This window comes from Nicotiana tomentosiformis, chromosome 11 (assembly GCF_000390325.3).
Source record: "Nicotiana tomentosiformis chromosome 11, ASM39032v3, whole genome shotgun sequence".
Lineage (NCBI taxonomy): Eukaryota > Viridiplantae > Streptophyta > Magnoliopsida > Solanales > Solanaceae > Nicotiana > Nicotiana tomentosiformis.
This window is the reverse complement of record NC_090822.1, coordinates 25,391,904-25,452,851: the sequence shown is the minus strand read 5'-3', so window position 1 is coordinate 25,452,851 and position 60,948 is coordinate 25,391,904. Positions and strand designations below refer to the sequence as shown.

At 35.9% G+C, this 60,948-nt stretch overlaps 3 protein-coding genes and 1 pseudogene across 3 annotated transcripts; 1 reads left to right on the top strand and 3 right to left on the bottom strand.

Annotated features, from left to right (window-relative positions):
- The first annotated feature begins 9,507 nt into the window (after positions 1-9,507).
- LOC104098890 (receptor-like protein EIX1) lies at positions 9,508-12,786 on the top strand. The gene has a single exon (XM_009605734.4). It carries the CDS (start codon positions 9,552-9,554, stop codon positions 12,624-12,626), a length of 3,075 nt encoding a protein of 1,024 aa, XP_009604029.1. The 5' UTR covers positions 9,508-9,551; the 3' UTR covers positions 12,627-12,786.
- A 1,890-nt stretch (positions 12,787-14,676) lies between these two features.
- LOC104098889 (ABC transporter F family member 4-like) lies at positions 14,677-18,732 on the bottom strand. Its single transcript, XM_009605733.4, has 2 exons — positions 18,595-18,732; positions 14,677-17,110 (listed from the first exon to the last, which is right to left on the bottom strand). Exon 2 carries the CDS (start codon positions 17,096-17,098, stop codon positions 14,921-14,923), a length of 2,178 nt encoding a protein of 725 aa, XP_009604028.2. The 5' UTR covers positions 17,099-17,110; positions 18,595-18,732; the 3' UTR covers positions 14,677-14,920.
- Positions 18,733-25,382: 6,650 nt separating this feature from the next.
- On the bottom strand, positions 25,383-27,860 carry LOC138901160 (uncharacterized). The gene is made up of 4 exons (XM_070188903.1): positions 27,726-27,860; positions 27,140-27,608; positions 26,664-26,803; positions 25,383-25,685 (listed from the first exon to the last, which is right to left on the bottom strand). The coding sequence occupies exons 1-4, from the start codon at positions 27,858-27,860 to the stop codon at positions 25,383-25,385; spliced, it is 1,047 nt and encodes a 348-aa protein (XP_070045004.1).
- A 26,776-nt stretch (positions 27,861-54,636) lies between these two features.
- Positions 54,637-55,215, bottom strand: LOC138901159 (receptor-like protein EIX2; annotated as a pseudogene).
- Between the last annotated feature and the right edge of the window lie 5,733 nt (positions 55,216-60,948).

The window sequence follows — 60,948 nt, the reverse complement described above, 5'->3', positions numbered from 1 at the left end:
TGTAAATTGTTGTGTTGTGTGAGTTGTTATTTTGGGGAGATAAGGGTGGCATTTCACCGTTGATATTATGTGGTTATAAGGGTAGCATTTCACTGTTGTTGTATTTTGTTGGAATATTATCTGGGCGGAGCGATAAGGGTGGCTATTGATATTGTCTGGGCGGAGCGATAAGGGTGGCTATAGGAGTGATAAGGGTGGCAATAGCAGCGATAAGGGTGGCTATTGTCAGGGACGATATGTGATGATGTGGGGTTGTGGTGTTGATAATTTTTATGTAATGTTGTGATTTTTCTTGTGTTTATTTTTATGCCTTGTGCAATTGGTCTTGTTGATAGTAAATTGATAACAATCTGTGTTATGTTGAAATTGAGAACCTATTGCTATTGCCAGGCGGATTAGAAAGTAAAATGTGAGTACGAGTTGCCATGAGTAAATAATGATGATATTTGGCACGTGAATTGTCCGTGCAGTTGTGATATAAAATGTGGGCACGAGGTGCTGTGATGAAGTGATAATGATATTTGGCACGTGAATTGTCCGTGCAGTTGTGATATAAAATGTGGGCACGAGGTGCTGTGATGAAGTGGTAATGATATTTGGCACGCGAATTGTCCGTGCAGTTGTAAGATGAAATGAGGGCACGAGGTGCTGGGGAAATATTATGATTTAATTATGGGCACGAGGTGTCGTGGAAATATGAAAATGGGCTGAGACCTGTATTTACGAAAAATATGAAAATGGGCTGAGACCCGTATTTTTATGATTATGGTGACTTTTTAATTGAAAAAATTATATTCAAAATATTTATTTGGAAGGATTTTTACTTAGAAAGCATTATATGAAAGAATTGTATTTGAAGGATATTTATTCGAGAAAATTATATTTGAAAAGATTTATTGAAAGAATTATATTTGAAAAATAATTATTTCAGAAAATTATATTTAAAAGAGAGTTATCTAGAAGAATTATATGTGAAAGACATTTATTTGAAAGACTTTCTTTAATTGGGTGTAATTGTGTTTATTAATTGTTGAGTGATATTAATTGTATTCTTATTGTCTGTTGTGTAAATAACTGGTTGCTTTATCTTGCCCTTATTATTATTTGCTTCCTATTATTTTGTATATTATATTGCACAGATTATTAGGCTAGTGAGTGTCTTGACTGTACCTCGTCTCTACTCCATTGATGTTAGTCTTGATACTTACTGGGTACAGACCGTGGCGTACTCATACTACACTTCTGCACATTTTCTGCAGAGTCAGGTATTGAAGATAACGGACTTGAGCGGAGTTAAAGCGGGATCGTAAGGATTCAAGGTAGAGCTGCTAGGTCGTCTCAGTCCCTTGGAGTCTTTTCATTTCATTGTACTGTTAACTTAATCAAACAGTATTGTATATTCGGTCCTCGTGATCATTCCATGTATTCAGTTAGAGTTTGTGACTCAGTACTACCAGTCTTGGGAGGTTGTATATTCATATTTTTTTCGCTGTCAGTTTTGATTATTTATTAAAAAAAATAAAAAAAATTTGGCTTTAAAAGGTAATTGAAATCGGCTTACCTAGTCTTAGAGACTAGGTGCCATCACGATGCCTGTGGTGAGACTTTGGGTCGTGACAAGTTGGTATTAGAGCTCTAGGTTCATAGGTTCTACGAGTCACTAACGAGTCTAGTAGAGTCTTGCGGATTGGTACGGAGACGTCTGTACTTATCTTCGAGAGGGTACAGAACTGTTAGAAAATTTCCATTTCTTTCATTCCTGTCGTGCGGAATTTGTTGAATTTGGAATTTGAACCTTTGTATCTCCATTCTCTCACAGATGATGAGGTCACGTACTGATGGGTTAGCTGAGCAGGCATCCACATATACTGCTAGGGCTGTAAGAGGTTGGAGCCGAGGTAGAGGCCGAGGTAGAGGCCGAGGAAGGGCACGTGCTACGACTAGAGCACCTATCAAAACAACAGTTGGGGAGCCACCAGTAGCTCCGGTTGGGGGGAAGGTACCAGAAACACCTGTTGTTACCCCCGGACTTCAGGGGACTTTGGCACAGTTCCTGAGTATGTTTGGTACATTAACTCAGGCAGAATTTACCTCTGCTACACCAAACATTCCGCGGATTGGGGGAGTAGCTCAGACTCCTATCATAACTCCAGAGCAGCAGGTTCACGTTGGTCAGGTTCCGGGTGTAGTGCCGGTACAACCTGTTATTTCGATTCGGCATGAGGTCATGCCCGAGGCATCAGAAGAAGAACAAAGGAGACTCGAAAGGTTTAAGAAATACGATCCACCAACTTTCAGTGGCACAACTACAGAGGATGCCCAAGAATTTCTAGAAAATTGTCACCGTATTCTCCATACCATGGGTATTGTGGAGGTGAGCGAAGTTGCCTTTACTACATTTCAACTGTCAGGCGTAGCGTATCGGTGGTGGCAAATCTATGAAGAAGGTAGACCAGCCGATGCCACACCACCAACTTGGGCTCAATTTTTGGAAATGTTCTTGAAAGAGTTTGCTCCCCAGACTCTCAGAGATGCGTGGCGCGCAGAGTTTGAACGGTTGCATCAGGGCACTATAGCAGTGTCAGAATATGCTATCAGGTTCAGTGAGTTAGCCCGTCATGCACCTATCTTGGTTCCTACAATCAGAGAGCGGGCTCGTAGATTCATTGATGGGCTCGAATATGATATTAAAATATGTATGGCTTGAGAGTTGCAAACTGATCCTCCATTTCAACAAGTAGTGGAGATTGCAAGGAAGATTGAGGGTGTTTTAGGCGAGGAAAAGGAGTCTAAGGAGGCCAAAAGGTCTCGAAGATCTGGAGGGTTCAGTGGATTTTACTCTTCAGCTAGAACCCATTATAGCGGAGGCTCGAGCAGCCGGTCAGCTCAGTCTGCACATCAGATTACTCGGGGTGCTCCAGTTTATAGTGCACCACCGACACGAGATTCTTACAGTGGTTATTCCATTTATCCGGCACAGATTCAGTACGAGCAGCCGCGACCTCAGAGGGGTTGTTATGAGTGTGGTGATACTAGGCACATTATGAGAGATTGTCCCAGACTTGGGAGGGGTGGATTTCATCAGAACACTCAGGTTATGGCCCCCAATGCAGTTACTACCCCACGTACACAGCCATTTAGAGGTGGAGGACAGGCGGGTAGAGGGCGCCTAAGAGGTGGAGGCCCGACCTGTTGTTATAATTGCAATAATTTGGCTGAGGTCGATACACTAGATGGTATTGTTACAGGTACGATCCCTATTTGTCATAAAAGGATAATTCTCCTTAATTCGATTCGGTTCTAAATATCGAGACGAGTCCTCCTAGTATGCTCCACTTATGGGCGACCATCGTAATTTTGTGAACCACTTATGTGTTTATCCTTGTTGGGAGATTTTATGGTGTTAGCCTGCGTGTATCAATTTTGTTTTGCACATTATTGTGGGATATGAGTCCAAACGTGACTTTTTATTACTCACCACAGTGGGTTTTGATGTGATTTCGGAATAATTGATTTCAATTTTATGAATTTTATGCCTTATTGGAATGAGGGGTTCATTATGTGTTGTGAAAACTATTTACAAAATATATTGAAAAGAAGAAAGAAAGGAAATTGAAAAATTCAGTTGGCACAATGTGCAAAGTACTTGTGATTCAGAGTAGAGGACGAGATCCTCGCATTTTTTTTATGATGTAAAATATTTAAACTGGGCTACGAGTCATGATGGAAGTTGTATAAGGACGAGGTCCTTGTGGTGAAATTTTATGAGTTTAAATTCTCCCTTTGTGAAGTTAAATTTGTACTATGGTACTAATATGGAGTTATGCCTGATAGGCTTATGTGATAATTCTTTTATGTGTTTCTGTGCCATAATTATGCTGTAATAATTGAGCTTTAGCCTACGAGGTGAGTGCCCAAGTGGCGTTAAATGTGACTCGTTAAGTCGGGTAAATAGTTATGAGGTCTTCATGCCTCACATTCTGTTGTCAGTATTGTAAAAATTCGAAACGAGGTGTTGGTTAATATGAGATTAATTGATGATGCTGGAATTAATTATGAACAACTTTTAAGACCAGAGATGTGGTAAGGAGCATACATATGATGTGCTTCATGTCCTGATATCATTATGTTAATGCAATGCTTGTAATGCTGAGATTAGTGTTATGGATATATACCTTGTGTTGTTTTGTTAGGTTGTGGAGGTGCTGTTAGGAGTTGTTTTGGTATTACTCTGGCAGGTGGATAGGCCCAATTACAGGGGAGACTCTGCCGAAATTTCTGAAAAATTTGGGAGATAGTAAAATTTGGGGGATTGAGACGTGCGAAAGAAGAGATAAGTTATGTTTTATGTTTGAGGGCGGACTCTACTTCTCATTCAAGGGTGAAGAATCTTAAGTGGGAGAGAATGTAACACCTCAGAAAATTTCGAAGCACTTAAGCACTCTTAAGAAAGTTGATGTGTGAATAGGCAAGAGTTGTTATATCCAGTTGAGACTAATACCGTGCGTTGATGTGAAAATCAGACTTTAGAAAATGTTTGGAGTGTAAGAAATTTGGTCTTAAAGTTTACAAATATGGGTAAAAGGAATAATCTCAATTGAGATGGTGTTATCGGGCTTATGTTGAATAGGGTGACGTGGGATCACCCCGGGTATGTGCGTGGTAAGATGTAATAGTGAATTCATGGCTTGGAAAACAACTCTTGGTACGTTCGAGGACGAACGTATGTTTAAGTGGGGGAGAATGTAATGATCCGTCTTGTCGTTTTGAGTAATTACTCTCCTCTCTACTATTTGAAGTATCGAATAGCTTCATATGATGTATTATGACTTGTATGCGAAATTTGAGGTCAATCGGACTGGATTTGTTATATTTCGACATCGATTATTCAAGAATACGTGGTATCCCATTATGAAAATGAGTTTCAAATTCAGTTTTTATTGAATCATTAGATCCGTATTGAAATTTTGGAGCCATAGCAAAAAGAATCGTAGAATTCGGACATCGTATGAGAGAGTTATGCCCATTTCTGTATCGGAAGAGATTTTCCGTCGCCGCGAGCACCCAGGGTAGCGTGGGGCGCTAGCCCTGGCACTGGGATATTTAAGGGTACTGGAAATAGCGCCACAGGTAGCGCTCCACGCTACCTGTGACGCTCGAAAATACCAGAGGCTCTATAAACGGGTTTTTTGGCCATTTTTGACATAAAAATAGTTGGGGAGCTCGGTTTGGGCGATTTTTACGGGTAAACATTGGGGTAAGTATTCCTTATCCTATATTGAATATATTTCATGATTCCATACTCATTTACATCATGAATCCGTGAATTTATGGAAGCAAAATCAGATTTTTGTAAAATCTTCCAAAAATATAAAATGAAGATTTGAAGGTCAATCCGATATCGGAATTTGATAAAATTGGTATGGGTGAACTTGTAATTGAATGGGTTATCGAAATTTGTGAGTTTCGTCGGATTCCGAGACATGGGTCTCACGGGCGATTTTTGAGTTAAATTTCGGATTTTGTTGGAAAATTTGTATTCTCATACAGAATTAATTCCTACGATTCGTGTTGAGTATATTGAATTGTTTGTGACTAGATTTGGAGCTTTCGGATACGAATTCACGAGGAAAAGGTTTATTGGAATCTTGAAATTGGTTGCAAAACGAGGTAAGTGTCTTGCTTAACCTCGAGTGGGGGAATTACCCCTTAGGCATCGAGTCTTATGTGCCATTTGTAAAATGTGAAAAAGCCATATATGCGAGGTGACGAGTATATACTCGGCTTATATGTGTAAATTTTATTGAGTTAAAGTTTAGAGCATATTGTGTGGTAAATTGGGTAATTATTGGTATATATTTAATCATCTATTTTTCGTGTCTAAATCCTTGTTGTTGTTGAATTTGTTGTTATATGACAATTTGATGTGATTGTTACTTGATTATTTATGTAATTCCTGAATTTGTTGGTTTGATAATTATTGGAATTTAATTTTATTATTGATTTTTCCTCTGCAAATAATTAATTAAATGAGCTTAAGAAGATGTGTTTATATAATTATTGAAAATTTGAATTTAATGAAGACTTCGCTTTATGTTGAGTACTTTCTATCTCTATTGATTATTTTTGGGTGTTGTACACATTGTGTGGAGCTTTTGGCTATTTGTTGTGAAATTAATTGACTTGGTTGTAGCTTTGGAATTTAGTTGTGGCCATTGGACAAATTGTAATATGAACTGATTTTGTTATGTTGTTGTAATAATTTCCCGTGTAAATTGTTGTGTTGTGTGAGTTGTTATTTTGAGGAGATAAGGGTGGCATTTCACCGTTGATATTATGTGGTTATAAGTGTGGCATTTCACTGTTGTTGTATTTTGTTGGAATATTGTCTGGGCGGAGCGATAAGGGTGGCTATAGGAGCGATAAGGGTGGCTATTGATATTGTCTGGGTGGAGCGATAAGGGTGGCTATAGGAGTGATAAGGGTGGCAATAGGAACGATAAGGGTGGCTATTGTCAGGGACGATATGTGATGATGTGGGGTTGTGGTGTTGATGTTTTTTATGTAATGTTGTGATTTTTCTTGTGTTTATTTTTATGCCTTGTGCAATTGATCTTGTTGATAGTAAATTGATAACAATCTGTGTTATGTTGAAATTGAGAACCTATTGCTATTGCCAGGCGGATTAGAAAGTAAAATGTGAGCACGAGTTGCCATGAGTAAATAATGATGATATTTGGCACGTGAATTGTCCGTGCAGTTGTGATATGAAATGTGGGCACGAGGTGCTGTGATGAAGTGGTAATGATATTTGGCACGCGAATTGTCCGTGCAGTTGTGAGATGAAATGTGGGCACGAGGTGCTGTGATGAAGTGGTAATGATATTTGGCACGCGAATTGTCCGTGCAGTTGTGAGATGAAATGAGGGCACGAGGTGCCGGGGAAATATTATGATTTAATTATGGGCACGAGGTGCCGTGGAAATATGAAATTGGACTGAGATCCGTGTTTACGAAAAATATGAAAATGGGCCGGGACCCGTATTTTTATGATTATGGTGACTTTTTAATTGAAAGAATTATATTCAAAATATTTATTTGGAAGGATTTTTACTTAGAAAGTATTATATGAAAGAATTGTATTTGAAGGATATTTATTCGAGGAAATTATATTTGAAAAGATTTATTGAAAGAATTATATTTGAAAAATAATTATTTCAGAAAATTATATTTAAAAGAGAGTTATCTAGAAGAATTATATGTGAAAGACATTTATTTGAAAGACTTCCTTTAATTGGGTGTAATTGTGTTTATTAATTGTTGAGTGATATTAATTGTATTCTTGTTGTCTGTTGTGCAAATAACTGGTTGCTTTATCCTGCCCTTATTATTATTTATTTTCTATTATTTTGTATATTATATTGCACATATTATTAGGCCAGTGAGTATCTTGACTGTACCTCGTCTCTACTCCATTGAAGTTAGTCTTGATACTTACTGGGTACCGACCATGGCGTACTCATACTACACTTCTGCACATTTTGTGCAGAGCAAGGTATTGAAGATAACGGACTTGAGCGGAGTTAAAGCGGGATCGTAAGGATTCAAGGTAGAGCTGCTGGGTCGTCGCAGTCCCTTGGAGTCTTTTCATTTCATTGTACTGTTAACTTGTAATCAAAGAGTATTGTATATTCGGTCCTCGTGATCATTTCATGTATTCAGTTAGAGTTTGTGACTCAGTACTACCAGTCTTGGGAGGTTGTATATTCATATTTTTTCCGCTGTCAGTTTTGATTATTTATTAAAAAAAAAAAAAATTGGCTTCAAAAGGTAATTGAAATCGGCTTACCTAGTCTTAGAGACTAAGTGCCATCACGATGCCTGTGGTGAGATTTTGGGTCGTGACAATTTATGTGTTAAAACTGATAATAATCAGTTAAAGTATTTGGTAAATAAGTGCTTATAAGTATTTTCTTGTGATGTAATGACTTAAATGCCCCTTAAACTGTTTACACTTATAAATATATACTTATACAAGATTTAAAATTCTAAAGTGATTGAAGTAAATTAACTTATGGATTTACTTTAATTCAAAATTGATTAGATTAAATTAATATTTTGTAAGTAAATATTATTTTAGCAATAATGAGCTAAAGTACAATAAGAAGATCATTATTACATCGTCATTTTTCATTACCAACACAATGCAATTAAAAATAGATAATTTAGTTCATATTTCACAATAGAATTTTGAATGATGCAAAACAGCTACATTTTCAAAGAGATGAAGAAAGTCGATTTACAGAAAATAGAATTTTTCTAACTCAAATTAATTTGATTGATTTAGTTCACGGTAAAGAGCTTTTTGTTGTTCATGATGGTGAACAATATTTATGGGAAATAAGCCCGGGAAAGGATGACAGAGTGAAAGTGAAGAATAGAGTTCAAGTTTTATCAAGATAAATGAATTTCAGAATTATATAATAATAATATGGATAAAATAGTAAAAAATTTGGTCAAACTAAAAATGCTTATACAGTCAGACATCTCTATAACAACATACCTATATAACAACACTTCACTATAAAAATCAAACTTTTCCGGAACCAACTTTCATATTATGTTATAATATATGTTTTATATAACAACACTTCGATATAACATCCAAATATATTCGGAACAAACGAGGCTGTTATAGAGATGTTTGACTGTATATTGAAAAGTCAGGATGATCAACTTATAACTTATGACTTATTTTAGCTTATAAACACTTGAGTTATAAGCATTTTTGATATTTACCAAACGCGTAATAAGTCAGAAAAATGCTTCTACGTTGCCTGTGCCCCTTTTGTTGTTGCTGATTTTAGTGTTGTTTATTGGCTGATGCTCTAAGTCACCTTGTAAACCAATCCTCCAAATCAGTGTGCTTATTTTGAGTTGATTAGCAAATGGTTTTTCCAACTTTTGTTTTTTCTTTTGGCCGTGTTAGGGATTGGTTGGAAGAAGTGAACTGTTATTATGTTCTTGGTCCAATTAATGGAATGATGTTCATTATTTGTTTTAATTCTTTTGTCTTTTATCGTTGATTCATTTAGTATCTTCCAAATGGTTCCAATTCCACTGCCTCTCTCATTTTCCTTTTCTTATTATAGTATATTTTGGTACAAAACTCAACTAGCCCGTCTTCTTTGACTCAATCTCCAGTACTCCTACTTGCTTATGCTTACTAGTCAAAGTGGGAGAAAATAAGATGTAATCAATCATTTCTCAAGGTGGGGCCACTTGTTTCTTATGTGAAATATTTAATAAAATCTGAAGTATAATTTATTCCTCACGAGTCCTTTTCTAATCTTCAAATTGGGTTTGAAGACAACTTACTACTTGGATAGTCGAGCATTAAATTTCCTACTAAGACATATCCATACATTTCCTAGCACATTCTTGAAACTTGTCTAGGAAATATATATATATATATATATATATATATATATATATATATAAGCTAAAGATTTAAAAAAAACACATACTAACATTTAGTTGCTTCTTGAACAATGGGCAAAAGGGAATATCCAAGTTCAGCTCATTTCCTTGTTACTTTGTCTTTACTGCTCCTACAAGCAGCTTTTGGATTGACTCTGTGTATAGAAAAGGAGAGAGATGCTCTTCTTGAGTTCAAAAGAGGCCTTAATGATTATTTTGGTCAATTATCAACATGGGGTGATGAAGAAGATAAAAAAGAATGCTGCAAATGGAAAGGTATTGAATGTGACAAAAGAACTGGTCATGTAATTGTTCTTGATCTTCACAATGCCTTTTCTTGTTCTGCTAGTGCTTGTTTTGCTCCAAGATTGACAGGTAAACTTAGTCCCTCTCTACTTGAGTTGGAGTATTTGAATTTCTTGGACCTTAGCGTGAATGAATTTGAAAGAAGTGAAATACCAAGATTCATATGCTCCTTTAAGAGACTAGAGTATTTGAACCTCTCATCTTCCTTTTTTTCTGGTTTAATTCCTACACAGTTCAAGAATCTAACTTCATTGAGGATTCTTGATCTTGGATATAATAATCTTATAGTAAAGGACCTTAGATGGCTTTCTCATCTCTCTTCTCTAGAGTTATTGAGTCTAGGTGGTAGTGACTTCCAAGTAAAGAATTGGTTTCAAGAGATAACTAAGCTCCCTTTATTGAAAGAACTTGACTTGAGTCTTTGTGGACTCTCTAAATTAGTTCCATCTCCAGCTGAAATAGCCAATTCTTCTTTGATCTCTCTTTCTGTTCTTCATTTATGTTGTAATGAGTTTTCTTCTTCAGCTAAATATAGCTGGTTATTCAATTTTAGCACAAGCTTAACTAGCATAGACCTCTCCAATAATCAGCTCGACGGTCAAATTGATGATCGATTTGGGAACTTGATGTATCTTGAACATCTTAATCTTGCAAATGAGCTTAATCTTAAAGGTGGGATTCCAAGTTCTTTTGGCAATTTGACACGTTTACGTTATCTGGACATGTCTAACACTCGAACATACCAATGGCTTCCTGAGTTGTTTCTCAGGTTATCAGGCAGTAGGAAAACACTTGAGGTTTTGGGGTTGAACGACAACTCAATGTTTGGTTCATTGGTTAATGTCACAAGATTTTCAGCCTTAAAGAGATTATACCTGCAGAAAAATGTGCTGAATGGTTTTTTCATGGAAAGATTTGGACAAGTTTCGAGCCTTGAGTATCTAGACTTGTCTGATAACCAAATGAGAGGGCCATTACCAGATTTAGCATTGTTTCCATCATTGAGAGAGTTGCATCTTGGATCTAATCAATTTCAAGGGAGGATACCACAAGGTATTGGAAAACTATCACAGCTTAGAATTTTGGACGTCTCGTCCAATAGACTGGAAGGATTACCAGAAAGTATGGGACAACTATCAAACTTGGAAAGTTTTGATGCCTCTTACAATGTCCTGAAGGGTACAATCACTGAGTCCCACCTTTCAAACCTCTCCAGTTTAGTGGATTTGGACTTATCGTTCAATTCGTTGGCTTTGAAGACGAGCTTCGATTGGCTTCCTCCTTTTCAGCTTCAAGTTATAAACCTTCCATCTTGCAATTTGGGACCTTCTTTCCCCAAGTGGCTTCAAAGTCAAAACAACTATACTGTTCTTGATATCTCTCTTGCAAATATTTCAGACACGCTTCCAAGTTGGTTTTCAGGTTTACCTCCCGATCTAAAGATTTTGAATCTCTCCAACAACCAAATCAGTGGAAGAGTGTCTGACTTAATAGAGAATACATATGATTACATGGTTATAGATTTAAGCTCTAACAACTTTTCAGGACCTTTGCCATTAGTTCCTACCAATGTGCAAATATTTTACCTGCACAAAAATCAGTTTTTCGGATCCATCTCTTCCATTTGTAAAAGTAAAACAGCAGCCACTTCCCTTGACCTATCACACAATCAATTCTCAGGAGAGCTTCCTGATTGTTGGATGAATGTGACTAATCTAGCTGTTCTTAATCTAGCCTATAACAATTTCTCTGGAAAACTTCCACAGTCATTAGGCTCCTTGACAAATTTAAAGGCAATATACATGCGCCAGAACAGTTTTAATGGAATGTTGCCTTCTTTTTCACAATGTCAGTTGTTGCAAATCTTGGATCTTGGAGGGAATAAGCTGACAGGAAGAATCCCAGCATGGATAGGGACTGACCTACTCAACTTGCGCATTCTAAGCCTGCGGTTCAACAAATTCTATCGTAGCATTCCATCGATCATTTGTCAGCTTCAGTTTCTTCAGATACTGGACCTTTCAACAAATGGATTATCTGGGAAAATTCCACAATGCTTCAATAATTTTACCTTACTGCATCAAGAAAATGGTTTGGGTGAGCCAATGGAATTTGAAGTTCGAGGTTTCTATGGCAAATATCCTCGACATTACTCGTACCTAAGCAATTTATTGGTTCAATGGAAAAACCAGGAGGCTGAGTACAAGAATCCTTTAATATATCTGAAGACTATTGATCTTTCAAGTAACAAATTGGTTGGAGGTATCCCTAAAGAAATAGCTGAAATGAGAGGATTGAAATCTTTGAACCTTTCAAGAAATGATCTGAATGGAAGTATCATTGAAGGAATAGGTCAAATGAAGATGTTGGAGTCACTTGACATGTCAAGAAACCAGCTTTCTGGAATGATACCTAAGGGCCTTGCTAACTTGACTTTTATTGGTGTGTTGGACTTGTCAAACAATCACTTATCAGGGAGAATTCCATCAAGCACTCAACTCCAAACTTTTGAGACATCATCCTACAGTGGTAACGCTCAACTCTGCGGTCCTCCTCTTCAAGAATGTCCCGGATATGCTCCTCCTAGTCCCCATATTGATCATAGCAGCAACATGAATCCTCAAGAACATGGTGAGGATGCGGAGTTTCCATCTCGGGAGTTTTATATATCAATGGTGTTTGGTTTCTTTCTTGCATTTTGGGGAATCTTGGGCTGTTTAATTGTCAACCCTTCTTGGAGGAATGCCTATTTCACATTCTTAGTGGACATGATGAGTTGGCTCGATATGATATCAAGAGTCTGTTGTTCAAGACTGAAGGGAAAGCTAAGGGCCTCATAACTGTAAAGTTTCTATGTACTTGTTTACTTTCAAGACGTAACTTGTTTTCTGTATTTTTTTCCTCCATTTCCTACTCTTGTTGTGGTTTTGAAGCTACCCAAATCTTGAAATTTGTGAATGTTGATTAGAATAATGTTAATGATAGAATTTTACAAGACAATTTTGGGTGTTTTTGAACGGAAACAGAAGTGATCCTTGATACAGACGACAAAGTCATAACGTCCCAAAGGAATCAAAATGTACCAAAGTTTTGCCAGTGAAAAATGTTCCCTTTGATAGTTGTTATTTGGCACTGTCAGACGAACAACAAGAAAATTCTATCAGTTTTTACAAAATTTGTTGAATTAGTTCTTCATATAATACCTAAATTCTCAAAAGTCAGCTTGTAATTACTCAAAAGTTTAGAAAGGAACTGAAATGTATTAAACTTAAAAGTCAAGACCTTTTTTATTGATTGAAGCCCTAATTTATGGCATTTCCCAATTCTTTATCTTGTCCGCTAGTCTGCTAATATCTCCCAAAAGCAACAAATATTCAATTTTTTTTTACAAATACAAAGAGAACTCAATTCTCTTTCATAGCAGCACGTTCAAAGTTCAAATTGCAGGTTAATCATCCTTGTAGTTCCTTCATGTAGAAAACTTTATTCTTTTCGACTCAAGATACTTGTGCTTGTAAGTAGTGTATAATAGATTGTTTTGACTAGTTTTTTGTGGGATGGAGCACACATATATATATATATATATATATATGATTTCACATAATTATAGTTTTCTTCAATTCTTATACAATTTTACATGTTTATAAATATTTACTCTAATTATATTATTTTATAAAATATTAAAAATTAAATACTCATGGGTCTTACGCCCCGTGCCTCGGGGCTTACGCCTCGCTGAGGCATATGTAAAATGCCTCGCCTTACGCCCACGCCTTTTAAAACACTGGATGATACTTTACTTTTGTGTGAAGCTGAAAATGAACAGTTTCTATATCGCAGAGGGGTATTGTTGAGTTTTGAAGTTGTGACTGGCTTGAAAGTTAATTTAGGAAAAAGTAGTATATTCGACATAAATGCAGAGCAAAGTGTTGAAGAAATTGCAGATATAATGGGATGTAAAGTGGAGAATCTCCCACTGTATATTTAGGCCGCCATTTACAATAACAATAACAAACCCAACATAATCTCACAAGATGGGGTCTGGGGAGAATAGAGTATACGCAGACCTTACTCCTACCTTGCAGAAGGTAGATAGACTGTTTTCGATAGATAACAAGTAGTAACAAAGAATGACTAGAGGATCTGGCAAGGAGTTCTCAATAAATGTGCAGAAAAGCTGGTTTCACGGGAGAAACAGTATCTGTCATTTGGGGGCAGACTCACTCTTATTAATAGTGTAATAGATGGAGTTCCAACTTACTTGATGTCTTTATTTCTGATTGTGAGATCTCAAGGCAGTGTTGGGATCTAATCGTGAATATTTGTCGAGTGTCCTGGGTAAATGCCTCACAGTATTAGGAGTTTGTTTGAGAGCTGGCAGAGCCAAAGAATAGCTAAAGGACAGCAGCAATTTTGGAGAACTATTCCGTTATGCATCTTTTGGACTGGAAAGAAATAAGAGATGCTTTGAAGGACAAAGAAGACATATCTCTAGGATTAAGAACAAATATCTACATAATTTGTATTTCTGGTGTAAGAGTACTATTTTGGAGAATGTAGATCAATATTTGGACTTTATTGAGATGCTTGGAAAGTTATTGTAACTGACTATTCCAGCCTTCTTTCATGAACTTTTGTGTACCATCTTGGTACTTTATCTAATGAAACCTTTACCTTATAAAAAAAAATGGAGTACGGAAATCTTAAATTGCAGATTTTAGGAAAACAGTAGGCACAAACAAACATCATATGTTCATATTCCAGTAATCCAGTATCATATCATTCATGTTACAAAACTAGAAAGTGAGATTATAAAACCTGTCCTCGGATCCATAGAAACAAAACAGCATACGTGTTGATGCAAGTTGAAGATGCAAATTGAGGCAAATCTGACAGACGAAAGGAAAAACAGATTGAATAAGAAGCAAAAATCAATGTTCCTGACATTATTGCCTGTGAGGCAAGCCATAACAAGAAATAGATAGAATATGACAGTACATATAACTTAGCCACTACGTTCTTCTATATCCGCAACAGAAGATTACACTCCCTCAATATGAAGTCGAAAAGAAAAGGTTCCAAAAAAATGAACCAAGAACTCAAGATATAACAACAGAATAAACGGGTTGCAACATCAATCATCAACCTCTTCCCTGATTTCCCTTACAAGTTCTTCCTTGTACTCATCAAATGTACCAGGGAACTTTTCAACAGTTCCATTCTCAACTACCCAAATTTCACTTCTTTCTTCATCGTCACAAACCCTCGATATGAGCCTAGAGTCGTGACTGACTAACACAACTCCACCTGTGAATTCATCAAGTGCATCTGCCAAAGCATCAATACTCTGCATATCCAAATGGTTTGTTGGCTCATCTAATAGCAAGATGTGAGGCTTCGACATGGAAATAGAGGTGAACACAACTCTAGCTTTTTGTCCTCCAGACAGCTTTAAAATGGGGGTTAGATGGTTATGACTGGGAAGTCCAAATTTTCCCAGCTTTGCACGAACAGCTTCTTGCTTACTAGGTCCCTCCTGCTCTGGGTGAAGACGAAGAAGGTACTGTACTGGTGTTTCATCCATTGTGAGAAGATCAACAAAATGCTGTGAGTACCGTCCGATCCTCAACTTTTGACTCCTGCGGACTTCACCCTCTGAAGGAACTAAATCACCTGCAAGGAGGTTGAGCAAGGTCGATTTCCCTGCTCCATTGGGCCCAACTATAGCGACTCGGGTCCCCATATCAATTCCAACGTCAACATCAGAGAGCCTAAAGTCTGGTCGATTTGGGTAACTGAAGCTGACCTCAATTAGCTGAAGAAGTGGAGGCGTCAGTTCAGTAGGCTCGGGGAAGTGGAACTCAACGGTGTAGTCCCTCCACTTCTGAGGGGCTTCAGGTGGAGTTTCATCTTCATCAACCCTATCCTTGCCCTTTTTCTTTGATTCTTTGGCAGCTACAAATTTGGCTCGGTCTTTTACCTTCTCCTGTTGTGCTCGATTTCCAGATCTCTTGGCAGCTTTTAACTGCTTATCATAAATCTCAAACTTCTTGTTCATCTCTTTGCGACGTTGTTCATATCCACTTTCAAAACCATCAAAGTTACCCCGATAGAAGTGCAGTTTCATGTCATGGAGATGAATAATCTCATTGCAAACAGTGTTCAAAAAGTCTCGATCATGTGAAACAACAACCAGAGTTTTCTTCCATCTGCACAGGTACTCCTCTAACCATAGTACAGCCCGAAGGTCAAGATGATTAGTGGGTTCATCCAACAGCAATAGAGTAGGCTGAACAAAAAGAGCCCGTGCTAGAGAAATTCTCATCCTCCAACCACCACTAAAAGACCGGGTAGCACGACCCTGCATTTCCTTAGTGAAACCCAGTCCAGCAAGAATTTTCGATGCTTGGGCCTCAGCAGCATCTGATCCCATCAGCTGCAACCTTTCGTACAGTTCAGATAGTTTTTCTCCAACATCATCATCCCCATCAGCATCATCTTCATTCTCACCAACAGATGCAGCAGCATTCTGTAAAGATTCAGCCTCTTCTCGGAGCTTGATGAGTTCCTCGTTAGCTGAAACAACAGCTTCAAGGGCTGTCCTATCATCACCAACTATCTCTTGTTCAACCAAGAGTACATCAATGTTTTTTGGTACTGGAATCTTCCTCCAAGCAAGGAGCTTTAGTAGGGTGGACTTTCCCTTTCCATTGGGACCAACTAAACCATATCTCTTCCCATGAGATATCTTAACTGATGTGTTCTTTAAAAGTTCTTTTCCACGAGCTGCTACAGAGAAATTCTCTATAGTTATATCCTTGACATTTGCTTCAGCGTCATCCTCACCTTCAAGAACAGACGCCCTGCTACCGATAACAACAGTAAAAGCATCATGATCATCTCTAAGTGCCTCCTTTTTGGCCACCTCAGCTGCCTGAAAAGCAAGCACGTCCTTCTTTTCGCGTTTCTTCAGCTCTTTATGACTTATGGAGGTATCAAGTGGACCTGTTTCATTCCTTCTATGCCTTCTAAGTTCTTCCTCTTCTTCAGGGAGATGCTCATCCTCCTCGTCATCAGAGGGAGGAAGGTCGATACCATCAGTGTAAGCTGACGCTTTTGGAGCTGCTTTAGGCTTGGGCTTACTAGCACCAGTGCCTGAAGATCCTTTGTTGGGCTTCTCAGGCTTCTGGTCCATGCTGGCAAGCATGGCAGAGACAGAAAGCTTCTCCTTTTTCCCTTCCTTGGAGCCATCTTTGCTGCTTCCCTTAGCCTTCCCGCTAAAACCAGCCTCATCTGTTTTTTTCTTCCCCATTGTATTTACAATCTGTTGTAACCAAAGAGAGTGATTAGAAAATGTGAATAAATAGATCGCCCATACACCAGTCAGCTCAGCCAACTGACTAAGAAACAAACACATCCAGAATAGTAATGAAGAAGCTTTGCACAAAAGACTAAGCACATTATTACAGAAATTAGCAAGAAATTGGAACAGTAGCATAAATAGAAAAGAAAGAAGCATAAAATCACATTGAAAGAAGAAAAAGACAGAATAGCAATAAGAAAATTTATCACTGGGTCGTATTTTAGTGAACCAGAAAAACAAAAAGCTTAAGGTTATCACAGACTCAAACACCGGAACATATGTTATAGGAAAAGAGAGAGCAACACAATGACATATCTAATCATTCCAAAAGCCAAAGGATTGTTTGGACACCATAGTAGCAAAACCAATTAATTAAATACTTTAGGATACATTTGTTTCCCACAGATTTGCACATTACGTTAACCAACAAAGAAGACCAGAAGGTTCTGGTATAATATTTCAATTATAGCCCTACCACATTCTCCTTAGTACATAAATAAAACAAATGTTGAGACCATTACAAATATTACTTTTGTTTACTCCGAGTTGAATCTCAGCTATATTAAGTCCAAAGGAATCTCAAAGATAATGTACGCTTTTTATCCTGAGAAGAAGAACCAAGGCTTCTTCTAGCTTCATCCAAGATTGATTCAACCAATCCACTATGCCCACAATCCCAAACTAGATGGGATAGGCTATATAAATCTTCTTTATCCATTCCACTTCAATATATCCATCATACATTCATAGTAAACTACTTTTATATAGTTGTGTACTTTGTATCGATCAATTTGAAATTCCTGAAAGCATTTTCATCCCAATTGGAATCAATAAATATGCGCGCGCACACACACACACAAAAGGGGGGGGGGGGGGGCAGACAAATTTTAAGAAATAATCAAAAAAGAAAAAAAGCCTATCTATACTCATAAGGTAGAGGTAAATTCTGCGTACACACTATCCTCTTAGGCCCCACAGTGTGTAATATTAATGGGTATGTTGTTGTTGTTGTAATCAAAAAGTAAAAACAAACAAATAAAGCAAACCAAAACATCCCAAAAGGCGAAAAAAGCTAAAAATACCAATATTAAAATAAAATCTCATCTTTTATAACGCTACAAGAAAAACACCAAAAAAAAAAAAAAAACCTAGCAGAAAGTTATTTAAAAATGAAAACTCATCTTAGTAGCGTTATTCATAATTCTTTTTACTTATTTTGATAGAATCCGATAGTTCGACAAAATTAATTAGAACAATCAAAACACAGATTAAAACAGATGTTTTTCTTCATACAGTGGGAGCAGCCACAGTGAATTAAAACCCAATTCATAATTCATAATCAATATCAGTAAAACCTAATTCACAAAGAGGAATTAAGAAGATTAGATTTTTACAAATTTAAAAACGAAAAATCAGGATGTATATATAACAGAGAAGAAGCTTACGTTTTTTTAATTCGCCGGAAAAGAGAGATCGCCGCCGACGAGGTCGCGGAGATATGAGCAAAGGTCGTAGACGATAGAGTGGGAGTTTAATGAATTCTGTATTACTTTTTTTCTTTTTTTTTTAGTCTGTAACTCTGTATAAGCGAATCAGATTCTTATAAGGGTTTTGAGATTAAAATTAGGCTAAATTTTTTGTATATATTTTGATGAGAAAATCATAACAAACATTATTTTTCTTTAATTTAATTTAATTTCTTAATCTTTTGTAATTTGGCACGTATTGTATTTTGATTTTTGACTAAAGCTGGCAATTTTAGGCCCAATTGGCTCAATCCGCCCAGCCCGGCCAAATTTTCATAGAAATGACACAGATAGCCACTTTACAGGGCTTTATTTGCGTTCTTTTTTTTTTTTTTTTTCGGTTCAAATTTCCTGGATAAAAATATTCTGAATTATCCTGAATTTAAAGTTTAAAATTTCAGGACAAAATAAATATTGACTAATATCTAAATAACATACCTGAGAATGGCTATATGTGCACTTTCCCCCAAATTTTCATAGATTAGGTTAATATCTAAAGGAAAAATCCGTACGTAAAAAAAATTGTCTATAAGAATCAAAGGGTAAAAACTTAACTAACAAACAAATAACGCTTGTCACTTTATTTAACTACAATTATTAATACTTAACTATAGTTAACCACTTATGTGTTTTGCACATAATCTTAATCAATAATATAATAATTACTTATTATCTTGCTATAATATATATTATCCATTGTGTTCTAAAACGCAGTAAATTGATTTTATTTTATATTATTGTACTTTCTTTTTTTACTTTTTATAAAGAAAAAATCGTGAATTAAATAAATAAAGTATCCTAAAAATAAATTTCAAAAGTTGCCAAACTCATACAAATAAACATCACAGAATTGCACTTGATTTCATACTTACACTGTTGTTAGTCATGAAAATTAAGAACATATATTAAAAAAAAAAAATCTAGAGAAGAAAATTAAACTTATGTGTTAACAGTTTTTTCTTAAAAAGCATAGCTCTTTCAACAAGCAAATATACTTGTAGAAGTATAAAATTAACCAACATGATATTCCAATTTCTTAACTCCCAATTAATCGTAGTTTAAGAGAATAACGCAAAACTTCGATTTGAGCCAGAACCTAGAAGAAGAATGGAATGAAATAATATAAAAAAAAGACGGTGACTTTAACGCTAAACTTTCTAACGTTAAGTTATTATGACTTTGTTTTCCTTTTTTATTTATTAAAAGTAGGACTTCTAATAGCCTTAGTTTGTCTTCTATGATTAACTTAACTAAATTGGAGGTAAACACCCGATGTGAGTAAGTTTTTACCGAATCAAAGTGCTATGATAATGGTACCTTTCGTAAAGAGTATGTCAAATTACACTTTGAACTAATAAATATGGTATAAATTAACAGTATATTGTTGAGTCAACTACTAAGTAGTTTTATAGCTAAAACTACTAAGTCCTATAAAAATACTAAGGGATCGTTTGGTATAATGGATAAGCAAAAATAAACTTAGGATAAAAATTTAGTATCTCTTTATCTCTTGTTTGGTTACTAATCGTGGGATAAATTATTCCAACTGGATTAAAAATAGTACCAGGATAACTTATACCTGCCAGATGATGGAATAGTAATCCCATAATAAGTTATCCCAGGATAAAACAATAAAATTGACAATCTAAGATTAATACAATATACCAAACAGTCAATGAGAAATAATATCAGAACAACTAATCACAACATAACTAATCCTAATATCATTAATTCATCATACTTGTCTTCAAACCAAACGACCCCTAAGCACTTTTATAGTTAAAAAGCTGTTAAATTCCATTTATCGCTATCACTTCCTCCCTCACTTCACATAATCTCACCCCCAATTCATCTCAAGTTCTTTCTTCTCTCCACTTCATCCTCTTATGCTTTCATCTTAATATTTAAAGAAAATTAATTAAGTAAAATTAATTGTATCTAACATAATTTACATTATACAAAAATAAAGTTGGTTTCTCGAAGTAACTTTGTATTTCATTTCAATTTTCTCTATGTTTTAGAAAGTTGATATTATCATCTTTCATAATGAAGTAAAAACTATTTAAAAAGAGAAGAATGAGATAATTTCAATGACCAATCAATTAATAAAAATAGACAACCAAAAAGTGAAGAGAATTTATATTAAGATAAACAAAAGTAAATCTGTATACGGTCGAAATCAGGCATGTCCGATTTTATAGACACGAGAAGCTGCCTCGAGAGTAAGCTCGTAATAGACCAGGCTCGAGCTCAATGACAGAGTATGGAGCATGAAGATCGAAGTGCTCGCTGAAGATCAAGACCGAGCATGACCGACTTCGAGTAAAGCATAATAACGGAATGATGAGATATTAGCAATCGATCGAAGATCTCGGTGAAAATCCCGGAACAGATCGAATCAAGCGATTATTGATGCCAATCATGGGATTTGTTTTCGTTATTAGAATTGTACCTTTTTTAGGATCTCTCTACTATATAAAGAGGGACCCCATTCATTTGTAAGGCGGATAGATTCACTGAAAAACATATACACATACACTACTTTCTCTATTTCGCTTACTATCTATTACTGCTCATCACTGTTTATTTTCTGTTCTTTATTGTTCTTGTTACCCAAACTCGAGACCATCTCGAATCGAAGTCGAAAGCACTGCCAGAACACTGGTTTGATTTATTTTACTATTCAAATTATCTATTTAATTCCTTGTTTATCAATTAGTATTGGATTAAATTACGTATCCTTAAAACCGCTAAATAAGTTTAATTGTTACTCGCAATTTTAGGGTAAACAAAATCTAATCTGTGCCGCTTCATAACCCGTTTGGTTCATCTAGTTGGTAATTCGCTCGAAAATAACATACTTAAATTGATGTCCGTCCGAAATAATTGCCGACAAATATATAATATATTTTTTTTTCTAAATTATGCTAAAAAAGAAAGACATGATTCTTCTGCCTTGTTTACATAATTTATTTGTTCAACAGTAATTTATGGTACCTGATAGTGATTCTTCTGCCTTAGCGAGAGAAGTATTTTTGAGATTGTGGTTATCTCCGGATGCGGCAACAGTGACACCTAACAAGAAATTGGAGCCAATAGTTTCCTGGAACATCTTGAACATCAGCTTCTTTATTTGTTTAGCATTGAAATATCACGACCCAAAATCTCAATCAAGGGGTTGTGATGACGTCTAATGTCACTTACTAGACAAGCCAACACTTAACGGTAATAAGAGATACAAAACAAATATTAAACAATACTATAATATCATAAATAAGGCAAAACTCAGAAATTACATAGCAAGTCTAAAGTAATACAACCGTCTAATAACCTCCCAAGATTTGTACAGGGGCGGAGCTAGTCCATCGAGTACGGGTTCGCTCGAACCCAATCGCTTTGGTCCAATACATGTATTTGTCTTAAAAGACCATTGAATATGTACAAATTATTAATTTAGAATCCAGTAACTTAAAAATACTAAAACCCCGAACCCATAAATTTCAAATCCTGGCTCCGCCTTTGACTAAGTACATGAGCTACTAAGAGTGCTAAATATTAAGTCTGAAATAAAATGCAATACTGTCCGATACAAGAAACAATAATAAAGAGAGTGAAAGTAACTTCGAAGTTTGCGAATGGGAATGCACCACTACCTCAAGTCTTCTTGAAATCCAAGCTATGCTCCCCTCTGAACATTGTTAGGCCCCGCACTAGAATCTGCACAATAAGTGCAGTAGTGTCGTATGAGTACAACCGACCACATGTACTCAGTAAGTATTGAGGCTAACCTCGACGAGATAGTGACGAGGCTACGACAAGATACTTACCATGTAAACATGTACACTTAATAAGCAAAAGAAATTGTTAGTCAATATGTATTACTGTAAACAATGAAACAGTAAACTTTCTGAAACAAGAAAAATAAAAACAGAAAGTTAGCAAGAACAGAATGTCGAAATAATTTTTGAAAAAATAATTTCGGAATAAAATCGAGCTCACTGAATGCACAGTGTGTCCTTAAGGAAATTATTCCCCTCAAGTACCCGAGGTGCTGGAATATTATCCTTCTAGGATAGAATGATTTAACTCACCGGAGTATTGGTACCAAAAATGCCGATGTAACAGCGAACCACTCGAAAGTTGTAAAACACACTAAAGATTTTGTGCAAAAGAAGAAGAAGAGGAGCAAAAAATTTTGCAAGGAAAGATTCTGGGATTCAAAATATATTTATAGACTTTCTGGTACTGTTTCTGAAAAGGTTTGCAACCTTTCAGAAACAGCCATAGTTGTTGGAACAGGCTGTTTGAAATATTGCGGGAACCGGATTTAAAATAATCCAGGAAAGAAAACGAACCGGACCGGGTCGCGTCGCGGGTCCTAGGTTATTTCGGGTTGAATTTTCGTTAATTAATTAATTAATTAAATAATTGAAAGAAATTTTGTCCAAAAATATTAATCAATCAAGCTTTGACCAAATCCGAAGCCGAGCGAGCGACGACGATGACGGCGCGAGGCTTACTTTCTTTCCAACCCATTTAATACCAAGAGAAGTAATTTCTCAATATAAGCACATTCACTTTTCCTTCCACCACCAATGAGGGACACTTTGCTCATTCCAAAGCAAAATGGAGCTCACTTTCCCTCCACTTTCTTCCCTCCATTTCTCATTCACCAATCTTTAATCCCAACAATCCTCCACATGAATGGGGAATGGCTATAAGGCAAAGGAATGCACGGACGAATGTGTGTTTTACATGCAAGGATTAATTGCATCTGGATAAGTAGGTTTCCCTTTGAACTTTTCGTAGTGAACTTATATCGGATATACTCGGTCAATCGGTAGATTTGATATCTTTGAGCCGTCGAGATTTGTTATATACCTAGACAACATAAGTCACACAATTAACCCTTAACCATCTATGGTTCTCACGGTTGTGTTCGTTTCAGCCATGAACACCGCTTGGTTTCATGAGTGCTTAGAGAATGGGCCTTTACTTTCATTCCCCTTGAAGCGGCTTACACTTCACACTCACATAGGTGATTTCTAAACGTGTAATCCTATACACACACCATCTGGTCATATCCTGCCAGACTTAGCAAATCATTAAAAAGCTCTAAGCTTTATTGACTCATCAAAAAGCCTTAATGTTTTACCTCGATTTCTGAACATTGTCTTCATCACGAGAATGGGTTGAGTTATTTGACAATGTTGAACCGTCATTCATAACTTTATTTGATCTCTTTGAACCTAGCTCTTGGGATCTCCAATCTGCTAAGTAGAGTTACCGCCATGATAACTTGTCCTAGGACTTAACCCTATTCCATTTGATGATCTTTCAACTGCCTCTCTAGATAGGCCTTTTGTAAGTGGATCCAACACGTTATCTCTTGACTTTACGTAGTCAATCATGATAACACCACTAGAGAGTAGTTGTCTAACGGTATTGTGTCTCCATCGTATATGACGAGATTTTTCGTTATACATAACGCTCCCTGCCCTACCTATTGCCGCTTGACTATCACAATATATACATATTGGTTCCAAAGGTTTGGGCCAAAATAGAATATCTTCCAAGAAATTTCGGAGCCATTCTGCTTCTTCACCGGCCTTATCTAAAGCTATGAATTCAGATTCCATTGTAGAACGGGCGATGCACGTTTGTTTGGATGATTTCTATGACACTGCTCCACCCCCAATTGCAAAAATATATCCACTCGTAGATTTAACTTCAGATGATCCAGTGATCCAATTTGCATCACTATATCCCTCGATCACGGAGGGATATTTGTTATAATACAAAGTAACTCGTTTCATTACCATCCAATGTATTTAATTAAGATTACTTGTAAACCGACTCAGTTTACTAATAGCACATGCTATATCTGGTCACGTACAATTCATGATATATATCAAACTTCCCAATACTCTTGCATAGTCCAGTTGTGAGTCACTTTCACCTTCATTTTTTTTGAAGTGCATAACTCGCGTCAATTGGAGTCTTGGCAATTTTGAAATCCAAATACTTGAACTTGTCAAGTACCTTTTCAATGTAGTGAGACTGTGATAATGCTAGACCTTGTGGAGTCTTGTGAATTCTGATTCATAAGATCACATCAGCAACTCTTAAGTCTTTCATGTCGAATTTGCTAGCCAACATACGTTTAGTAGCATTTATATCTACCATATTTTTGTTCATTATCAACATATCATCAACATATAAAAAAATAATGACTTCATGTCCTGGAGTGTTTTTAATGTAAACACATTTGTCACACTCTTTGATTTTAAACCCACTTGCCAATATTGTTTGGTCAAATTTGGCATGCCATTGTTTGGGTGCTTGTTTAAGTCCATAAAATGACTCAACAACTTTGCACACTTTTTTTCTTTACCCGGAACCACAAAACCCTCAGGTTGTTCCATGTAAATCTCTTCCTCTAATTCTCCATTTAAGAAAGCTGTTTTAACATCCATTTGATAGATTTCAAGACCATACACGGCCGCCAGTGCCACTAACACCCTAATAGATGTTATCCTCGTTACTGGCGAGTAAGTGTCAAAGTAATCAAGGCCTTCTTTTTGTCTATAACCTTTGACAACAAGTCTTGCCTTATATTTGTCAATAGTGTCATCAACTTTCATTTTTCGTTTAAAGATCTATTTCGAACCTAAAGGCTTATTTCCTAAAGGAAGGTCAACAAATTCCTATGTATGGTTATCTAAAATTGATTGAATCTCACTATTGACTGCTTCTTTCCAAAATGCTGAATCAGAAGATGATATAGCTGTTTTAAAAGTTTGAGGCTCATTTTCAAGCAAGAATGTCACAAAATCTGGTCCAAAGGAAGTAGATGTTCTTTGACGTTTGCTACGCCTTGGATCTTCTTCACTTGGAATATTTTCCTTTGGTTCTTCTCGTGGTCGTTTATGTCTTTCACTTAACGACTCGCATTCAGTTTTATACGGATAGATGCTTTCAAAAAATTCAGCATTATCCGATTCAATTACCTTATTAACATGAATTTTAGGATTATCAGATTTATGAACCAAAAACCAACATGCTTTACTGTTTGTAGCATTTCCAATGAAAACGCAATCCACGATTTTTGGTCTAATTTTTACCCTTTTGGGTAAAGGTACTTGTACTTTTGCTAAACACCCCCACACTTTGAAATATTATAAGTTGGGTTTTCTTCCTTTCCATTTTTCATATGGAATTGATTGTGTTTTGCTATGGGGTACTCTGTTGAGTATTCAGTTAGCTGTAAGGATAGCTTCCCCCCCTCCCCCACCATAACCTCTGCGGTAATTCCGAACTTATTAATAAAGAATTCATCATTTCCTTCAATGTCTGGTTTTTCCTTTCTGCAATTTCATTGGATTGAGGTGTGTAGGGGGCAGTAGTTTGATGGATAATTCCATATTTCGAACATATTTCTGCAAACGGAGATTCATATTCTCCACCCCTATCACTTCTAATCATTTTGATCTTTTTATTCAATTGATTCTCCACTTCATTCTTGTATTGCTTAAATGCTTTAATTGCTTCATCCTTAAGCAAATAAACATAAGAATATCGAGTGCAATCATCAATAAAAGTAATAAAATACTTTTTCCCACCTCGAGATGTGTCGACTTCATATCACAAATGTCAGTATTAATTAAGTCTAAATGATTTGAATTCCTTTCAACAGACTTATAAGGATGTTTTACAAACTTAGATTCAACACATATTTGACATTTTAATTTATTACACTCGAATTTAGGCAATACTTCTAAATTAATTAACTTCTGCAAGGTTTTATAATTGACATGTCCTAATCGAATATGCCATAAATCATTTGACTCCAATAAATAAGAAGAAGCTGAAATTTTATTCATATTGTCAACAAGCATTACATTGAGTTTGAAAATGTCCTCTGTGAGGTAGCCCTTTCCAACATACATTTCATTCTTGCTTACAACAACTTTATCAGAAACAAATACACATTTGAATCCATTCTTAACAAGTAAAGAAGTAGAAACTAAATTCTTCCTAATAGTAGGAACATGAAGAACATTATTGAGCGTTAATACCTTGCCGGAAGTCATCTTCAGGAATATCTTCCCATAACCTTCAATCTTGGCTGTTGCAGTATTTTTCATGGAAAGCTCTTCTTCGGGACCAACAGTAGAGTAAGTCGCAAATGCTTCTTTCACGGCACAAACATGTCGAGTGGCTCCAGAGTCAATCCACCACTCCTTCAGATTTCTAACTAGGTTGTATTCCGTAAGCATTGCACACAGATCATCAATGCCATCATTCTTCTCCACTATGTTGGCCTGTCCCTTCTTCTTATCCTTTTTCGGGAGACAACAATCAGGGGCTTTGTGACCAGCTTTTCCACAATTGTACCAGTTGCCCTTGAATTTCTTTTTGTTCTGCTCCTTAGTCTGTCCAGAAGACCTCTTTCTCTTTTTACTTTTTGGAGCAGTCTTCTCAATGATATTAGCTCCCATGATCGTTGAATTTCCACGAGACTTCTTCTCAGCTGTTTGTTTGTCTTCCTCAATCTTGAGACGAATCATAAGATCTTCCAAATTCATTTCTTTGCGCTTATGCTTAAGATAGTTTTTGAAATCTCTCCACAAAGGAGGCAATTTTTCAAACATTGCAGCCACTTGAAATGCTTCATTCACGACCATACCTTCAACCATAAGGTCGTGAAAAATAAGTTGAATTTCTTGAACTTGGGTTCGAACGATTTTGCTATCTATTATTTTATAGTCTAGAAACTTAGCAAACACGAACTTCTTCAAGCATGCATCTTCAGTCTTGTACTTCTTCTCAAGTGCGTCCCATAATTCTTTCGAAATTTTCATAGCACTGTAGACATTGTACAAGTTATCCTCCAAAGCACTTAGGATGTAGCCTTTGCAAAGAAAGTCTGCCTGTTTCCACACCTCAACAGTCATAAACTTCTCATTGTCTGGTATGTCGGTGGCAGGCACTGGAGGGTCTTCACTGGTGAACGTCTAAATACAAAGTGTGGTAAGCCAGAAAAATACCCTTTGCTGCCATCCTTTGAAGCTGGCTCCAGAAAGTTTCCCCTGTTTCTCGGCCGGTGAAATAATAGTTCGGCTTGACGAAGCTATCGTCGTTGCCGCAACAGTCGCAGAAGAATTTCCATTATCAATTGCCATTTCTCACTGTCAACAACAAAAGAGTTCAATTACAGGCAAAAAATAGAATAATAATGTAATGACCGATAAACAGTACGTTTAGTAAATAAAAGCCGAAGTTTTTATATATTGTTTCACAGTAAACGATGAAGTTTTTATGTTCTTCAAATCGTTTCTGAATTTTAATACTCCAATGAAGTTTTTATATCTTCAAACCAGAATAGAAAAATTCAGAAGGAGTAGAAAATCACACAGGTTTTAATCTCCAAAAAACAGAATACAGGATACAATAAAATAATTTCCTTAAGATTGTTAGTCAATATGTATTACTGTAAATAATGAAACAATAAACTTTCTGAAACAAGAAAAACAGAAACATAAAGTTAGCAAGAACAGAATGTCGAAATAATTTTTGAAAAAATAATTTCGGAATAAATCGAGCTCAATGAATGCACAGTGTGTCCTTAGAAAATTATTCCCCTCAAGTACCCGAGGCGTTGGAATATTATCCTCCTAGGATAGAATGATTTAACTCACCGGAGTGTTGGTGCCAAAAACACCGATGTAACAGCGACCACTCGAAGGCTGTAAAACACACTGAAGATGTTTGTGCAAAAGAAGAAGAAGAAGAAGAAGAAGAGCAGAAAAATTCGTAAGAAAAGATTCTGGGATTCTGGCGATATTTCTGAAAAGGTTTGCAATCTTTCAGAAACAGTCATGGTTGTTGGAACAGGCTGTTTGAAATATTGTGGGAAACCGGATTTAAAATAATCCGAAAAAGAAAACGGACCGGACCGGATCGCGTCACGGGTCCTGGGTTATTTCGGGTTGAATTTTCGTTAATTAATTAAATAATTAAAAGAAATTTTATCCAAAAATATTAATCAACCGCAACCGAGCGACGACGACGTGATGCTTACTTTCTTTCCAACCCATTTAACACCAAGAGAAGTGCTTTTTCAATATAAGCACATTCACTTTTCTTTCCACCAATAATGAGGGACACTTTGCTCTTTTCAAAGCAAAAGGAAGCTCATTTCCCCCCCTCCCCCCCACTTTCTTCCCTCTATTTCCCATTCACCAATCTTTAATCCCAACAGAAATAACAAGAGAAATAATAATAATAATAATAATGACAGAATTAAAGACGAATAACAGTTAAAGGATCCAATAAAGGAAATAATAATCACGTCTCTCGTAAAAGAACAACCAAAATCTTTCTCAATAGCACAAATCAACAGAGATAAAACAAATTCCGGGAACAACATAGCCAAACCATAAAGGAGGACAACATCACAAGCTAAACACCAAAATTAATAGCATATTATGGCGTACAATCCAATCGAATACACAAAAACTATTGCGGCGACAACCCGATCCCATGGCCATAATATTTCGACGAGCAACCCTGGGTTCTATCATAATAATGCTGCGACAGTGACCCGTTCCCATCATAATAATGTTGCGACGGTATCCGATCCAACATACCAATTTATGTGAAAACACCCATCAAGGAACAAAATATGACGAAATTCACAATGTAACATAAAAGAGGACGAATACGTATAATTCATTAAGGAAAGATATGAACCGGATATGATAGGCAATCCAATATTCAAAAGCTAGTCTCCCACATATAATCCAACAGAGAGTCCAACAAGTCATTAACACATGAATAATCAAGTAGTCGCATGATCCAACATAGTATAGGTGAATAAAGAATTAAATAAGTAAAGGCATAGAGCAAGTAAATGCATGCGATAAGTAAGGACATGTAACAAGTAAAGGCATGCGACAAGTAAAGATACGTGACAAATAAAGACATGGAACAAGTAAATGCGTGTAATAAATAAAGACACAAAACAAGTAAAGGCATGAAATAAACTAATTCTACCCGTATGTTTTAACCTACGACAACATATATACACTCGTTACCTTGCATATACGCCGCCCCCAACATATAGATCACGTAGCAAATAGGCTCAATTACATGGGATTGATCATGTAATAAGTAAAGGCATGAAATAAACTAATTCTACCCGTATGTTTTAACCTACGACAACGTATATACACTCGTCACCTTGCATATACGCCGCCCCCAACACATAGATCACGTAGCAAATAGGCTCAATCACTCCAACTACATAAATCTAAGAGACATGTACCCTTAAAAGAGTGGTTTGGAATTGATATTCTATCAAATTATCTTCTATTCCTGTCATTTCAAACACACAAGGAAATACAAGCAGGAATCATTTTCCAGATTTTTCATATAGATCTACTAACTTTCCAAGAACTCCAGCAAACATAGGAATCCTAATGTTCTCAGGCATGATCCAACTGAGTCCAAAAAATGAATAGAACATGTTCCAAATATCTGCATCTACTCTACATTGTAGCAAGAGGTGTTTATTAGTTTCTATACTTTTTTGACACATATAACATCTTTTGGCAATGTATATGCTCCTTATACTAAGATTTTCTTGGGTCAAACATACTTCATTTAAGTGTTGTCCAACTGAAACAGGTCACCTTTTGGGGGTGTTTTTGTTCTCCAGATTAGTTTCTAACAGCAACTATCCAACAGCTCATTCTGTGTGCACAAAGGATGAGTACCCTGTCTTCACTGAGTATTGGCCATCAGCTTTAGCTCCCCATTTGATTCTGTTAGCAGCCTTCTCATTTATTCTACAACTTGCCGGCCTTGCAAGTAGGTTGAATAATTCATCAGGGGCGGCTCAACGATATTGGTGACCTAAAACCAAACCTCAATAAGAGACCTTAAGTTTATTTAATAAAATTTAATACATTTTTTGTAACGATGGTAATACGGACCTTCTTGTACGTATCTTGATCATTCATTCATTTATCTGTTAGTTCTCACCATTACAAATATTTTGGTTACTCTATTCACTGAGGGTTAGATAGTGTTTTTAAGAAACATATATTGACGATGAAGATAATATTTTTATAAATTCTCATAATCTAATAATCTCAAAGTTGTACCACTAAATAGATGTCAGTATAATTTCACACATTCAAAATAGTTCAAGTCTATTTCTAAGTGAGAAATATCTTAATCCACTGTTTATAAGAAATAATCAACTCTATAGGATACTACAAGAGACTTCATTCTTTAATTATTAAAATTGTCATCAAATTGTTTATTTTTATATATTGCACATTTATTAAAAGACTCGAGTTATTTATTTGAATAACATTTATCTATTCCATAAGAAGATGTATAAAATTTAATATCTTTTATTAATAATTTTATAATATGTAAACTGAAATTCATCAAGCTCCTAGGCCTGGATATTCCTAACCTAAAAACTTTAAGGTGGAAATTTTTCTGCAACAAATCTTCCGGTCAAAGTTTCTTTATGATATTTATTCTTTTTAACACATAATCTTACAAGCATCTTGTCAAGGAGGAATGTACGTTCTGGCTTCTTACAACTATTGGAAATGGTACATATGTCCAGAAACTGACTGGCTTAATTTGATTAAACTTACAAAATCACAGGCTTCTCTTATCTGTTTAACTCATTTTCAGTGAATCCTTGATCATGGTGTTAAATTTTGTGTTTGATAAAAAAAAAAACTTCATAATTGGGACTTACATTTCTTGTGCCACTCTCACACCATGCCTTTATTTATCCTTCTTATTTACTTTTGTGTTATGTAGTCTTTAGGCTATGAGGATTTCCAATTTGGCTACTCTTTGCTTGGTTGGTTGTATTGATCCCAATTTCCAACCTATTTTCATGGATATAATAAAAGCAGGGGCGGAGCTAGCATAGAGCTTGCGGGTTCGGCTGAACTCAGTAACTTTGGTCCAAATCATATATTTTGTCTTAAAACTTCATTGAATATGTATAAATTATTAATTTAGAACCAAGTAATATAAACAAATTAGAATCTCGAACCCACATGCTTTAAATTCTAACTCTGCCTCCGGATAAAAGTGACTTCTATGACCAAATAGGTTGCTTGTCTTGTTATTTTTCTGTTATATGATTATATCTAACGTATTAATGAACTGCGTAAGTAATAAGATCTGTGGATTTTGATACTTTGCTGGTACTTATAATTTTTTTTCCTGTCATATACTATTTGACATCTTTACAAAGTCCCCGCCTGGTTTCTCTAAATGTTTATAAATACCTCTTATGTACTAGTCGGGTACCTTCCTCCCTTGTTTCTATACGGTATGCCAGTATTAGTACTAGGATTGGCACTATTCTTGTAGTTTCATATTTTTGGTTCTCTGTCATTATTCGTTGTATTATTTGCTTACACTGTCTTATTACATTGTTGTTGCTATTGTTTCTCTATTATTTCATTTTTTACGTTATTGAGCGGAGGGTCTTTCGGAAATAGCTTCTGTCTTTCGGAAATAGCTTCTATATCTTCATAGGTAACCCTCCCTAGACAGAGGCGTATCCAGGATTTTAAGACTATGGGTGCACTATTTGAAAGTAATGAAGGATTTGTCATCCTTTAAACTTCTGGAGCTATTTGTGAACTCACGGATGACCGAGTAGTACTAGAATTTGGCTCACCATTTTTCGGCTTGGTGAGATATCTGTCCATTTCAACGTTAAGGATTATCGTTCCTACAAAGTTAAACATTTACACTTTTATTCAATCTATCTTAATTCAAGTAGAATAGTATGATTCAAATTATAGAGTAATTGGATTTAAGGGACACAAATGAATCGATTACTACATTAGATCAGTTTTATCATTGGCTTCATAGTATGATTCTTTCTTTGATTGTTAGTAATTACTTCATTTTTAAAGAATTCTTAGTAGAAGTTCAAACTCTAGTTCTTAGCAGATCAATCTTATGTTATCTTGACCCAAAACACTAATAATTAGTCAGAAATTAAGTTCACATAGCCCATACTTAACTAAACTCAATCAAGCATTTTCTCAAACACAATATATGCGCAAATCAATACTGCCAATATTCAAGACTTTAAAGCAATAACTCTCCTAAATTTCCCAAGAAATAGCATTCAACAACCCAATCTTAGAAATAAACAATAATAATAACCAACAACAAGACAAAATCTTGGCAAGATATTCAAACATTGAACAGAGAGGGAAAAGAGAATTCGAAAAATTGCAAGAGGAGAAGAAACTTCAGCGAGTAAATTAAAATACAGAGCAAGAAGAGGGACATGGGACATGGTAGTTGCATACTTGAGAAACTAAAAGTAAGATCAATGAGAAGAAATTGCGCTATTGATTCTTGAAGTATCCGCCGAGGGCGAAGAGAGATGAGGTATTCGAAGAGAGAGGGAAAGAGTTGTTGCATCTAATTTATTTTAGAGATTTGAAATTTTGACTAAGAGAAAAGAGAAAGAAAAAAATAGTAAAAAGGGACGTGGGGTGGGGTCTTAGTGTTTTAGGGATTTGTTAGATGTTTTTAGTCAAAAGGAATTTGAGGAAAGAAAAAAATTAGAAATTTTAAGTTAAAAGTCAAAAGCAACTTTAGAAAAGAAATAAAATAGAAAAATTTATTTTAAAAAAATATGTGGGGATGAGATTCGAACTCTGGACCAGAGACAAAAAGGGCACTCAATCACCATTGCACCAAAGTATTCAATTGAGCATGGATGATCACCAATATATTTATGTATATAACTGAAAATTTTGTACTATATATACATAGCCTAGGGAGGGGAGCATGTACCCCACCCTCTTCATATAAATCCGCCTCTATCTCCAAACCCCACTTGTAGAATTCCACTGTTTTTGTTGTAGTAGTTGTACTTGCAATTCTTTTTGATATATCATTTTAGCTTATATAGGTATTTCAGTTGCCCTTACATAACTGGCGCAAACAAACATGTAGATGTAGTGTATTGTTGTTTTGGTTATTATTTTTGGATGAATCAGGAGACGGGCTTCACGAATATGAATTTTTTGTCCTTATATTTGTTGGATCTTTCGAACTATCTGGATGCAAGCCATTCAAAAGTTTCTTTGATTATTTCTATTATTTGAAAAATTATTATATTTATTGTTTTTGCAGATTTGTGTGAATGGATATTTAGGTGTCTTTAGCGTAGAGGTGTACAAATGAAACCGACAAACCGTATCAATCCGATAATCCGAGTCAAACCGAGAAAAAAATCCGACTATGGTTTGGTTTGATTTGGTTTGGTGTTGAAAAACAAACCTGACCATATTTGGTTTGGTTTGGTTTTAACTAAAAAAAGTCAAACAGAAACCAAACCAACCCGATATTATATGTATAAAAGTTTTAAATATATTTAATACATAAATGTAGTCTATAATTATTTCTTAAGTTTTTTCATAGTTTTATCTTTTAACGTATTATTTCAAGCTTGGGCTTATAATTTCTGGATGCTCCAATAAGTTTTATCGTCCATAAATGTTAGTAACTCAAATAAATCCTAAACCAAAATCATATCAATACTAATACTAATAAAAGACAATCAATTCAATTGTACTATGCATGAAAATACACCAGATTACTCTTCGCGATGAAGAAAAGCCTCCCCAGCCCAGATTACTCTTCGCGATCGCGGGAGTATCTTCGCGATCTCGAAGAAGAATACACCAGATGACAACAGACTTCAAAAATCAGAAATTTTCCTAAGGGGTAGTTTGGTAGGAGGTATTAGAAACAATAATGTAAGCATTAGTTCTATGCATTACTAATACCTTGTTTGGTACAATTTTTCAACTTGTGTATAACTAATACCATCATACTTGGTATTATCCTATGTATAAGTAATGCATAGAAAATCATGACATTAGTAATACCAAAGCTACTAATGCATGCATTAGGTTAGTTAAAGATAAAATTATACTTAAAGTCCCTTAAAACTTGAGAATATGGAGGGTATTTTTGTAAACAACTATTTTTCTTAAAAATTATGCAATGCATTATAATTTTAATACACCACACCAAACAGTACATAAGGAATAATATCTGCATAACTAATGCTTGCATTACTAACCCATGCATTACTAATCCATGCATTACTAATACACCTTATTTCGCACTATTCTTATACACCCTACCAAATGACCCCTACGTTCAAATGGTCCGTAGCCTATCCGAAACTCACCCGAGCCCACGGGGCTCCAAACCAAACATGCATACAAGTCCCAAAATATCATACAAACTCGCTCGCACTATCAAAATACCAAAATAACATCTAGAACTATGAATCGGACATCAAAACAAAGAAAAGTTTCAAATAAACTTAAGAACTTTCAATTTTTCAACGGACGTCCGAATCACGTCAAATCAATTCTGTTTTGCACCAAATTTTGTAGACAAGTCATAAATACTAAAACAAACCTATACCAAGTTCAAGAACCGAAATCCGAATCCGGTAGTAACAAAGTCAACCTACGGTTAAATTTAGGAATTCTTTAAACCATTAAACTTCTAGTTTTCAACAAATTACGTTAGATCAAGCTAGTGACTTCTGAATTCGATTTAGAGCATACGCCCAAAGTCCCAAATCACGATGCAGACCCACCGGGACCGTCAAAATAATGAACCGGATATGTTTACACAAAATATTGACTGTAGTCAACTCAAATGAGTTTTAAGGCACGATTTCACATTTTCGTCAATTTTCTCATAAAAACTTTCCGGAAAGAGAATACAGAATGTATACGCAAATCGAGAAAGGCTAAAAGGAGCTATTCGAGGTCTCGAAACCCAGAAATAAAAGATAAAACTATAAATGACCTATCGGGTCATCACAAAAAGATTGGCTACTGAGATTGGGACTATAACTCCAGCTCATTGGAAAGAAGGAATTAGGATATGCTTTTGTTGTACTTGAAGATTCAATAATTTTATTTTTTTGCATATAACTTTTACTACAAAACCCAAATGCCCAAATGCACCTTCTCGAATGCAAAAGGTTTTGATATTCTTGTACCCAACATTAATTTGGAAAATGCATAAGTACTTCCTTAAACTAAGGCCGAAATTTCAACTACACACCTTAACTTTGCAGGAGTTCTATCATCCCCTAAACTATTTAATAGTAGAATTATTAACCCCCTAAATGCTGAGGTGGCATAGAGAGTGTGTTCCACCCTCTTTGAGAGAGTGAGAAGCAAAAAAGTGGAAAATAATTATTTTTGTAATTTTCTGTTACAATAAAAAAAATAACTCTCTTCGTTTTTCTTTTCTTCTTTTCCGGCGAAGACCATGAATGCCGATGACCTTCTCCGGGCAACTATTTTTTCTTTCTTTTATTTTTCTTCTAATATTCTTCCTCTCACTCTCAAGTCTCAACAACACCTCGATGTCGTAACCACCACCTTCACCTTCCCCCACCTTCTTTTTATTCTTCACCCATTTGATCTTCACCTCGACACCACTACCTCAACACCATCATCATTACCCAAACCCATATCTTATCTCTTCAACTTCCCACCGTAACATAGAAGTCACCGAAAAAATAAAATCAAAATCGGAGCTCACAATCGGTAATAATAAATTTCCCATCGGTAAAAATAAAGTTCCTAAAATTTCAATATGAAATAAGCAACAGACCCATATACACAGACTATATAATCAAAGTAGGATTGGATCAAAGAATGATCTTTATGAACAGTTGAAATTTTTGAATGTGAATAAAGAATGAAAAAGAAAAAAAGGTGTAATAGGATAAAAAGAAAGAGAAAAAAAGGAAAAGAAAGAGAAAAAAATTCAAAAATTACGAAATAGACACGTGGCAGCGCGTGTATTTCACTGCCCGCCAAGAATTTGGTTATCCAGTTTCACGGTGAGATTTATTCCGTTTTAAAAAAGCTCAGGGGATGATAGGACCCTCACAAAGATAAGGTGTGTAGTTGAAACTTCGGCCTTAGTTCAAGGGGGTACTTATGAATTTTTCCATATTAATTTGAAGTGTTAAATGCAAAAAGAAGAAGAACACATGTTCCAAATCGTGTACTCGATTCTGAGAAATGAAAGAAGATTTTTCTTCTTGAATATTATGCTACTTGAATTCTTAAAATTTAAGCTGTGAGCACCTAATTTTTGACTATATTTAAAATTTTCACTACTTTTGTTTTTTAGTATTTAAATAATTTTAAATTTAATTTTGATATTTTAACTTTTATATTATTTTTATTAGTATGCTTTATTAGAGAATATGTAATATTTTTAACAAAGTCTATTACGTAGAATGCGGAAGAATTTATTTGAATCACATATCAAATCTAATAAAATTACTTCCTACCTTCCGTACACTATATCTTTGTCCCATCACCCACCTACTATACTATTCACGTGTCACATCTCACTCCCTTTCACTATTCCTTTGTCACATCACCCACATACTACACTATTCACGTGTCATTATTCCTTGTCCCATCGTTCATTTTTAACACTCCTCCTCTCATCTTTTTTAATATATGTACACATACAAAAAAGAAAAAAAAATGGATGACCTCCATCCCCAGGAAAAAACGCACCAAACCTCCATTAACACCCACCTCCAAATCAAAATTAAACTACCCTTAAATTCCAGCCCCAAATCCAGCTGAAGACAACCCCCAAACTGCCACCCAAACACCATGTAGGGCATCATCTTTAGCCACTTGTTTGACGCCAAAAATCCAGTAAAAATCCAGTACCCTTTTAACTACAAAAACCAACTGAAACTATTCCCAAAATATAGCAAACAATAGCAACGAATCTCACCTTGAATTCCAGCAAAAAGCAGCCCGAAATTACAGCAAAAGCTGCCCAAAAATGCAGCAAAACAGTTGCAAAACCTACCTCCATTAACGCCAATTTTTAGCTTCAAAATTGCCGCAAAAATGCAGCGATTCTCCCTCCAAAAACCAGCTCGCAAACATCACAAAACCAGCAGGAAAAAGCCACTCTTGGTCCCTAAAATCTTAGTAAAAACAGTCCGGAAAAAGTCCCCGACGAGGTCTTGGTTCGAGGTTCCGACGTACGGTTAGTTACGAGTTGATGACGAATGTCTCGTTTTTTATGGATCTCTTCACTTTGAACGAGATTATGTACGAGTAGGAGATTTTTTCTTATCAATATATTTGAAAACCGTTGCATATTCAAGATTCATTTCCATGCTCTTATCAGTATTTTCACTAATGTTTCATGTTTTGAATTATCGGTGTGATTATGTGATGTGTTTAACTATTGAATTAATGTGAAAGTTTGAGTGATTTATTGCTCTCTGCTTCATCAACGACAAATGCTACTGTGTTTTGAATCAATCTTTTACTAAGTGCATATCTTATTTAATAGTTACTCTTGTCAAGTAGGGTTCCTATGGCTTTATGTTGGGCATGAGTATTAATCATGAATTGGTAAAGTCAAATGAACTATTGTTTGATTTGATAGAGATCACGTTGGAGTTTAGCAAGCTTTCACTTTATTCTATTAATTTTCTTAAGTATAGATAAAATATAATGAATAAGTAGGATTTATTTTCTTGTCACATTATTAGACTTATACCCGGCATAATTGATACCTCTAATAATCTTTAATAATCAATCTTACCTTTTCCGTAATTCTCCCCCGTAACCTTTGAGCCTCACAATAATACCAAACTTAGCAAATAATTAAACAACTTTGAATAACGTAATGTGATTTAGGTGTGGCCAATAATAAATTATCGTGATTATGGGTACGGTTTTTGTAGTATAATCATGGTACGTAATTCTAAATTCGAGTGCACGCTTGTATAACTTGACCTTAAATGCAAAGTCATAATAAAATTATAATATTTTTACAATGTAATTTTGTCCTTCTATAATAATCAAGCAATGAAAGCGGACATAGGTAAAACATAAAAACCAATAAAATACAGTTTATTCAAAAATAATATAAGCCAAATGTAGTCAATAAAGCGACCGTTTTAGAACCACGGGACTCGGAGAATGCCTTACACCTTCTTTCCGGTCAACAGAATTCCTTATCCAGACTTTATTTTTGCAGACCAATAATAATAGAGTCAAACTTTCCTTTGACTAGGGATTCAAATAAAAGGTGACTTGGAACAACTAAAAAATCAATTCCAAGTGGCGACTCTATAAATAAAATAATTCCTACTCAAGTTTGTCACTTTAATTGGAAAAACTCTTTAACCCACAAAAATTCATAAAACACATATTTTTATTGGGGGTAAAAAAGGGGTGTGACGACTCTGACTGGGAAACCCCAAGAATTCGAGCTTGTACATTGACTTTATTTGGCTTTATTAATTTTTGTATATATTGCGATTTATTTGGGCCTAATGTGTTACTTGTCCACTTTTTACCATTTTTTGATATTGTTGAATTGTACATATAAATTGTATCCTCTCTCGCACCGCTCTGAGTCTTCTTATAGTTAGTCATGTGTTTTTGCCTATCAGCATCACAAAATTTTTGTCTTGAGATAAAGCCAGTTAGCCTACCAACTTCTAGTGAAGGATTTAGTCACACATGCTTAGGTGGGAGATACGTTAGCTAGCCAATGTTGTTCTACTACTGGTGACGCTTGACGCTTCTCGGTTCGGGTTATCCGCCCGGATAAACCAGGTCTAGATATCATCTTCTTAGGATTTGGAAACTTATAAGAACAAGCCACAAGCAATGAATATCCCTAGTAGGCTACGCTTTATTTGCATCATGTGCATTTGACTTAGCAGCGCTCGATACATGGGCCGAATTCTGTTTTAGGACATGTACCTTATTGAGACCATTATGTCATGTTATGTGCTACTTGTTGCATTATTTGGAAGGCTTGCATGTCGACCGACTTTAGCATAAATCATTTGAACGAACAAAAAGTGGTCTAGTGCATATGGTTTTTAAAGATTAATTTTCATAAGAATAATTAAAAAAAATACAAAAAAAAGTCAGTTTTTACCGAACTACGCGGGTTTGATTCTCACCGGATGTGAGATACGTAGGCAAACCTCATCGGTTCCGGCCCCCACTTTCTAAAAAATTCAAAAACAATATTTTCTTTTAATTGTTTCTCAAAATCCAAAAATATTTTCATTCTTCTTCAGAAGTTTTTCTTTCGAAAATTGAAAAGTAAATTCAAGATTCAAAAATAATTTCTTTTTCTTTAGAAGTCTTTCTTTCATAAATTTAAAATAAAAGTCCAAAAATCCAAAAATATTTTTTTTAGAAGTCTTTATCGGAAAAAAAAATCAAAATTAAAAAAAAATATTTTTCTTCTTTAGAAATGTTTCTTTTCAAATATTCTAAAAAATAAATAAATAAATTGAAATCCAAAAATATTTTCTTTCTTCTTTATAAGTCTTTCTTTCGGAAATTAAAAAAAAGATTAAAAAAAATCAAAATCTAAAAAATGAGTTGGTTTATTTACTTTATTCCTAATCTTCCAGAACTACGCAAGATGTGATTCATGTTCACACATGATACGTAGGCAACCCACATCAGGTTCGATCAAATGGTTTTAAAAAAAATAAAAAAAAATGAGAGAAAAGAGAAAAAAAGAAAAAGAAAAAAAGAGTGTTCATTCTAACATGCTTGCTGTTTTGAAATAAAATATGGTTAAAGGTGGTCGGTTTATTGGTTTGCAATGGCGAGTCCAGGATCCCAAAGAAATAAAAGCACTTTCTCAACCGAAGGAAAGGAAACCATTATTGTTGATCCAACTAAGGTCACGAAAAGGCAAGTAGAAAAGTTGGTGTTAAAAATGAAGGCAAATATTGGCCGACTTCTACCAGTTTTGAGCAACAGGACATGCTCTGCTTGGATGATCTGTGATGTTAGGGAGACATGAGAATTCATCCAAGTCCTTTGGCAAATTAGTTACTGTGAAAGTTCTCATACCGTAAGTCCTAAAATCTGATAGCCAATATGGGGAGCGGTTTAATCAAAAGTCAAAATTTGAGTGTTGAATCCAAAGCAATCTAAAGGGTTAAATGTTGTAGTAATGCTGATGTGCGAATGTGTGGCTAAAATGTTGCTTAGTAATTGGAAAGTCACTTCTCTTTTAGCCATGGTAGCTTATTTTGTCTTCTTTTCTTCTTCTTTTTATCTTATCGGACACTGCTATCCTTTATTCAATAAAAAGCAGTCAGTCATTTTGTGTCCATTTTGTGCATAGTTCTTTTCACACTAGTTCTAGTGACATGATATGCATGCAGAATTTTTGGCCAGATCTTAGAAAAGTGATTTAGTCTTGAATTTGATAAGTTGAGAAAGAGACACTTTTGAAGATGAATAGATACATGAAACATTTGGAAATAAGCATGAGCCAAGTTTACATGAAACCAAATCATTCATACTCATGGAAGTTAAGGATCTCTACCTTTTGAATCATTGAGAAGATCGAGCTTAAGGATGATCGAACGAGTTGAATTCTGTTTAGCACTAAGAGATAGAAAGTGTTTTTCAAAAGAAGGTGTATTCCAGACAAGTTGAAATGGATCAGTTTAGTGGCAAAATGTATCTTCTATATTAAGACAAAATCCAAGAAAAAGTCACCCAAATAGGCAAGGGTCATTCACTGCGAGGTAAGTATTGGTCATTCACTGCGAGGAAAGTATTGCTCATACAGCTTTACACTGAAAAAGACCCATAAAGCAACATATCAATCAATTTCGTGATCACGGAAGGATACTATGATTGGTATTCTCGAGGCTAGGAGGCCCTTTTTCTGCTACCCAAATACTTTATATCCTGTGTTATCCCTTTTGAACATGTGTTATTTTCTTTGACCACCCTCTTTTGGAATCAAGTTTAGAGTCAAAAGTCAAAAAAAAATGAAATGAAAAAAAATGATGAAAAGAAAAGTCCATGCCCCAAGAGTACAAACTGGGACAACTCTTAGAAAGTTCAAGTTAAAAACAAAAGAAAAAGAAAAGAACAGTCAAAGGTCCTTGCCCTCAGAAAATAAAAGTTGGGGCAACTTATTTTGAAAAAAAAAAAAACAAGACCAAGAAAAAAAAAAGATAAAAAAAATATATAGTTAGGTCAGATGTTTGAACTACATTTGACCTGATTCCTTAAAAAAAAAGGATACGTAGGCATCCTTACACGGTTCGGTCCAACCAAATAAGAATTCAAAAAAAAATAAAAAAAAATCCAGTATCTAAAATTGGGGCATGAGTTTGTTTTAGTTTTTTTTAAAGAGTCGATTCCAAGAGTTGTAAGTGTACAACCCAACATATTGAGTCTACTTGGAGCCTTCATGCCATCTTTTCTTTCCAACCGTATCCAAAAACCTTCCTAATAAGACCTCTCGATAAGCTTTCAAGACTGTCAAGAGAAGCAGGCAATGAGCAATGGTTGTCACGCGATATAGGACACTGTCAAGTTGCTCACACAAGAAAGCAAAAGAAAAGAAAAAATAAATAAGAAAAGATGAGAGAGTCTTACTAGTGAAAACCCTCACGGGCACTGTAAGACGACGGTAAATAGAGATAAAGAAATGAGAGAGACTTGTTGGTAAAAACTCCTCGGGGAACTACTACTCGAAAGTGAGTCATGAGTCTGATGCAAATAATCGGCACAAAGAAGCTTGGTTTCTAAGCCCGAAGGAATGGTAAAAGAGAAGATTTGATTAGTTTAATAGATTAGGCCGTTAAGTCCAAAATACATGTCATAATCATTAAGGCTAGTTACCACGAAAAAAAAAAAGAAAAAAAAACTCTTCCTTCTTTCCTTCCCGATAGGGGCATTTCTTGTTAATACTGTTTCTTTGCATCATTGTGTCCCTTCACTCTAAGTCACTCATTGTCAAAACAAGCAAGAAAAGATTTTAAAATCTACTACCAGCTTTTCAGTTGCACAAAGTAATCTTGGCCAGCACACTCAGGTGTAAAAGACCCTTGTCAGCCTACTTGGCTAAAGCAAGCAAAGATAACCTCGAGGTTAATCAGGGATTCTCTATAATACCGAACAAGGACTATGAAGTGTTCACATCGTACAAAAGGCACTTACTAGTTGTATTCTCTCTGACAGACAAATTACTCCAAAAGAAAAAGCCATTCAAGATATCAGAAAAGGTTATCCAAGAAAAGAAATCTCTTTTTTGAGATAAGGCTGATTGAACCACAAAACACAAATGGCACTGGGAGCGAAATAATCAGGATTCATACAGAAAGTAAAGGTCCCTTGAAAGCAACAACAAAGTCTCCCAGCAGTGCAACCAACTACCAATACAATCAGTCTTCCAAAGGCTGGATGATCACAAAGCCAAGCTGCCCAAGACTCAAGGTCACAAACCGACCACCACTTTCAAAATTGACAGATTTTTCTTTGTTTGAAATAGGAACAAAGCAGTGCAAGGAAAATGATTCAAAAAAAAAGAAAAAAAAAGAAAAAAAAAAGAGAAAATGAAAAGAAGAGAAGAGCCGACAAAGGAAAGTTTCTCAAATCTTTGTCTTTATCTGTTTTGCTAGTGTGCATAAAATTTTGCCATTGCTCTTCACTTTTTTTCTCCTAGGGTAATATATCCTAGTCTGATGGATTTTTCTCCCAATAAAAAATTTTAGTCTGATGAATTTTTCTCCTAAGATAACAAAAAAAAGACCTAGTCTGATGAACTTTCTCCTAGGATCGAAGTCTTAGTGTGATGAATTTTTCTCCTAAGATAAGAAAATCTAGTCTGATGAATTTTCTCCTAGGATAGAAATCTTAGTCTGATGAATCTTTCTCCTAAGATAAGAAAACCTAATCTGATAAATTTTCTCCTAGGCTAGAAATCTTAGTCTGATGAATCTTTCTCCTAAGATAATTAAAAAAAACTAGTCTGATGAATTTTCTCCTAGGATAATAAATCTTAGTCTGATAAATCTTTCTCCTAAGATAAAACGCCCTAGTATGATGAACTTTCTCCTAGGATCGAAGTTTTAGTCTGATGAATCTTTCTCCTAAGATAACAAAAAAAAAAAATCTAATGTGATGAACTTTCTCCTAGGATCGAAGTTTTAGTCTGATAAAATTTCTCCTAAGATAAGAGAACCTAGTCTGATGAATCTTTCTCATAGGATAAAAGTCTTAGTCTAATGTATTTTTCTCCTAAGATAAGAAAACCTAATCTGATGAATCTTTCTCCTAGGATGAAAATCTTAGTCCGATGAATTTTTCTCCTAAGATAATACCTAGTCTGATGAATTTTCTCTTAGGATATTAAAAAAAAAAAAAGAAGTCTTAGTCTGATGAACTTTCTCCTAGGACCAAAGTCTTAGTCTGATGAATCTTTCTCATAATAAAACAAAATAATAAAAACAAAAACCTAGTCTGATGTAATTTCTTATAGGATACAAAGTCTTAGTCTGATAAATCTTTCTCCTAAGATAAAAACCTAGTGTAATGAATTTTCTCTTAGGATAATTAAAAAAAAGAAGAAGTCTGGATTAAAAAAAAAAGAGGTCATTTGTTCTTGCCTCAGAAAATAAGTGTGGGGGTAATTTGTTTAAAAGAATGATTTTCTCAACCAAAAAAAAAGAAAAAAAATAATGATATTGATTTTTTCTCAAAAAAAAAAAAACACACACAAAAAAATCCTTCTTGGTTCGTTAAAAAAAAATAAAAAATCTTTCCTGGTTCGTTTTAGCATAGGGTATACAATTACTTAGTCTCGTTTTTCAACATAGAGTCTCCACTTTCTAGTTAATTTTATTTTAGACATATGGTCTCCACTCCCTAGTATAAGTTTTTAGACATAGGATCTCCACTCCCTAATCATTTTTCCAATATAGGGTCTCCACTCCCTAGTTGATTTTATTTTAGATATAAGGTCTCCACTCCCTAGTCGCTTTTCCAACACAGGGTCTCCATTCCCTAGTCGCTTTTCCAACATAGGGTCTCCACTCCCTAGTTGATTTTATTTTAGACACAGGGTCTCCACTCCCTAGTCTCTTTTCCAACATAGGGTCTCCACTCCCTAGTTGATTACACTTTAGACATAGGGTCTCCACTCCCTATCCTCCTTGCCAGGATAGGGTACACCACTCCCTAACTAATTTTTCCAACTGAAGGTATATCAATCCTTAGTTGAGACATCTTTTGGACAACAAAGTAACATCATCCAAAAAAAAAAAACACAAAAACAAGAAAATAAATCATCATGATCTTTTCAGAGTACACCATTCCCGACCTTTTATTGCTTTCAATAAAGTAGTAGTTTAGAATTTTGTTACAATAACTCACGAAATTTTTCTAGTTAAAATTGGGGCAGAAAATTTTTGTTTGTTTGTTTGTTTTGATGTCTAAACAGGTTTTTCCTCGAGGCACAAGGTTCGAGGTGACCCAAAAAAAAAAGAAGTCTCAATCCAAAATAAAGAAAAAAAAGAAGTGAACCCAAAGTGCGGAAGTGGAAGCCATAAGCTCCGCATGTCCCGTCTTGATCCGAAGAAGCCGAAGAAGAATGAATTAGCACCTGCAGCTAACAAGCATCGAGGTTCAGATCAGAGTCTGCATGAAGAACCAACCAAGACTCAAGATCAAGATTCAAAAGACTCATAGATAGGAATCTCATAACTCATAGCTGATAGGCTTGTTTAGTTTCTTTTGATTTTGATTTTGATGTAATAAAAGGACCACAGACCGGAGTCTCGACGGAACCTCACTCGACTCTCGAACTCATCACTCAATCCTTTAACCCACTTGAACTACACGCGACTTGATTCCCTTATAACCCGGGATATGTAGGTTGTCCAAAACCAAGACTCGGTTGCACTCTTGCACTCTCTTATATTTTCTTTGTTTTTTCCTTTTTGAATAGTGGTATGGTCAAAAATTAATCATACGACTCACTTTGTCTTTGCCTGAAAACTCTTCATGTTTTCAAGCAAAGAGGGGCATGCAGTGAGCACCTAATTTTTGACTATATTTAAAATTTTCACCACTTTTATTTTTTAGTATTTAAATAGTTTTAAATTTAATTTTGATATTTTAACTTTCATATTATTTTTATTAGTAGGCTTTATTAGAGAATATGTAATATTTTTAACAAACTCTATTACGTAGAGGGCGGAAGAATTTATTTGAATCACAGACCAAATCTAATAAAATTACTTCCTACCTTTCCTACACTATATCTTTGTCCCATCACCCACCTACTACACTATTCACGTGTCTCATCTCACTCCCTTTCACTATTCCCTTGTCATATCACCCACCTACTACACTATTCACGTGTCACTATTCCTTGTCCCATCGTTCATTTTCAATGCTCCTCCTCTCATCTTTTTTAATATATGTACACACACAAAAAAGAAAAAAAAAAATGGATGACCTCCTTCCCCTGCAAAAAACGCATCAAACCTCCATTAACACCCACCTCCAAATCAGCCTCAAACTACCCTTAAATTCCAGCCCCAAACTCAGCTGAAGACAACCCCCAAACTGCCACCCAAATACCATGTAGGGCATCATCTTTAGCCACTTGTTTGACGCCAAAAATCCAGTAAAAATCCAGCACCCTTTTAGCTACAAAAACCAACTGAAACTATCCCCAAAATATAGCAAACAATAGCAACGAATCTCACCCTGAATTCCAGCAAAAAGCAGCCCGAAATTACAGCAAAAGCTGCCCAAAAATGCAGCAAAACAGCTGCAAAAGCTACCTCCATTAACGCCAATTATTCAGCTTCAAAGCTGCCGCAAAAACGCAGTGATTCTCCCTCCAAAAACCAGCTCGCAAACATCACAAAACCAGCTGGAAAAAGCCACTCTTGGTCGCTAAAATCTGAGTGAAAATAGTCCGGGAAAAGTCTCCAACGAGGTCTAGGTTCGAGGTTCCGGCGTACGGTTAGTTACGAGTTGACGACGAAGGTCTCATTTTTTTTATGAATCTCTTCACTTTGAACGAGATTATGTACGAGTAGGAGATTTTTTCTTATCAATATATTTGAAAACCGTTGCATATTCAAGGTCTGTTTCCGGGCAGGTAAAACTTTTAGCTCGTTAAGGTTTTCCCTGCCCCGCCTCTCCCTGTCCCATTTGCATCCCTAAGATTGAGAATTTCAGGTTCTCTAGTCTCTTAAGGTTGAACAATGAAATGTTGGTATTTGACTTCTACCAATATCATTCACACTAAGCTAAGTTCCAGTTACTTTAATTCAAGTGCTGATACTCAAGTAGCGAGGGACTGAGTTACCTGTCAATCTTGGAACAAAACAAGCATTGGCTGAACACGAAAGCTTATTGTTTAGATCAAAACATATACTCACTCCGTTTCAAATTAGTGTGTTACAAAATAAATAACACATTTCTAAATTTAGAAATAATTCAACTTTAAACTCTTCATTTTATCAATTTTACCCTTAATGAGAAACTTTTATAACCACACAAATGTTATGGCCCCACTAAACTTTTACCCCTTTTTAAGACCACAAGTTTTAAAAGTCTTATTCTTTTTCTTAAACTCCGCGTCGAGTCAAACTAGCTCGTCTAAATTGAAACGGAGGGAGTAACATTTACCAATTTTGCTGTTACATTTGATGCTAATTGACAAAGTCATAACTGACAAAATGCAAAAGTTGAAAAACCAAACAAGGAGAAATCTGACCTATATATCATTTATGAGAAGCTTCTAAAGCATTAGACACCAACTTGACCGGTTCCTACATCTGTTTTATCTCTTTCAAAAATTTTCAGCCTTAGCAACAATGTTTTAGTACTAGGGCTGAACTGTTGGGAATAACCCCCACAGAAATAATATTCACGGTAATAACAACGGAATAATAACGTAATGTCGAGATACGGTAATCAACAAGAATAAAAAGAACAACAAGGACACAAAGATTTTAACGTGGAAAATTCTTCTGAATAAGGAAAAAACCACGAGCCCGAGAGGAGCAAAGTAATCCACTATAATGAGGAATTTTACACTCAGTAGTCCCGAGTAAATACTCCAGAAACCACTATACACTCAAAAGAAATAATCATCTTTTGAGATTTTCACTTCACTACAATATTCCTCACACTCTCTATTTTTTCTCACAGACTACACCGCATGTTAATACCTCACGCTGCTCTCTATGCTCTCATTGGTGTGTAGAATGAGAGTCGAAACTCTCCTTTTATAGTGTTGAGCACCCAATCTTCCACCAATCAAAACGATTGGTTATTGCAATTGCAATTGCAAATTGCTTTGTCAGACGCCTACTATTTTTGACCATTTGCACATTTGCAAATCAAATCCAAAATAAGTCATAATGGAATCTGACACTTTTCCTTCATTTTTTTTTTCTTTTTTCATTTATGGGGATGGACCCCACAAATCTCCCCTTCACCTGAAGGAGATAACACTGGACTTCTAGCTTGAGTGCATGCCGACAAGTTCTTTGCACAATTCAAACTTGTCTCTTGGTACCACCTTGGTCAGCATATCTACGGGATTCTCACTTGTAGAAATTTTCAAGACTTTTAGAGATTCATTCTGATATCTCACGTCGATGTTTTTGGTCTTTGCATGGTACATGGAGTTCTTGCTAAGGTTTATTGCACTTTGACTATCACAATAGACGACATACTCCTTCTGATGCAATCCAAACTCTTGAAGGAATCGTTTCAATGATATTATCTCCTTGCCAGCTTCAGTAGAGGCAATATACTCCGTTTCAGTTGTAGAAAGTGCGACACACTTCTGCAACCTCGACTGCCATGATATAGCCCCCTCTGAAAATGTAAACAAATATCGAGTAGTGGATTTTCTGTTATCAATGTCACTTGCCATATCAGCATCTGTATAGCCCTTCAAGATTGGATCAAATCCTCCAACGCACAAAAAATCTCTCGTTATACCTCTCAGGTACTTGAGTATCCACTTGACTTCTTCCCAGTGTTCTTTTTCGGGATTTTCAAGAAACCTGCTAACAATACTAAGTGCGTGGGCAATATCAGGTCTAGTGTATACCATTGAATATATCAAACTTCTGATGACAGATGAATAAGAAACTTTGGTTATGCTATTATTTTCCTCCATTATTGTAGGACACATCTTCTTGCTTAACTTCATATGACTAGCAAGAGGTGTGCTGACTGGCTTAGAATACTTCTTGTAGAAGCGTTCCAGTACACGTTAAATGTACTTCTCTTGAGATAGCCACAACTTTCTGCTTGTTCGCTCTCGAACTATCTTCATCCCCAGAATTTTTTGTACTGGGCCCAAGTCCTTCATATCAAATGACTTGGACAAATCACTTTTCAACTTCGCAATCAATTCCTTGTCTTGTCCTACAATCAACATGTCATCCACATAAAATAATAATATAATAAAGTTATTATCAGAAAATCTTTTGAAGTATACACATGGATCAGAATAGGTCTTAATGTATATTTGACTTTTCATGAATGAGTCAAACTTTATGTACCACTGCCTTGGTGCATGCTTCAATCCATAAAGACTCTTATTCAATTTGCACACCATGTGTTTCTTTCTAGATACTTCAAATCATTCTGGCTGCTCAATATAAATCTCCTCTTCCAAATCTCCATGAAGAAATGAAGTTTTCACATCCAACTGCTCCACTTCAAGATCCAAGCTAGCTGCTAAGCTCAAGATTATTCGAATAGAAGTCATTTTGACAACATGTGAGAAAATTTTGTCAAAATCAATACCTTTCTTCTGTTCAAAGCCTTTAACCACCAATCTATCTTTGTATCTGACCAGCTTGCCCTTTCAATCTTTCTTGAGTTTAAAGACCCGCTTTCATTTGAGTGGTCTTTTACTCTTTGAAAATTCAACCAACTTGTACGTGCCATTTTTCAGTAGAGATTGCATCTCTTCTTGCATGGCTTTCATCCACTAGTTCTTTTCTGGATGAGACATCACCCCCTTATGACTTTCTGGCTCCCCCTCATCACTGATGAGGATAACTCTGTGGAAGGGTACCTGCATGACTCTACCCTTGGCCTTTCCAATCTCCTCAGAGGTTGAGGTTGTTCTTCTCCCTGAGTGGGGTACTCCACTTTCTCGACATCATCATCAAGTTGCTACCCTTGCTCAATAACCTTATCAGGTTGCTCCCCTTGCTCGGCAACCTCTTCGGTCCTATTTCTGTATTTGTGGGATTGTTAGAAGTAGAAGGAATGGTAACAAGGTTAGGGATTATACCATTCTTGGCTTTCTATAACATATCATCAACAATCCAACTTCACTTTCTCGGAAGATTACATCTCTGCTTCTGATGACCTTATTCTTTACAGGATCCCACAATCTGTATCCGAACTTTTCATCTCCATATCCGATGAATATACATGGAACAGGTTTATCATCCAGCTTTGTTCTCTGCTCCTTTAGTACATGTGCAAAAGCTCTACAACCGAACACCTTCAGATGCGAGTAGGACACCTCTTTGTTGGTCCAAACTCTCTCTGGGATGTCAAACGTCAACGGAACTAATGAACTCCTATTGATCAGTTAGCAGGATGTCTGAACTGCTTCACCCCAGAATGACTTAGGCAGTTTAGCCATTCTGAGCATGCTTCTCACCTTCTCAACAATGGTGCGGTTCAGCCTTTCGGCTATGCCATTGTGCTGTGGGGTTCCAGGAACTGTCTTTTCATGTCTGATTCCTTAACTTGAATAGTAGTTTACAAATTCCCTTGAAGTATACTCACCTCCATTGTTACTTCGGAGATGTTTTAGCTTTTGTCTTGTCTCCCTTTCTACCAGAGCATGAAACTTCAAGAAAACTTGAAACACCTGATCTTTGATTTTCAGGATATAAACTCAAAATTTACGTGAAGAATCATCAATAAAAGTAACGAAATATTTGTTACTGCCCTTCGATTCAATTTTTATTAGACCACAAACATCAGAATATACTAAATTAAGCATATTCAATTTTCTTTCAGACGATGTCTGAAATGAGACTCTATGCTGCTTACCAAATAAACAGTGGTCACAAGGTTTTACCGTTGTACCTTTGGCAAAAGATATGACTGATTTCCTGGCAAGAATCTGCAATCCTTTCTCGCTCATATGACCCATTCTTTTGTGCCACAAATCTACAGAAATCTCATCTTGTGCCGCGCTCAATTCACCTCGGCATATTTCTGCATTTGTCCTGTACAACATGCCACGAGCAATTCCCTTTGCAATCACCAATGATTCTTTGGTGAGTCTCCACTTTTGATTTGCAAAATAGTTCTCGTACCTATTTCGGTCCAAAGCAATTCCCGAAATCAAGTTCATCCGCAAATCAGGTACATGTGGCACGTCCTTTAGAACCAATGTGCATCCGACATGTGTCTTGATACAAATGTCACCAATTCCCACAATCTTTGAGTAACCTGTGTTACCTATTCTCACATGCCGAAATCACCTGCTACATATCTGCAAAAAAGATCTCTTACCTGTGTGACATGGTAAGATGTCGTTGTGTCAACCACACATTCCGACTCTGGATCTGTCAAGTTCATGCATTTTTCTTCCTCATTTATGAAGAGAACAACATTATCATTATTTTTCACCATGTCAGTTATGTTGTCGTTATTCTTCTGGCCACTGATTTTACCTTTGCCCTTCCTTGAATTTGGCCAATATCTTTTGAAGTGACTTGGTTGATCACAATTGTAGCAATTTCTGGCTCTTGATTTGGATCGCTTCTTAGACTTCCCACGAGCTTCGGATCTACTATAGTTGCTTGAACTCATTTGATAACTTCTGCCTCTACCTTCTATGATGAGAGCCTATCATTAATTTTCAGGCTTCTTTCTCATCTTCTCATTGAGTAGAAGAGCCGATGTGACATCTTTTAACTCAATGGTAGTCTTACCGTGCAGGATGGTTGTTGCCAAATTATCGTACGAAGATGGCAACAAGTTCAATAGCAAGATGGCTTTATCTTCTTCCTCGATTTTTACTCCGAGGTTGGCGAGCTGTGTGATTAGTTCGTTAAACACATTTAAATGTGACAAAAAATTCGTACCTTCACCTATGCGTAGGGCGTATAGCTGCTTCTTCAGGTATAGTTTATTTGTCAGCGTTTTGGACATGTATAGGCTTTCCAACCTTATCCAAATACCACATACAGTGTCTTCATCAATGATGTTATTTACCACATTATCTGATAAGTGCAACATGATTACACTACCAACTCTTTCATCCAAGTCAGCATAATTCTCAACTTTTATGGTATCAGGCTTTTTGGCATTAACATCTAGTACCTTGTATAATCCTTGTTGAATGAGCAGATCCCTCATCCTTCTTTGCCATGTTGAGAAACTGATATCTCCGTTGAATTTTGCTACCTCGTACTTTACTCCAGACATTTTTATATTCACCGAGTATAGTACTACCAACAGTGAATAGTATTTCTGTGAACGAGTTGAACCGGTGTGCTTTGATACTAGTAGTTGGAAATAAATCCCCCACATAAATAATATTCACGGTAATAATAACAGAATAATAATGTAGTGCCGAGATACAGTAATTAACAAGAATAAAAAGAACAACAAGGACACAAAAATTTTAACGTGAAAAACCCTTCTGAATAATGAAAAAATCACGGGCCCGAGAGGAGCAAAGTAATCCACTATAATGAGAAATTTTACACTCTGTAGTCCCGAGTAAATATTTTAAGAACCACTATACACTCAAAAAAATAACCCTCTTTTGAGATTCCCACCTCACTACAATATCGTTCACACTCTCTATTTTTTCTTACAGACTATACCGCATGTGAATACCTCACACTGCTCTCTATGCTCTCAGATATATTTCTCTCTCAGTTTGGTGTGTAGAAATGAGAGCAGACGCTCTCCTTTTAAAGTGTTGAGCGCTCAATCTTACACCAATCAAAACGATTGGTTATTGCAATTTGCAATTGCAAATTGCTTTGTCTGATGACTGCTATTTTTGATAATTTGTAGATTTGCAAATCAAATTCAAAATAAGTCATAATGGAATCTTACACTTTTCCTTCCTTTTTTTCTTTTTCATTTATGGGGATGGACCCCACATGAACAACCGCTGAATGAGATAAACTGGGATGCTACAACACCACACTATCCTTTCTTGAGCTAACCAGCCTAATGTAGGTTGCAAGACCAGAAAACGAAAAGGTAAGATTAGGAGTTATAGAAAATGAAAGGTTATCATCTTCTTTTGCCTTTAATTGAGTAAAGAATTTAGACACTATACTTTTTGTATATAAGACTAAAAAAATCAGCATTATGTAACTCATAAATGTTATAACATGCACGGCGAAAGAAAGCATAAACACGGGTATCACAAATATGTAATCTAGATAATGATTGAATTACGGAGATTAGAAGCATTAACCTTTCGAAACTGTTGCACAACTCGTTCACAAAGTAAGAATCCAGGACTGCAGTCTTCTGCTATGTTCCTAGTAAAGCCTTGGACGAAAATATTTATGTGGGCAAATAATACTACTATGAAGAGTGAGTTATTAGGTAAAACTAGTTTTCTACTTGTAGACCCGAAATTAAGCCAAAAACTAGACCAAAGTCGTGTAGGATTCTGCTAGTGTGTAGAATCCTAGTCCAGCTCAAACATAGAGCTTTTCTCCCAAGTAACTGTTTTCCCAACACTACTAACAATCAGGTTTTAGCGACAGACAAATTTTGTAGCTAAACAGAAAAATCCGTCGCTAATCTCGCTAATCTCATTTAGCGACGAATTAGCAACGGATTATTAAGAAATTGTGCTAGCTAGAGCGTTTTAGCGACAGATTAGCGACGACGTTCGTAGCTAATTCCAGTTTTTTTCGTAGTGCAAGTATGTTATGTTTTTTATTAATAAAATAAACTTTATAAATTAGAAACAAGAATCAAGAGATACACAAAGTTGTACTCACATATTTTATTAATAAAATAATCTTACATGTTTTATTAATAAAATAATCTTTCTTTACATTTGTCTTGTGATGATTGCAGTTATTAATTTCTGTATACTAAATTTGCCGTGAATAGGAAGCTCGTCAAACCAATATGATTGGTGGAATATGGTATTGTAGTTGGTCACAATTTTGTCAAAATGCCTATGATTAGAGTGAAAGTGAAAATGCTATCTATGCTATATTCTAAACATGCTCCTCATATGTCTACTCAATGTCTAATACTTCAGCATTCTCTCTTCAGAAATGGAACTTCTATATTTCCTCGGTTATATTTTGTGTAAGTCTAGCTTTTTGGAAACATCCTTTCTGCCTTGTTGTTGTTGTTCTAGCTTTCACCAAGATGGAAACGAAACATTAGAAATCCAAAGGGGGATGAAGAGAATTTACATGTTCGCTTATTGCCCGTGTAGGAGAGAGACACCACAACAAGAGAATAGGAACCCTTAAGGGAGGAAATCAAGTTACCTCCTGAAAGTAAACAGGTACATTGGAACATTACGGTTATGAGGCCCTTAGCTTTCCCTTCAGTCTTGCAAAGGAGACTCTTGATATCGTACCGAACCAATTCTTCGCGTCTATTAAGAATATCAAGTTGGCATTCCTCCAAGAATGGTTGACAATTAAACAGCACAAGATTCCCCAAAATGCAACAAAGAAACCTAGCACTATTGATATATAAAACTTCAGAGATGGAAAATCCTCATCATCACCATGTTCTTGAGGATTCATGTTGCTGCTATGATCGATACGAGGGCTAGGAGGAGCATATCCGGGACATTCTTGGAGAGGAGGGCCACAGAGTTGGGCATTACCACTGTAGGATGATCTATCAAAACTTTGCAGTTGGAGCTATTATCGTCCAGCATCCTAACCTAAAGCGGCACGGGGTTTGGAACATGGTTGATGGAATTCTTCCTGATAAGTGGTTGTTTGACAAGTCCAACACACTAAGAAAAGTCAAATTAATTAGCAAGGCCCTTAGGTATCATACCAGAAAGCTGGTTTCTTGACATGTCAAGTGATTCCAACATCTTCATTTGACCTATTCCTTCAATGATACTTCCATTCAGATCATTTCTTGAAAGGTTCAAAGATTTCAATCCTCTCATTTCAGCTATCTCTTTAGGAATACCTCCGACCAATTTATTACTTGAAAGATCAATAGTCTTCAGATATAATAAATGTTTCTTGTACTCAGCCTCCTGGTTTTTCCATTGAACCAATAAATAGCATATTTACAAGTATGAACGAGGAATATAGTCATACTGTACTGAAAAATTCATTGACTCACCAGAACCATTTTCTTGATGCAATAAAGTAAAATTGTTGAAGCATTGCAAAATTTTCCCTGATAATCCATTTGCTGAAAGGTCCAGTATCTGAAGAAATTGAAGCTGACAAATGATCGATGGAATGCTGCCATAGAATTTGTTGAACCGTAGGCTTAGAATGCACAAGTTGAGTAGATTAGTTCCTATCCATGCTGGAATTCTTCCTGTCAAATTATTCCCTCCAAGATCCAAGATTTGCAATAACTGACATTATGAACAAACCGCATTTGCTTGTGGAGCGAGATGATGATTTTCAATTGGTGAAACACACAGATCCTTGTGAGTATTACTGCGGACTTCGATTTTCAATGTGGATGCCTCGAAGAGAATGAGATTGCTGTTAGGAAAATACGGAGGGAAAATAATAGGATGATGCAGATTCTACATTCTCAAACTTGCTTGGGAACAAGCCGAAGCAACTAATCGATCTTTAGCAGAAGATGAGAAACGAAACGTGTTAGCCAGAAAACTACCTTTCCGAGGATGACATGCCCAACGAAAACTCTTTAAGTTCTTAAGCATGTGTTGTGTCGAATATTATGTAATCCTATTAAGTTTTATAATGAAAAAAATCCATACATTATAGCACCAAATAGAAGTGAAAATATTACACTAAACATTAAAATAATAGATAAACATAAAAGCAGCACAATAATACATATAATACTAAACACACATACAAAATAAAACAATGCACAAATACATAGCAACAACTATTATCTCCGATTCTGTTGCGCGCATTCTTGGTTGGGGCAACCACGCCTATCATGCCCTGTCTCTCTGCAGATTCCACAAGCTTTTGCCTATGTTGATCTTCCAACATAAATCTTGTTGTGAATACATGTTTTCTTTCTTCTGCCTTTTTTGCGGATTAATGTTTCATTGCATTTCATCTTAAATGGCGGATTTGGCTAGTAAGCTTTATCACCAAGTGGTTGAAATGGTGCTCGATATATCTCAAAGTATTTCGCCGTGCTGTAGTATTCATGCACTAGATCGTGTGCGATGAACATGGCATGTGGTAAGCTTGCCACTTTCGACATTTACATGTCCTCCTTGAAAAATTAATAACATGCTTTCTATCACCACGACCTTCATACCTCCATGTTTCAACCTCGAATACACTTGTTTCTCTAATATAAACTTTTTAAAACTTTTTATTCACTATTAGAGGCAAACTCCATAATTTCACAGTTGTTTTCAGTCTCTCCTTGGTGGGGAACAACATTCCAGATTCAAGAGAAGTTGTATTATCATCCATCCAAATTTTGCAACAAACACCCTCTGACTCACAGGTAGATGCAAACACCTCTAGACGCCCCTGAGTATCATATAAAAATGGAATGTTCTCCCTATGAAATGGTTGTGTCTGTTGTACATCATCGACTTGCAGTTGGCTATCATCGTCAACATCCTTATAAGAACCAGAGTCATCAACTTCATCTGACTCATATGCATCGTTAACGTTCGGGACATCACCGTCAGAATCATCACCCCCTTCGTCGACACGAGCCAGCTTCAACACGAGCCAGTATATCTGAAAATATTAGAATCTGTGGGATTTCATTATTCTCAAGTGTATTGTTGGTTCCTGCACCAAAACTATGATAATGATAATTTTCAGTGGAGAACGGTGTGCCAAAACTAGTAGAAAGGTTAAAAAACCTTGACCTACTTTCTAGTAGGATTTTTCTAAACTCTCCACTAAATCACTGAGCCAAAAACTACATTTACAAAATACTTTTGTAAACCTAGGATTAACTCTAATCCCGTTGTGGCAACCAGCCTCTAACTGCTGCGACAACTTCAAGTTAACTCTAACTTGAATACTCTGAGTACCTATTACAATTGCCTTTAGATAAAGCTGAAAGGTACAATATGAAAATACCTACTACAATTGAACTAGAATAAAAGACAGACACTTGGAGCTGGTTCTTCTATCTGATTCATGTAGCTTCAGGTTCGCACACTTGAATCACACACCAACTGCTTGCAAAATGCCTTGCTATTTTGCTCTCAATTCACGTTTAACTTCTGCTTTTATGTGTCACTTGTAGAATGAGAACATCCTGCGATTTATAGAGTTAGTAGAGTAGAAAACAACTAGAGTTCTAATGCTACTCTTCCTTGGTAGAAGAGTTCTAGTTAATCTCAACTCCTAACTCCTTCCTTATCTTGGATAATGTTCTTGTTGAGTAAGGAGTCATTTTCCTTATCAATTATGCAATCTTTTCGATCAGGAGATATCTATTATTATGCCAGATTTCGTTTATCTCCTGCATGTGCATCTCACGTGCTTTGAATCTGCCCGTGTCTATGCCTACCAGTGATGGACCTGGTTCATCCCTGAGTTCCTTTGTCAATCTTCAAAACTATCCTTTACTTGGGCCAACAAATTTCCCCTTTTTGATGATGATAAACTTTGTGCTTCCATAAGCTTAGGGCCTGTTTCAAATTAGCCCAACATCAACACAATGTTAGAATAATTTTCACTTATCATCAAGGACCAGGTTCATTAGGTTATAAACATCACTGTTCAAAGTGTAAAGCACAACCTTTTTCCCCCTTTTGGCATCATCGAAAAGTTGCATAAAAAATGTCAGATAACCAGATTTTAAAACTTACTCATGGCCACTGGGGCTACTTCAAATGCAATCATGGATTAATCATCATAGATCAAGCTAAGAATTTTAACCATCAAAGAAATATAAACAAACAGTTAGAACAAAAATAATGAATTTCATTGATGATTGATACGATTCTTCCACAAAGCATAAAAGAAATAAAAATACTGAAAATATGAGCAAACAAAAAATATCCCAAACTAGGTCACTGAAAGGTCTACATTGGGCTAGAAGATTAAGGCTTGGAAGAACTGGGGCTTGGTTTTTTTGGCTTGGAGAAGTTTCAGCATGTCTTGAAGAATTCCGTCATTCTTCTCCTTTTCCCTTGCTAGTTCAGTTCTGAGAGCATCTCTCTCAGACTCTACCTCAGCCAACCTTTTCTTCAGCCTCTCAATCTAAGCATCCTTAGCCCCACTTTCTTGCACCAAGGCTCGCACCTTGCTAATCACTGGTACCTTCTTAGATGAACCAGGTTCTTTAGGAGTGACATGGACTTCATAGTCACAAGCAGGCAACGTATTTGCCCCAAAATGATCCTTGCTTGTACCAACCTCCCTTTCTTCTTTGGATTATAACTTTCAGTCACTCTTTTCAGTAGGTCTGTGAGGGTTTCCTGTTCAGATGAAACAAGTTCATCTATATTTTTCCCAAGTTGAACCAGCCCTTCAGCGGCTTCGCCAGACCCACTTCCCCCTGTTTTCTTTACACTCTCCTCTACTCCAGCAAATGTTTCTTCCCAAACAACCATTGCACCTGTGTCTTTGGTTAAACTCACAGGAGTGGGTGAAGAATCAATCACTCTTTTACCCTTTCCCCTCACAGCACTTCGAACACCCTTGCTTTCTTTTTCTTTTCCTTTTTTTATTTTTACCACCAATTCCTCCAGACTCTATAGTTTCAACACTTGCTTTAAAACCTACTAGTACAAACCTATTCTCCAAATTTGTTCTCTCCCCGCAACAACCTTGCGAGCAAGCATCTTTACTCTTTTCTTAGAGGTTGGGGTGGTGGAAGGGATAATAGTGGATGTGAAAGTCTAATCAAACTGAATTTCAGTTTTAAAAATACTTTGGAGTGTATCCCTAGAATCTAGGTACTTCAATTCGGTTGGGACTCTTTTGAACAGAATTGGTTCACTTGTAACGGATAAGTCCAAAAGGAGTTTGGAATTAAGTAGGACTCTGCTTATGATCCAAATATTATTATTTCAAATTATGCATAGTGTAGAAAACATACTGTGTTATCTTGATGAACCAGGTTCTTCACTGATAATTCTCTTGTGTAAGTCTAAATTTGCCAAAATAGAGAAAATATTATTAGAGATTAATGAGTCATTTTAACACATGGCACAAGAGTATACTATTGAAAGTATGAGTCTGAGTAAAAATTAATCTAATTATATACACATTTTAAGATTTTCTAACCAAAACCAACAATTTTTATTTTTATTTTTTAAATTTCTTTTTCAATTTTTTTTTCGTTGTGAATTCTGGACTGATCCTTTTAGGTGATCTTAATCATCCCTAATTCTAACCTATTCCTTTCAAAGTGATCTCTACTTAGGGCTTTTGTGAAGATATCAGCTATTTGCTTATCTGTAGTACAAAATTCCACAGTGATCAATCCCTTTTCATAGTTATCCCTCAAAAAGTGATGCCTAACATCAATGTGCTTAGTTCTCTTGTGATGAACCGGGTTCTTGGTCATACTAATAGCACTAGTGTTATCACAAAAAATAGGGATACAACCAACATCAATTCCAAAGTCCATTAATTGTTGTTTGATCCACAACAGTTGAGCACAACATGAAGCAGCAGCAACATACTCAGCTTCAGCGATAGATAAGGCCACTGAATTTTACTTTTTGGTGGCCCAAGACACAAGACATGAGCCAAGAAAGTGTACCATACCCGAGGTGCTCTTTCTATCCACAAGAAAACCTGTATAATCAGCATATCCCACAAGATTTAAATTACTACCTTTTGGATACTAAAGACAAAGATCAGTGGTGCCTTTTAGATATCTCAAAATTCTTTTGACAACAGTCAAGTGAGACTCCTTCGGATTTGCCTGAAATCTTGCACAAAGGCCTACACTAAAAATAATGTCAGGTCTACTAGCAGTGAGATACAACAATAAGCTAACCATTCCCCTATACAACTTCTGATCGACAGATGAACCAGGTTCATCCATATTCAACTTTGTAGTTGTTGCAATAGGAGTGTCAATTTCTTTGGAATCTTCCATTTTAAACCTTTTAAGCAACTCTTTTACATACTTCTGCTGATGGATCATAGTTCCATTTGAATTTTGTTTAATTTGTAAGCCTAAAAAGAAATTAAGCTCATCCATCATGCTCATTTCAAATTCACTCCCTATTAGTTTAGCAAAATCTTTACTTAACTTATCAGTAGTTGCTCTAAAGATTATATCATCAACATATATCTGAACTACCAAGAGATCTTTACCTTTTTCTTTCAAGAACAAAGTATTGTCAATTTTACCTCTTTTGTAGTCATGCTCAATCAAAAACTTCGATAATCTTTCATACCATGCTCTTGGCCCTTTCTTGAGCTCATAAAGTGCTTTGTCAAGTTTGTACACATGATCAAGACTTTCCTTGCTTTCAAACCCCGGAGGTTGCTTGACAAACACTTTTTCCTTTAGATAGCCATTAAGGAAGGCACTCTTGACATCCATTTGGTGAATGGTGAATTCCATATAAGCAGCAAAGTCTATGATGAGCCTTATTGCTTCCAACCTTGTGACTGGAGCAAAGGTTTTATCATAGTCTATGCCCTCCTCTTGGCTATATCCTTGAACCACCAATCTTGCCTTGTTCCTTGTAACTTTTCCATCTTCATCAAGTTTGTTTTTGAAGACCCATTTTGTGCCAATTACTGATCTGTCCTTGGGTCTTGGTACCGGATGCCAAACTTGACTCCTTTCAAATTGGTTGAGTTCATCTTGCATTTCATTTACCCAGTCTGCATCCTGCAAAGCCTCAACTATATTTTTAGGTTCAATAAGAGATAAGAAGGCGTCAAAAGCACAAAGATTCTTTAATGAAGATCTGATTTTGATTCCAGAGGTTGGATCAGTGATTATGTTCTCAATGGGATGAGAACTTTGATACTTGTAAGGTTTCACAACCAACTGGTTTCCCCTTGATGTTCCTTCAGTGTTTTGTTACTGTGGAACAAGTTCATGGACAAGTTCCATTGAGGTTTGAGGATCATTTCCTCTTTGTTCTGTTCCCCCTGTCATGTTGCTTTGGGTGGAAGAACCTGTTCCATCACCTGTTCCTTCTTCCAGTGCA

What these genes read in the sequence shown, in the direction of transcription:
- LOC104098890 (XM_009605734.4), top strand. Translation starts at nt 9,552, where the DNA reads ATGGGCAAAAGGGAATATCCAAGTTCAGCTCATTTCCTTGTTACTTTG.
- LOC104098889 (XM_009605733.4), bottom strand. Translation starts at nt 17,098, where the DNA reads ATGGGGAAGAAAAAAACAGATGAGGCTGGTTTTAGCGGGAAGGCTAAG.
- LOC138901160 (XM_070188903.1), bottom strand. Translation starts at nt 27,860, where the DNA reads ATGGCAATTGATAATGGAAATTCTTCTGCGACTGTTGCGGCAACGACG. An exon ending in TCAAAGGATGGCAGCAAAGG is followed by an intron (nt 27,609 to 27,725) that starts GTATTTTTCTGG and finishes GTGTGGAAACAG; the next exon opens with GCAGACTTTCTTTGCAAAGG. An exon ending in TTAAGAATGGATTCAAATGT is followed by an intron (nt 25,686 to 26,663) that starts GTATTTGTTTCT and finishes CATGTTAATAAG; the next exon opens with GTAATTGAATCGGATAATGC.